Source organism: Cornus florida, unplaced genomic scaffold (assembly GCF_030987335.1).
Source record: "Cornus florida cultivar Cherokee Brave unplaced genomic scaffold, ASM3098733v1 CherokeeBrave_3.0.0_Hap2_Chr04, whole genome shotgun sequence".
In the NCBI taxonomy this organism is placed as follows: Eukaryota; Viridiplantae; Streptophyta; class Magnoliopsida; order Cornales; family Cornaceae; genus Cornus; species Cornus florida.
In genome coordinates, this window is record NW_026775574.1 from 98,100,623 (window position 1) to 98,172,711 (window position 72,089).

General features: G+C 34.1%; 2 protein-coding genes across 2 annotated transcripts; both read left to right on the plus strand.

The window, feature by feature from the left end:
* The first annotated feature begins 11,885 nt into the window (after window positions 1–11,885).
* On the plus strand, window positions 11,886–14,443 carry LOC132304134 (ankyrin repeat-containing protein BDA1-like). The gene is made up of 2 exons (XM_059801688.1): window positions 11,886–12,605; window positions 12,818–14,443. Exons 1-2 carry the CDS (start codon window positions 12,027–12,029, stop codon window positions 13,625–13,627), a joined length of 1,389 nt encoding a protein of 462 aa, XP_059657671.1. The 5' UTR covers window positions 11,886–12,026; the 3' UTR covers window positions 13,628–14,443.
* A 34,412-nt stretch (window positions 14,444–48,855) lies between these two features.
* LOC132304135 (ankyrin repeat-containing protein BDA1-like) lies at window positions 48,856–49,649 on the plus strand. Its single transcript, XM_059801689.1, has one exon. The coding sequence runs from the start codon at window positions 48,926–48,928 to the stop codon at window positions 49,508–49,510; it is 585 nt and encodes a 194-aa protein (XP_059657672.1). The 5' UTR covers window positions 48,856–48,925; the 3' UTR covers window positions 49,511–49,649.
* Window positions 49,650–72,089: the final 22,440 nt, after the last annotated feature.

Sequence of the window (72,089 nt, forward strand, 5' to 3'; positions counted from 1 at the left end):
AATCATTATTGGTTGGGTGAAATTTTGGATAAAATTGGACTAAAATGCCCTTAGTGACACATTTTATAGAATATATATATATATTAAAAAAAAAAAAAAAAAAAACAGTATGATTTGAAATGAAAAGGTACCCAAAACCCATCTTCTTTCCAACAGAGTGAGGAGAAAAAAAAAATCCCACAGACGGAATATCCACTGGCGCATCAAGACCCACTGGCGAAGCTACACCATCATCCACGTATAGAGCACTATAAGAATAAGAATCGCTTCCGGTGTCGGTGAATGGGTTGGAGAACCACGGGGACTTATTTTAAGAAAGGTCATCACAGGCGATTTACCGTCGGCATCCTTTTCGAAATCATTTGTTTTGGCGACTTGAACTCTTCCTCGTCTTCCTCATCTTTGATTTAAGCGCTGGATTAGTAAACTGGTGTTATATATATATATATATATATATATATATATATATATATATATATATATATATATATAACTTGATTAGAAATTAATTGTGGAAGAAATTCTTGCACTATAATTAAGAATTAATTTGGAAAAAAAATTAAAAGACTATACAAAAGTTTAAATTCCATCTCTCTATACAATATATATATATCAGTTGTTAAATTGAGGAGATGGGTCAGTTTACAGATCCATTTGCAAATTGATTTAATATATTTATATTTATATTTATATATATATAGCTGCTCTCTGCCGTCGCCACTGCCCTCTGCCGCGCCGTTGTTCTCTGCCGCCGCCACTGCCCTCTACCGCGCTGATGTTCTTTGTTTTCTCTACATCGTCAACACCACCAAGGCCCATAGATGCCACTGCCCTCTGTCGCTGCTCTCTGTCATTCGTCGTAGATCTCTAGAGCCATCGCCGGCACCAGAACCGTCACCGCTAGTACCTTCGGTGGCGCCAGAACTCGCCGCCGTCGTTCCACCATCTTCCTTATCGTTAATCTCCATCATGCTTGCTGTCGTTGCCCGTCGAAAATTGTTATGAACTCACTGAGAATAGGTTCCTAGCATGATTGGTTGGAGATTGTAATACCCCGATATTTTAAAAAGGATTTATTAATTAAATTAATTTATATTATATTATTATTATTATTTTTTTTTAAATGATTTGTTTTAGTTAATTAGGTGCTTGATAGTTGTGATTTGTTTTATTTAATTAAGTACATAGGTAAATTGTAGTGTTTTAATTAAATTATATTTTTTACTTTTATTTGTTAAATTTATATGGTGTTTGATTTGTGGAATGCTAGTTAGTGAATTGTTTATTTGATTTACGTGATTTTATGTTGGTGTAACTTTATTGTTAATTATTGGTAGTTATTAAATTTAATTTCATTATTTTAGGTATTTAAGTTATTTGGATTGGGATTAAAGAAAGTTGGACCAGCGGATGTGGTATTGGGCTTGAAGGAAGCCTTGTTGGGTTAATTGGTAAAGTCCCTTGGTTGTGAAGATATTTAATAATTATCTTTGCATAATTATACCTATATAATTACATGTGTATATTAATTCATTATTAAATCATATGGAGGGATATATATGTCAATATAATTATATATTGATATATATAGGTATATATAATTTATTTAACTAATGGTTATATATGGAAGGTAATATATATATATATATATATTTACATAAAAATATATGTATGTATATATATTATTTAAAAGATAAATATTATTTATTTTATATGATAATAATCCTAATGGGAAAAGGATTTAGGTTTTTGGATGTGTATAAATAGACACATAAGACTTTAGGGTTAGGAGTTTTTTCACGTTAGAAAAATAAGAGAATTAGAGAGAGAAGAAGAATGGCTAACGAAGAGGAGGCCGAATCAAAGAACGTAAGAGGAGACCGGATTTAGAAAAGAAAAGGCGAGTTCTTCTCTACTTCTCCTCTTAGAACTCATAAACTTATCACCTTGATTATCGAAATTATAATTTTATTTTATTAAATTAAATTATTATTCAGATTGGAGGAGCATATTTATTCTTTACAAAATTATAGAATTAAACATGTGAATATATGTATGCATTGATCTGATAATTTAGATCTTGTATGTGAGGTTAGGTTAATTAAATTTTATTTTTCTAAAATTTTTATATTTTGCGTTAACCTTGTGTAGCACGATTAATTAAATTAAATGAATTTTAATTTAATTGTATATGTTCATTTATGCCCAAAAATAATAAATAAAGCTTTTGGAATTTTCTAAGTTTTTTTTTTTAAATTTTCTGGAATTAATTTATATTTTTAATGTTATTATAGAAATTATTTATATATACTGTTATATATAGAAATATGTTAAATTGTTTAACATATGACATTACTGGAGGCAGCTGTAACTTGCGCCGCAAATAGGGTGTGCAATCCAGTGTGGTGCGGCTTAGAGTAAGTTGGTGTAGCATTGATCTGGGCCATGGGTTAAGTTTTTGAGTGATTAGAATAATCCTATGCTTCGCGGTGCATGGAGGGATGGTGCACTTGAGCATCTAGACCATTCATTAGGTCTGGTCAAAGGAGGGATTATCCAGTGTAGCGCGGCGTACCAAATCAACCAACAGCAACCAATTAGGAGCTGCCAACGCACGCCGAGAGTGGCTCAGGCGCGTGCAGGCGCATGGACGCGCCTGTCGGTAAGGGGAAGCGCGTGGAGGCGCGTGAAGGCGCGTGGGGATGCGTGTGACGTCCTGGAAAGTTGCTTGAGACTCCGGTGAAGTTCCAGTATTTATCTTAAGCTTGTTAGGGTTAAAATTAATCATTAGAGGGTGTGTTCTTGATGTTCTGAGAGCCTTAGAGTGTTACTAAGATACCTAGTAGCATTTAGTGGTATAAATACAATTAATTAAATATTTTTGCAATGAAAGGAGGTGTATATATGTATATATATATGTAGATATGATTTTAAATAGTCAACGATTGGTATGGAATGTATGATACACATATATATATATATATATATATATATTATAAAATATATGTGTATATATATATTATTTAAGATTATTAAATATTATAAATCTTGTTTGGTATGACTTGATTCGTGTATGGTATGGTTGATTTAAAATCGTAATAGATACATGGTTATTAAATTAAGGATATGCTTATTATATGCATGTGAAGTCTATGTATAATTATACTTAGAGTTAAGTTTAAAGTTAGTACATGGTTGAATTGTAGGCATGGATGAGTTGCCAAAGGCTTTGATATACTGCCTTATTAGTTATGAATAAATTTCATATATGGGAAGCATGGTTGAATTGCTAATTAATCGTAAAAGTAAATATATTGAAGGAAGCATGGTTGAATTGCTAGTATATAAATAAATATATTTATAAATGGCATGGTTGATTTGCCGGTGCATATTTAAATTGTTATATGTTTAGATGACTAAATAACTGTTTAGGATGGAGTTAAGGTGAGTGGGGTTTACTTTATGAGAAAATTATAAAAAGGGGGGCTTGGTCTAGGTATGACTGATAATTAATTATTGGTGGGTGGTTTTGACAATTTAATGCCCTATTAACAGATAGGATTCTTGTACTATATATATAAGTATTTATATATATTAGTAGCATCATATATTAAAGTTAAAGCTTAATTAGGGATGGTTTTGGTAAAGATGATCTGTTTATTGGTTTTCAGAGGCTTGGTAAAGGGAACTTGCTCGTAGGGTTTAACCCGCGATTTATTTTTCAAGTTGTTAGAAGGTCAAGTCTCAAGGTTGAGGATCCGCGGTTGGAGGACTTATCCATTCCTTCTATTTATTTAAAAGTAGGATATTAGTTTTGTTTCAGTTGATATTAGTATTTTTTTGGTTGAAATTCTAAATAGTAACTTTTGGTTAAGGGGTTCTTGAGTTACGGGATTTCCGAGTTGTAACCATTTAGAAGTAATTAATGGATTTACTATTAATTGGATTTTTTTCAGCGTTTTATTTTATTATTTATTTCATTTTGTAATCCGTGCTTGTTTAAATACTTTAATTGTTTTGATATCCCCTGGTTTTGTGCGCGGACTTGATCAACCCGTGTTCTGAAATCAGGGGGTATCACAGAGATACAGAGAGTCATCGCCACTGAATCAAGATCGGTTCTTGTAACAGTCAACATCCCCGTTGGTTTTGGTTTGTGCTGGCCGATTTCGTCTGCGCGTAAAGGCGTTTCCGTTTGTTTGTGTTGGCTGGAAACCTCTGTTAATTTTTTTTTGGTGTTCTACAACAGCCATTACAGTGGCCTAGTCACCGATGGAGGACCTTGAAGTGTTGCCTTGCCTCCTCCTTTCTTAATCTTTGTTAAAGATCAGCGAAAGCTTGGTAGGTTCTAGCCACGCCGTCTGGTCACCCTCAGTCCAGCTACAGTCGCCATCACATAAGCTCAGTTTATGAAGACAGGTGTGGGAGAAAAAGGGCATTTGGTTACAGGTATTTCCTTATCCTAAACCAGTTTTAGATTGGACCAGTTCCAAGTTTGGTATGGACATTTTTTAAAGAGTAAAAGGGTAAAATAGGTATTATAATATTAATTTATGTCATATTTTTTTATTGATGGTTACTTTCGCACAATGTAAACAAGATAGAGGTGTTTTTTACACAATTTTTTAAGTAAAGGATAAAAGTATTACAAAAAAAATATACTTTGAGGTATTTATTATTACACTTCCCCCTAACATATTTTGATAAATAAACTAAACTAATCAAAATTTTACTTTTTGTGTGGCTGTCCGTGATTGTAGTTAACTCAAGTACGTCATATTGTAAAATTATAAAATTGAGAATTTATCACATCTATTTTAGTTATTGTATAACAATTGACGTAAAGTTTCAAGACCCTCTTTCTGATTTAGGGCCTACGCCATAAAAGTTAAATTGACGTCCATTATTACTAGAAGTATTATTATTACTGGTAGTATTATAAAAGTTTGAATTTACGTAAAGTTTCATTATTGAATTGACGTCCTTTGTCACCGTAAAAGTTGAAAACTACTGGTCAAGGGTACGCACCTACTGTTCTGCGGTGGTGTCTGGAGTACCATTTTTTTTTTTTTTTGGGAAAGATCCTGGAGTACAATTATTGCTACAGTATCAATACAAGCGGTCCACAAATTATTAAAACAAAATTTATCACTTGCGTCAATTTGTTGAAGTTATGTCATAAAACATGCATAGAGAATTAATTATAGCTACAAGTACATATTCAGTTAGAAAATAATATAATTTAAAATTAAGTATGGACTATTTTTGATTGGCATAAACCATCTACCTATTTACTTTAAACTAAGTATGGACTATCTTTGATTGGCATAAACCATCTACCTATCTACTTTACTCTATGGTGTAACATGGTCTATCTTTTCTAGGCATAATCCATCAAATCTCTAACATCATATTAGAGAAATACTATTGTGTAATCATCTCATTCACAACTATAAGAAGTGAATGAGTTGTGTTCAATCACAAGATTAAAATATCTAAGACAAGATATTTTATTAAAAATTCAATTAAAAACCCTATAGATTACATAATCATGGATGATAAAAATTGTTCTCCAATAATTAAATACAATTAAACCAGTGTGCTAAGCTATGGCTACATCATAACCCTAGCAAAACATTTAACCAAGCATGACTGGGGTGAAATTTTTCATGGTTGAGGAAGACATCTTCACAGCCATGGATTGATCCATTCCTTGCTCTGAATGCGTTTCTCTGATCTCAGCCTCAAGCTCCTCTGTATGATTATTTAATGTTGAAGAGGACTCCCTTTAAATAATAAAAGATCAGCCCTAAAGTTACATTTTTCATATAGGAAATATACATAGAAATTTGTCAAGGACTCCAAAATTCGTACAGACTTCTAGGCCAATTTTGGCAAGGTAAACAGTTGTTTTAGGGAATCCTCATGAAACACAAAATTGTATCTCTTCGAATTTCCTTTCAACTTTCACAAGAATTTAGCCGTTTGGAGACTCAAGGAAAGAGATATAGCTAGATTACCAAAAAAGGTTTAAGTTACTAAATTTGGCGAAAGTTTTCTTTTTGGAGAAGGATTTTTCCCTTTCTTCTTCTTTCCATTCTTGTCAACTTGTGGCTTCTTTTGGACTATTTTATAAGTATAATTAGACTTGGATCTTTAACGTTGCTTGGTCCCACAGAATGTCATCTTTTAAAACTCAGAATCATTAGTATTGACTGATTTTACAATTAAAGCCCTAAAATAAATAAAAACAATAAAATAATATAAAATCACAAATAAACTATTATTAAGAGAATAAAACATGCATTTTAAGGGATTAAAATGTGTAACATTCAATGTCTAACATATTCCTAATGCATATTTTGCATTTCTAATTAAAATTATACTAGATGAGACTAATTACTCATTATGCAGGTTGGAGTCATGAGATGATGATCATACAAAAGAAAGCACAAGAACTTGGTCGAGTACTTACATTAAGAAAGGCGATAACTTGATCCATGAGGGAGATTGAAACACATTCAAACTCATCTTCCTGAAATATAAGGCAAAAGAATTTACTACACAAAACAAAACAAAATCAAAACTAGAATAAATAAAATAAGGAATAAAACAAGGTGGAGAACATATGCCAAGTGAAATGTACCGTTAAAGGGTGTGTGTGTCACTTGTCAAGATAAATAAAATAAAATAGAAATGCACAGTTTCAGTGTTTAAAATTATGAGATGTTATTTTGCAGTACGAACGTAAATAATTACTGAATACAGATGTAAACATAAATGATATGGCACCAAATCTTATCATAACAGTAAAATTAATACGGAATTTAAAAAAAATTAGTTGTACAAGGAACTATACAGAATTATTTTTAGCAAATATGGGTTTTCAAGTTAACCAAACGCAAACCATTTATTTTTACATCTCTATTCAATTATTAATTTTTGTGTGCTTTAAATTTTAATTTTATTTCATTAATACAATAAAAATAAAATTTATCTTATTTTAATTTTATTTTTTCAAACAAATATGCTAAAATCACATTTTTTGTTTCCTCGGCTTGAAAATCAAATTTTTCAAAAAAAAATTTAATTTTCAATTAATTGATACTGCCATTTTCTCTTTGAATTTTTTTAACATTACAAAGACATCTATATATCACCTGAACTTTTTATGTGGAACACAAAAGAAGTAAAATTTTATTTCAGAATTGTCAAGGAGTTAAAATGATTCTCCGATCAGCGAATATATATATATATATATATATATACTACTTACAACAGTGGAGCCGCATGAACTACTTAATTATTCCAATGTACATTGGAAAACGTCAACACATATACTATAATGAATGAACCTTCACGTACAACTCTAGCAATTTTATACTACACTATATATATATATATAGTATATATACTGTGTGTGTAAATGTACGTCTAGTACTTGAATGACATATTCTGGGTTGCTCAGTTTTCATTTTTTAACATCAAGATATTATTCCAAAAGCAACAAAAGAAGACCATTTTTATCCTCTTGGAAGCCTGGAAGGCATACATTTCCAGGACCTTTAGGTCCGGTAATAAATTTAATTTGGATTAAAAAAAAAAAAAAAAAAGATTTGAAATTTGAAAAATAAAAAATTAAATTAAATTTTGGGTTAAGTTCGGTTGAAAAAATTCAATTCGATTTGAGTTCAATTTGTTAATTTTAAATCTTAAATTTTAAAATTTTTGGATTGAATTCGGATTAAGCCGAGTTTGTCCGTCCATGTTCCACGCTTAGTGCCGATGCAAGGTTCTAGGAGGGGACATGATGCGACGTTATTGCACAAAAGTGCCCAAACCATGCTTATATCTATATTAAAAAGCAGAAATAAACTTACAGCTGTTCAACAAAAGACAACTTCAACAAAGAAGAATTTCTCAATATTGATTGACGTTTGACTAAAAGCTACATAACCGGCAACAGTAGATGACGCGCGTGTGTGTGTGGTGCATGATGTTTGGCGATGATACAATGCTCTTAGACACTTAGACGCATTTAAAGAGATGTTAAATCATCTCTGTTGGCACTAAAAATTTAATGGAGTTTGGTGCGGATAAATTGACCTATTTAATATGGGTTTAATTGACTTAAGTTTGATCCACTTAAATTATTTAATTACTATAATTCAGATGATTAAATGAAAAGATAATTATTTCTAATAAAATATATTTAGAATAATTATTTTTAAGGATAATTATCCTAATATAACTGGCCCGGCCCAGTTATAATTTTATCCTTATTAGGAGATGACACGTGTCATCATCCTATTAATTCAAGAAACCTATAAATAGAGGCCTGGAGGAAGAAGGAAGGGGTACACAAATTCAGAATTCAGAAATTCAGAGTTCCAGAGAGAAATACAAAAGCTCTCATCCCTAACAATCAAACCCAAAGGCGAAGAACACCAAGCACATCAAATCGTGCCGGTCTTCATCAAATTCCACAGTGATCAACAATAAGCACATCCAAAGTCGTGTCGTTCGTTATCCAAATTCCACGGTGATTTAAGATCAAGCTCGTACAACCCTTGGATCCAACCAACCAACAAAAAAATGAGACTTAATTAGAGTACCAGTTCAATTCTTTTTGTAAAGAATATTACAGAGGATTGTACCTTAATTTCTCAAATTAATAAAATTATATTATTTGCTCCATATTTTGTTTCTATTGCAGATTTACAAAATTTGTGTGTACAATCTCCAATGCTAAAAGTCATTTTTACATGTTAAATTTATATTTTGACAGATATTACAGTGTCAAAATGTTACATTTTAATAATTTTGCTTTAATAGTACATTTCATGCAAATTGCTATTTTTTAACACAACCACCATTATTTTTCAACTACTATTTCCATCATTCATATTTGCACTAGTAATATTGATATTAAGCACATTTCAAGTCAAGTTGTAGACATTAGAAGGAAACTAAAATTAAACCTAATTAAAAAAAAAACAAAAATCTAAAATATCTGGTAAAAAAATGAACAAAAAATAAAAATAAAAATAAAAAATAAAAAAATAAATTTTTATTATTTTTTAACCAATTAATTTTTTTTATATAATATATATTTTTTCTTTTTCTAAAATTTATATATTATATATATATGTATATTATATATATTTGATTATATTTTTAGGGCAAATCATTTCAGCCTCCAATCGCCTCCATCTCTATCTCGTTCTCAACTCTGAGAACTTGCCCTCTCTCTCTCTCTCTGCAACTGCAAACTACAAAATCTACAAGAATCAGAACTTCAAAACCCATATATTTCAGTTTATCTATTTGTTTGCAAGAATCCAAAGTTCAAAACCAATTACCTATATCAAAACCCATATTGGCGTATCATTTCAGATTGTTCAAAAAATCAAAACCCATATCTTTCAGTTTCCATCGCCCGCTATTCTAGTTCGGGTTCGCTGTTCACAAGCTTTAGCCGCTGTCTGCAACTGCTAACTTGTATGTATGGGTTTTGTTTTAATTTTTTTTTCTAAATCAACTAATCGAGGTCTGTAATTCTTGATTTTGTGTATGCATATATATATATATATGAAGGTCTGTAATTCTTGTTTTGTAATTAAAAGTTCAAAACTCATATATTTCTGTTAGATTTGACACAAAATATAGAAATAGCTATTGCTATTTGTTTTACTAGATTTGACACAAAAAATGGTAAAGGCAAATTTTGGCAGCCAATATAACAGTCCATTGGAGAGCCCAATTTTAACCCACCTGCTATATTTTGAATTGGCAACTCATATGGCAACTGCATTGGAGATGCCCTTAGCAATAAAACTAGAAATGTGGAGAAGTTAAAATCAAAAGGATTAAGAATTGGTCGAACTAAAACAGAGTACATGGAGTGCAAATTTAATAAAGACTTGATTTTGATAACATAATGATAACACTTCAAACCAGAAGACTATTCAAAATAATTATTTTCGCTCTCTAAGATCGATAATACAAAAGGATAGAAAGAGATAGTGATATAACTAGTAGAATTGGAGCAGGTTGGACCACGTGAAGACAAGCTAGTGCGATTTTATGTGATAAAAGAATAAAAAATAGGTTAAAAGAATATTTCTATCCGACCGCTATAGACAAACTATGTTATATAGAGTGGAGTGTTGGGCTTAGAAAAGAAACAAGAACAATGTCGTCGTGTAGCGGATATGAGAATGTTAAGATGGATTATTGGAGTGATTAGGAAAGATAGGATCACTAATGAAGGTATGAGAGAAAAATGGGGTGGCTCCCATTGGTAAGAAAATTAGAGAGTAGATTTAGATGATTTGGTCACAAACATTAGAGATTTAACGATATGTCAGTCAAATGAGGAAGACTAATTGTCATAGAAGGTAAAAGATGGAAAGGGTGACCAAAACTAACATGAGATGAGGTTATTAAAAATGATTTTGAAAAGTTGAATATAATAGGCGAAATGACACATAATAGAAAGGATTGGAGAAAGACAATTCATACAAATAATTTTATTTTTTGCTGTCAAAAGAGATAATTTATTCCATAGTGACTTCTTCTTCTTCTTCTTTTTCTTTCTTCTTTTTTTTTTTTTTTTTTTTTTTTTTTTTTTTTTTTTTTTGTACAATCAAAAGAGATATTTATTCAACAAAGTTAACTTTTTTTCAATCCTGTCAAAATATGTAACCTTTTTTTTTGGTAATTTTTATGGGTCCGGTAAAAAAGAAATAATTTATTGGATAAAAATGAGATGTTATTGTTGTTGTTGTAATTTTATTATTGTTATTATTATTTTGAGTCTTATTAAAAGAGATAATTTATTCAAGTTAACATAAATTTTTTTTTTTGGTCTTGTAATTTTTTTTTTTCTTGTCAAAAGAAACCTAAAATATTAAAGATTAGAGATAAGAAGGAGAAATCTCAAAGAGTAATTGTGTCATTTAAAAAGTAATAATTATTTACTTGTAAAGTTAGGTCTAGAATTGCCATTTCATTTAGGATTGTAGTGTAAATTTGGAAAGTGGAGTGAAGTTAATTTTGTTCAAAATTATGTTGATTGATAACTCAATTTAGTACTTAGTTCTAAAATAAGTTAAGTACTTATTAAATTAAGTGTGTGATAATGCAATTCAAAAATAATTGAAGATGGTAAACGTCATTTAATATGAGATAAAATTTTATATGTCATGAATATTACTTATCACTAAATAATTTAATTGAAAGTTTAAAAATTATCAAAACGATATTTACTCCATATATATATATATATATTTATTTTATTTTTTTATTTTATTTTTATTACCAATTCAAATTTCAACACTTAAAATTCAAAATTCAGTTCTTAAAAATTTCAGTATTTAATTTATAATTTTATCAAACAACAAATAGTGAATTGAAATATCAAACACCGCCTAAGTGCTTTGCATGCGGTCATTCTTTTTGAATTAAAAAATCCCAATTTATTTATTGAGAGATATATTAAAGAACGTCATAAGTTTTGTCAATTAGTCTTGATTTGGTTATTTGCTTTAATTTTTATATATTAGTGTTATTCTTACATGGGGTCACCACGTACCCAGCACATTTTAGTTGTTTTTATGAATATAAACACTGAATTTTGTTCCAGTCGTTTCATTTAAAGTGAGATCCTATATTATTAGCATCTAATTTTTCGTAATTCTTAATGACTTCATATATAAAAAGAAACTACTGTAATAAATTCAATAAACAGTGAAATTTGTTTGTGGATTCATCCATGACAGACCTTGACTGCGTCCACTTAGAGGTCAATGGGGCATCTAATAGGAATCTATAGGTGAAGTTTCGAGGTTTATCACCGGAATCTGCACTGATTTTTCCTTCCTTGTGTAAGATGGATCAACAAGACAAAGCCAATAAACTCCTATTAAAGTGAAGGGAGCTAGCTAGCTGACCATGCTCAATTATCACACATTCATCAGTTCTTGGTCAACTGCCTATTTACCTAAGAGTAGCCGTCGTAGAACATGGACGCGAGGTTGAGGGAGGCTGCTCATGAGGGAAGCATCGAACGTCTGTATGCATTGATTCGAGAGGATCCAAGTATTTTGGAGCACAATATCGATGATAATTTGTTTGCTGATACTCCTTTACATGTGGTTGCATCAACAGGTAACCAACACTTCGCTGCAGAACTCATGAGGTTGAAGCCGTCGTATGCCAGGAAGCTCAACCCAGATGGTCTTAGCCCCATTCAGCTTGCTCTGCTTGGTGGCCATGACCGCATGGTGGAGTGGTTTGTCTCGGTTGACAGCAACCTAGTCCGCGACCAGGGAAGAGAGGGCATGACTCCTTTGCATTATGCGGTTGCTATGGAAAATGGTCATCTCTTGAAAGTGTTTCTACTGGCTTCCCCCAATTCTATTGAGGGTTTAACAACCAGACAAGAAACTGTAATTCATATTGCTCTAAAATTCCACAAGCTCAGAATTTTTGAAGTGCTGCTTAGATGGCTAAAAGTTGTCAATAAGGAAGACATCTTAAACTGGCCAGACAAGGATGGCAACACCGTCTTGCATACGGCCACATCCAAAAATCAAACTCAGGTTAGTCTCTCATCCAATATAAATAAATTAATAAAACCCAAACCTTCCCGTTTTGTTTTCATATATATCGACAGTGTACGTGATTAAAGAACCAACATTATCATCTTAATTCTCATTAATAATGGTGGCACTTTAGAATTCGATCTTATATATGAATTGAAGGTTTACTTACTATTAACTATCTAATTAATGTCTTGATTACTCTTGTGCAGGCTGTGGAATTGTTGTTAAGCAAAAATTTGATTATGAAGATGAAGGTAAATGCCAAAAACAACATGGGCTTAACTGCTTTGGATATCTTTCAACTTCCAATGGAATTGGACAACAGAGAGATTGGGGATATGCTATGCCGAGCTAAAGTGTTGAGGGGTATATCTGTTGACCATGATCCCCTTGAAGAAATAGATGAGATCAGCAAAGAGATGTCAGTGCAGGAAATAAAAGAAAAGTACCTTGGACCATATGTCCAAAAGAAATTGCCAAATGACATGTCTCAGGCAATTTTGACAGTGGCTGTACTGATTGCAACAGCCACGTTTCAAGCTGCGCTTAGCCCTCCTGGTGGGTTATGGCAAGAAACAACTACCAACGCCGACACAAAGGAGGCAATGCATTTCGAAGTACTCGTGAAGCATTACGCGGGGACTTCAACAATGACACCACTCCATTTCTTTGAATTTTATTTGTTAAACAGTGCGACCTTTTATGCCTCTATGGGCTTAATCCGCCTCCACACACAAGGCCTCCCTCACAGACTACTACGTTTATCTTACTTATTTCTATGTGCCACCTATTATTGCTCTTTGTTCCTTATCCACCCCATCAACACAGACTCATCAGACTCAAAAATTCACATTTACTTGGCCATGCTTTTACATTCCCAAAATGTGGTTTGCATCTTGGCAATTATATTTGCTCCTCACTTGCTCAAGTTAATAATCCTTTTTAACAAACATCTTAATATAATAAACGTACTCATTATCGCCTTTTTCTTAGGGTATGCCATCTATCTTTCTACTTGACTCTAGCTAACCAATGCCCCGAACCTTTTTTAACTAAAATGTTGATAAATTTTCTAAGGCGATGGTAGTCCTATTGTTGTAGAGTCATGGTCTCTTTTGTATTACACATATGACAAATGCACTAGTAAAGTCTGTATGATTGTAAGGACCATTAAAGTCATGTTGTTGTCCACTCATGGTCGCTTTAGAAAGGTCAAAGCGCACTGTTTTATGATTGTAAGGACCAATTATTCCACACATTCTGTATGATCCCATCCTCCTCTTCATTTTTTTTAAACCCTTCTAATTCCTTTTTCACCGGTAAATTATGTACTCCTAGAACCAAATTTTCTACTCATTATGAGTGAGCTACATAATTCGGCAACCAACTATTTTCATGACATCGTTGAATGACAGATACTAGAAATAATTTTCAACTAGAAATATTTTAATTAGGAGAAGCTTTATTATTATTATAAAAGAAGGGACATTGTCCAAGTGGTCCTGTTTGGCTAATCATTTTTTTTTTTTCTGTACTATTTGGCTAATCATTTTATTTTTTATTTTATTTTTTTTATTTTTTTGAGATCTTTTCTAACGAGCAAGGATTTAATTGGTGGTGATGAGGATGGCATTGAAATACTGTATGGTTGGACAATAACCCAGGGTCATACAACAACAATGACCCTGCAGTTTTTTATAACTCAAGTATTTCTTGGTGGGCATGGATGAAGAAGTTCCATCTTCCTGAAGCTGAACTAAATGGTTTTCTATTTACCCAAAAAAATAAAAAATAAAACAATAAAATAAAAATGACTAAGATGGTTAGCCATGTGAGTTCGGTACGTTGTAGCAGATATTCTGTTTCAGCACTCGATGTTGAAACTTTAGGTTACTTTTTAGCCCTAAAAAGGTACAAAAAGTCTGGTTTGCCACGACTTCTTTTTGTTGAGAGGCAATAAGAGTGTTTTAACCTTCAACTAATGGATTCAACTAATAGATGTAGAGTTTTAGCCCTTACATGGATTTACTTGGACAGTACTAGACCATTTGTTTTAACCTTTACTTTTTTTTCTAAAAAAATGAAATATAAATTATGTTATCAAATACACTTTATTAGATAATACTTATTTTTGTTTAAAATTAAGTACTGAATTGGATATCAAACATACACCTAAAACTTTTGCACGCTTTTCTTCTTTAATTTTGGATTAATAAATCTCAATTTACATAATTAAATACAATGAATGCCATAAGTTTTGCTAATTACCTATTGTCGATCATTTTCTTTGAAGATGTTTTCTCTTTGTAATTAACTATTAATCATGGTTTGGTTATTTGTTTTAATTTTTTATTAATGTTGCTCTTACATTTTGTATATTTACAATACACCACTTTTTAATGCAAATTAATGGACTTTATGGTTTTTGTCATGCATGTTAAATAATCTTTTTCTTTCTTTTTATTATTTATTTAAAAAAATTCACACACTCATTTATCTCTAAGGAGATTCGAACTCTCGATCACCTCCCACGTTAGAATTGATATAGCACACTATAGCCCTTGGACAATCTTAAATAAATTGGTCATCAATTTTTATTTTTATTTTTTCTCATTTTCTCACCATTTTTCTCATTTAAAAAAAAAAAAAATTAGCATTTAAGTTTCGTATTTATTAAAATAAATTTGTGTATAAAGTAATATAATTTAATAAAAGTGGGGTAAGCGGCTCCATGGTAACTTCGATTTTGGGTGTGGATTCATCCCCGACGACCTTGACTACGTTTACTCAAAACGAAAAACAGGATTGCTGATGGGGATCCATGGCCTTTTTCACTACCGTTTACCCGGAAGTTTCCAAGTTTATTCAGAGGAAGCTGCACTGATTTTTCTTTTTGTGTCCATTATGCTAACTACTATTTTTCTCTCCCCCAAATTATGCAATTACTTAGAGTTACACCAATGCAGACCAATTTTGAATTCATCAATACGCTAGAATCAAATTAGTGGACTTCATAATTCATACCAATTAAAAGGAAAATGTTAATTATCTTCATGCTACATAATTCCATATGAATAGTCAAACTATTGGATTCCTTGAACTGGTAAAGCATGAAATATCACTTGTTCTTCCAAAACCAACATTCCACTTGAAGTCCCCTGTTGTGTCCAAGTTCGACATTCTCATGTACATTCTTTCTTTTTATATACAAGCTTACCATTCAATTGGAAAAATAAAAAAATAAAAAGAAAAGAAAATGAAAATGAAAATGAAATTGAAAATGAAGCAAGCACACGGTACATACGACTTGTGATAAAATTGAAAATATTTGAAAATTCTTTTGTATGGTTGATAGGAGATATATATACTTTCATTGATATACAACAGAAACTGCATAAAAGAAATACCCGTAGTTACTCATTTCCCTAAGCAATATTTATTTTTCTTGAGCTTTCCCAATGGATTTGAGGAATCAAGAAATTAATTTAAATATTACGGTCAAAACTGATACCAATAGCATACGAATATAAAAGTTTTTCTTTACAAATTGTCATGTTTGCATTCTGTTACATGATTATTTCAGTAGTGTCCATATGGAACAAAAACACTTCCCTTATAGACATTCGAAGCTCACTGCATCTGCATACGGAGTAAGGGTAGAGAAATTTGAAGAGCCTACAACTAAGGAATAAAAAAATAATTTTTTTTTTGAAGAGCCTACCACGTAAATTGCAAGGAATTTGGTTCACCGAACATATTTTTTTGTCCTGATAAACTAAGGGTAAGATACTTAAACACGGGCACCCGTTTGAAGAATTGGGTGTTCTACCAACTAAATCACTGAATGATGTCTCATTTAATTTATTTTAAGAGGTACCTTATTACTAAAAATAACATTCTAATTGTTACAATTTTTTTTTTTTTTTTTCAATTCATTTGAATTTTTAATGATATAAAGGTTTGTATTTCACAACTAGGAAGGGACTACGCGTGAAGACCGGCCGTTAGGTAATTTTTTGAAAAGATGTTGTGGATGTCTGTTAACTTAGACTTACTTTTTCTGCCCTTTCAAGTAGGTCTTAGTACGAATTTTCTTTGTGTTTGGCAGGGACTACGCGTGAAGACCGGCTAATGCTATTCGATGTGCTTGACCGCGTTTACCCAGGGAAGCTTCCTGGTTTTAGCAAGAGAATCGACACTGATTCTTCTTTCTTCGTGAGAAGGTTCAACAAGGACATGTCTTTTTTTGTGGAGCTAGGTGATCATGCATGCTCAGTTGGTGCAGGAAAGAAATGTGCAAACAAGGACATGTCTCAAGCGGTATTGACTGTGGCGGTACTAATTGCAACAGCCACATTCCAAGCTGCACTCAGCTCACCTGGTGGATTCTGGCAAGATGATTATTTCCCGGTCTGCAATGCAATTGCCAACTCCACCACAGAGGAGGGAATGTAACTTATTTGCATGAAATTAATACTTTAAGGGTGTTTTGTATAAGTGGAGACGCACTGTGAGCATAGTAGAAATGTTTTTTCAGCACTTGTCCTAATTATTAACCAATTAAGTTTATTTGATATTAAAATTTAAGGTAAATCACACCCCAAGTTTGGGTTAAAGATAAGTAGTTACAAAATAGACACTTTTTGGACAAGGAAACATTTCAAGTTTGGTAAATTGAACAATGACACTCCTAAATGAAATTAAAAGTACCTTATTGCCTTTGACTTATGAATTGACTTATTAGAATTATGAATTTTCCATTAATTTTTACTTTCTCAAATCATTGGTCAATTATTATGGATAGTTTGGATAAATGAATAGTATTTTTTCTTATTCACATCAGATTTTGATCAAAGTTCATAAATTTGAAAAGTGTTAAAACCTCCCGAAATTAATTATTATTATTATTATTATTTTTTATTATTATTATTTTTTTCAGTCTGTAAGTAGCTCCATGGGAACTTCCATTTTAGTAGGTGTGTTCATCCATGAAAATCTTGATGGCTACTTTTACTCAAAAGGGAATTGGGATTGCTGATACGGGCCTTTTTTACTACTGTTTATTCCGGAAGTTTCTGTGAGATATATATTTTGTAATTGGCTAATTTCATTGTCAAAACACGTCCGATCGAGTTATAAGTTTCCGGTTCAACAACTTCAAGATTGAAGATCGGATACGGATTTGAAGAAGTTCAAGTGTTCATGATATACTACACTCCGAGATAATGAGAATAATGCTCTAAGAAGTTTTGAGAGGTAGTGAGAACATTTAGGAAGGGTTTTGAAAGGTTCAGAACAAGTTTTTACATTCTGTCCATCTTGAATTGGTTTAAGATTTATTGAACAGGTTCAACATCATCAGAATTGCCAAAATTTCAAGACTGGCCATCTTGAACCGGTTCAAGAATTGTGGGATTCTGTACTAGCCATCTTGAACCGATTCAGCCCCTCTAAACAGGTTCAAGAAGTCCTGGATGCATCAGGTTTTTAAGTTTCCTTCTTCTGATGTTTACTTTTTGATCACAATTTCCTTCCAAGTCCTATGCACAAAATTTATCGTATTTTCTAAGGGATTAGGACTTTCAAAATTCTATATAAACCATGTCATATACATTGGTTTATTCACGGCTTTAGAGAAAATCAATTCTATATTTTGAGAAAGCCTTTAGAGAGGGAAGAATTCAACAAATCAAATCTGATGAATTTATTTTTAAGAGCACACATATATATTCATGAGTGATTTAGTTGTGTTGTTCTCTACCTTATCGGAATTGGAGTTGTATTAAAGATTCAGATATTCCGAATGATCAGCACGATTTAATTATTTTACAATCGAGTTCCAATCTTGAAGAACAGAATTAAACACAGTCACACTTTGAAAGGGTTGGAGCATTTGTGGAGTGCTGTTTGATCTACCTGCTACTCTGCTATAAATATCAAGTGTAAGCCTGAGGTTAAGTTACTGTTAGATGGGGAGTCACAGAGTCAGATGATTATCAGCGGTTGGTGTGGTGTAGAACGATGGGGTGTGAGTCAGAGTCAAAGTTCGGTATACTTTGTTTCAAGCATAGTAGATTGGTTTATTTTGACTGCACAGTCTACGAGGTTTTTCCCATAATAGTTGACGTATTTTATCAACTAGGGTTTCCTTGCTAAAATCCTGGTGCAATTTTTCTAACTCTAACTTGCTTTACTTTACATATATTTGTGATAGTGGATGTTTAAATAGATCATATAATTTAATCAATCATAAATTGAGCAAGTTGACCTAATAATCAGATCTAGGTCATTAAAGAAGTGAATCATAATTAAAATTAACTGACTGTTTTCGCACCCCGCATAACTCTTGTTTTCACAATTTGGTATCAGAGCGGGTTACTTAATATACAGAGTAGATCATAGTTGTTGATTAATTGTTGATATTTGCATCATGTCTAAAAATTCATCTGTTGATGTGTTGCCTTTAATTTCTGTTTTTTATTTTGTCATAAGCATGCAAATTGAGTGGTCTAAGTTCAAAAATATTTTTGAAAATTTGTTATAGAAATTGAATCTTACGAAACTTGGTAGAAATATTTATAAGTTAGAAGTTTCTGTCTCTAATAAAAATTTGAAAGAAATTGGCCATAAGAATTTGAATCTTTTTCATAAAATTGATTTTCTAGAAAAGGAGCTTAAGAAGGTAAATTTGTTTAATAAATCACTGGAACTTAAAATTGATAATTTGAGTAGTGAATTTGTTAAATCAAAAAAGTCTTTTCAGAAAATTGATATTAACACTTGCAAAATTGATAAGTTGAAAGGAGTGGTTGGGAATGTTATGTGTAACAAAGATTTGGCATCAACTTCAAATGATTTGTATTTTCAAAAATTGAAAGATGTTTTTGTGGAAGTTGAAACCAAACCTTGTGTTATTTATAATTCTCCTAAACTTATTTCAACATGTTATTTTTGTGGTGAAAAAGGGCATATCAAGTATAAGTGTCATAAAAGAAAAATTGAAATAGGAAAGAATTTGAAAAATCTAGAGAGTTCAAATTTGAGGAAAAAGAGGATTAGGACTGTTTAGCCTTGTGACACTTTGCCTAGAATAATAGGGAAATTATTGCATAATGAATCTAAAATTATTTGGGTAAAGAAAGTGAATTTTAAGTGTCTTGCCATGCACACTACACTTAGAGCACTTCGTCCATGTGGTTGGTATTTTGATAGTGGTTACTCTAGACATATGATAGTGTTTACCACTTTTAAGGAATGCTCAGTTGGTACTGTTACTTTTGGTGATGGTAAAGCTTCTACTGTAAGTGGTAAATGTAAGATCAAATTTTCAAAAATTGGGGAATTAAAAAATGTTCTATATGTTAAAGGTTTAGCTGCTAATCTGTTGAGTATTAGTCAAATCTGTGATGAGTAGTTTCAAGTCAATTTTACTCAACAAGGGTGTTTTGTAACTAATGAAAAAGGTGAATGTATCTTGAAAGGAACTAGAATTTCTAATAATTGCTATATTGTGTTTTCAGATCCTTCACTTATGTGTTTTTCTGCAGTTACTGATGAGGCTGTTTTATGGCATAAAAGACTTGGACATGTGAATTATAATGATTTAGTGAATTTGTTTAACAATGATCTTGTTCGAGGTTTGCCTAAATTGAAGATGTCTAAGAATGAAATATGTGGTCCATGTCAGTTAGGAAAATAAACTAGAGTGTCACATAAGAGACTTATTCATAAAGTCACTACTCGACCTATAGAATTGATCTATATGGATTTAATGGGTCGAATAACTCCTGATAGCATTGCAGGAAAAAGATATTTGCTTGTTATGGTTGATAATTTTTCTAGATTTACTTTTGTTGCATATTTGAGAGAAAAATATGATACTTTTGTGAATTTCAGGTCTATTTGCCAACTTTTTCAAAATGAGAAGGGATATCGAATTAATCGAATTAGGAGTGACAATGGAGGTGAATTCGAACCAAATTATTGAGTTTATTGAATATTGCGATAAGAATGGCATTAAGCATGAATTTTCATGTAATACCCCTAATTTTAAAAGGATAGTCTCGGTATTTTAATAATTATTGTATTGTATTTTTATTTGTTTATTTGTTTATTTGCCTGTTTATTTTAATTAATTGATTAATTTTTTTATTGAATTGTTTGTTTAATTGCTTATTTAATTGTATTTTTATTTTCTTTAAATGGATTAAATAAGTTTTAATTGTTTAAATGGTGTATTAGTTTATTTAAATGAGTTAATTGGATTAAATTAGTATTATTAATTTTAATGTGAAATTAGGGTTTTATTCTTTTATGACTCATGTTGTGGCCGACTAGAATTTAATTAGGGTTTTCCGTCTCTAATTATAAGTGGACTTAGGTTTTATATTTACCTATAAATATACTGTTATAAATCTGCAAAGGGGTTGTAGAACCCTATTCACGTACAGAGATATAGAGAGAAACAGAGATGGAATTGTGAGAAAAACAGAGAGATATCAGTTAGGGTTTCGGCTGTGGATTAAAGGATGGACTTAGGAGGAGGGAAGGTTGAGCAGTAGGAGGTTGACAGTGAACGGACGTCGTCTGAAAATTTAAGAAAATTGCGACGAGGTTTTGATTCAAAATCTCACAGGCAAGTTTTATTTTTTTTTTTCTCTCCCCTTGACCTATATTCTGTGCATGCCTAGATAATCTCTAGGATTTTAATCGGACGTTAATAAATCTTGTATACTTATTAAATCAAAATTTTAAACTGTATATGTTTGAATGTGTATTGTAAGTTCAATCTGTTCTTCGCATAAATTGTTTTCTCATATGTGTTCTAAGTTTCTGTTAATGATGCATATTGGAGTTTAGATGCTTTATGAGGAATTTTAGGACATGAATTTAACCCTAGGAACTGTATTAGACATCACAACAGGTTCGGTAAAGTCGTCAGAGGCGAAAAAGACGAACCAGAATGGGTAACGGCTCTCTGTGAGAGAGAGAGAGAGCCGGCTCCATGGATTGAGGGAGCCAGCTCCCTAAACCACAGAGCTGGCTCCTAAGGTATAGGAGCCGGCTCCCAATGGTTGAGGGCAGGCTCTTAACTTGTGAGAGCATGCTCTCATGCCAAACTTGATACTGGACGTGGTTTGAGGGTCTGTTTTGGGTTTTTGAAGTTCCTGGATTGTTTTGGGTGATTAGTAAGGACTTTAAACATCAGATTATGCTGTATTAGAACCCATATTGCATAATTAAGGTCTTTATACTAATGGATTTAACAGTAGGGAATTTTAAACAATCTTGCATGCTATTAACGAATAGAAAGGATTAAACTGTTTAATTTTTCCTAGACTGTTTTGGGTGATTAGTAAGGACTCTAAACATTATATTATGTTGTATTAGAGCCCACATTGCATAATTAATATTTTTATACTATTGGATTTAACAGTAAGGAAGTTTAAACAATATTGCATGCTGTTAATGGATAGAAATGATTAAATTGTTTAATTTTGTTTTACCAATTTAACAGACTGTAGCATGATTATAAACCTTGTTTTGGATGTACAATAGGGTCACTTATTTATCATACTTGACCTATGCTTACTTTGGATTCTAGTTGCTGAAATAATAAACTCTGTTCTGCAATTACATGGATTATTGTTTTAGTTACTAATTGCTAAGCTATTAAACTGTGTTCTGTCAATTACATGGATTTATGTGTTGGACTTTAATTGCTGAATTATTGTATTAAATTCTGTCAATTACATGGATGTTATGGATTGTATGCAACGGTATGGGACGGTGGCATACTAGGGATGGTTTAGCTTAAAACGCTAAGGCTTACCTTATTGGAATAAGGGAACAGATTGTAAAAATTGAATCTTACTTATATTTAAGTCAGATCAACTGAGTAAGTTAAGTGTCGACCTGGATTAATTGATATTTGTGGTTAAGTCAATTCAACTGAATAAGTTGAGTGACTAACAAGATTAGAATTCTTATGTCAGATCAATGAACAATTGAATAACATACTCTGGTTTTGGACTGACTTTAAATATATAACTATGGTACCATGATATAAGCTTGAGTCTCAGGATTGTTGGTTAGGGAACGTATATATATTAGGATGCATAGCTGGCTATGATGGTGGAGGGGTACCCTGTTAGGTCTAGGTACTCATGCCCACTTCTGGTGCGTTTTGCATGTTGCCTTCTATTCAGGTTAAGACCCCTTTGTAGTCTAGTGAAAGTCTCTTAGTGTGAATATATATTTATGTATGGACTAGATAGATATTATTGAGATATCTAGGATTTATCTGCGTATCGGGTCTCTGTTTAATTGTAGTTAAAATAGAACTTGTTCGTAGGCCTGACCCATTCTTATTTTTTAGGTATTGGGCTTGTTCGGGCTGAGCAGAAACGGTCATTCACACTATCGACAATGTAGGATTTCATTCCATGTTTTAGTTTTGGATTTTTTTTATCTTCAGTTGTTTATTTTCAGTTGGGATTTTATTTAGGGGTCCACTAGATGGATTCCCGAGTTGTACTCTTGGAGGTTTTGGAAGCTTGGATTATATTTATCTTTAACGTTTGAGGATTTTATATTTAGAATTCTTTCAGCTCAATTATTTATTTCTTAAGTCTTTTTGTATTCCTGTGATAAGCGCCGAATATTGAATATTCAAGCGCCCTTATTTGCATTACTTGAGTCCATTTATGGTTTATATGTATAGATTTTCTCCAAGTTCTGTGTTTCTATGAATTTTCAGGTTGTATTCCAAATTGGAAATAAAATGGAAGTTTTGAGGCATACTGTAAAGATTAGGTCATTCCGGGCTGTTGCACCCAATGATTGCCGAGGAGAATATGCTAAAAGAGATCCAGGAAGCCTTTATCAATGCAAAATAGAACAAAATGGGCCAATGCTAATTCCATATGGGAGAAGTCCAAAGAAGAAGAAGTCAAAAAATGCAAACTGATGCACCTTCGAGCGCTTGAAACACCACCTTAGAGCGCTCGTGCGACACATACGAGAAATCCATGTAAGCTGATCCATGTCATACGAGCGCTCGAAGAAGCTTCGAGTGCTCCAAATCAGGATAGAATGGTCCAAGGCACCTTCGAGCGCTCGAAGACCCTTCTTCGAGCGCTATTCCATGTTCTCGAGCCAGCAAGTTTTTGTTCCAAGGCACCTTTGAGCGCTCATGCTGCAACCTTCGAGCGCTCGAAAGAACATTGTAGACCCACTTGTGCCTTGATTCCCTCAATTTCTGATTTCCCTCTTTTATGAGTTGGTTGAAGTTGTTCTTTTGGAGCAGTAGCCTCGGTTTTTGAAGGGTTTGGTAGACATCTTGTCTACAAAAAGAGGAGGTAGAGCTTGTTTTAGGGGGATATATTTTTGGAGAAAGAGAGAAGAAGAGAGGAAGGGGAGAAGATAGAGTTTTAGGTGGCTACAAAGTGGAGCTCGAAAATGGGAGTTTCCTCCAAGCTTCTTCCTTCTTCTAGGGCATCCATGGGTAACTAACTTTTCCTCTAGGGAGGTGATGAAGCCCTCCCTTGTAAGTATGTTCTAGCTTAGTTCTATTTTGGGGATTACAATGTATAATCTATGGTCTCTTCATGATCTAGAGCACTTCATTTGTTGTAATGGATATTGATGTATATGAATGATTTTTTTAAGTTGATTATCTTGTTTTAGATGATGTCTTACATTAATCATATTGCTTATGTTTTCATGGTGACAATGGAAATAAGGTTATGAAATGGTTTAATGGCATGTTGATAGTGAACTTTGATAGTCCATTGCTTAGGTAATTCCTTTGATGGTTTATGCTTAATTCCTAGCTACATGTGCTTCATCATTTTATCAAGAACTTGATAATCTTTCACTTAAGTAAGTATGTTTAAGCTGCACTTTAGTTTAGGTAGTCTAAATATATTCACCTTTGATGGATTATTCTTGTTTGAGATTTAATGTACTTCTTGTTAGTTATATGGCAACCATGTGTTGCTATATAATTTTTGACCGTTATATACTGTTTATCCCCTAAATTAGTTCTAACCTAGCGTGTGTATAGGGGTGGAGGCAGATTCACTTCCCTAGTCTTTTTTACTCGTATTTTATCTCTTTTAATTCTCGTAAGCTTTTATTTTATGAACTTCACATTCTTAGTTTTAGTGACAATCCAACAAATCCTCTATAAACCCCCTTATCATTCTAAAAAAAGATTCTAAACACTTAGGTTGCCATAGACTAGCAGTCCCAGTGGTTCGACTTACCCGATCAATAGCCCTATTTTACAATGATTTGTGCTATTGCACAAGGTAATGTATGATTGACAACCGATCAATTTTTGGCGCCATTGCCGGGGACTGCAAACGGTTTAGCAACCGAGGTTCTAGGGTTAACTTTGGTTTGATTGTTAATATTGTGATTTGTGAATATTTCTTATGTGGTTTTGACTATCTTTGTGTTTTAAGTTGTTCGTGAGATTCTAGGTATTCAAGGCTTGCTGAGGAAAGCTAGCGAATTGTAAGTCTAGACGACTTCAGGTAAGTTTTCGAAGCCCTAGTTTCAAAGTTTTGAATATCTTACATGTGTTTAGTTTAGATATAGTTAATTGTGAAGCCTTTGTTGAGGCTATGTATTTTTGTTTTTAATTGCAAAGCATCGGTCCTTGTCGTGGCCATTTATATTTCTGTTTTGGTAATTGAGGAGAAAGGGATCATTGTATGTGGAGTTGATGGTGATGAATTATTGCATTGATTGTGGGGTGTGTTGTTGATGTTTGGCTGTAGATCACTCTCTCTACCAACTTTAGAATTGCCAGTTGACATAAATTCACTTGAAAGAACTCTTAGAAGAAACCTTAGGGAATCTACTAGCATAAGAGAACTTGAAACTGAATTTAACACAATGGCTGGAAATGTAGGAAATGTCAGAAATGAGGGAGTTAATAATGATAGGGCCAAAATTTCAAATGTGGTTCCCATGACTCTTAAGGACCATTTCATCCCTACCACTTATGCTTCTCCCTCTTGCATAGTAATGCCAAATATCGAGGTTGCTCAATATGAAATTAAATCTAGCACCATCCAAATGCTTCCATCTTTTCATGGCTTTGAGAATGAGGACCCCTATAAGCACCTTGATGAATTCCTTGAAATTTGCTCTACCATTAAGCTTAAGGGTTTCCCTGACAATGCTCTCCATTTGCATCTCTTCCCATTCTCTTTAAAAGAACAGGCAAAGTATTGGTTGAACTCCCTTGCTGCAAATTCCATTACCACATGGGCTCAACTGCAGTAAGAATTCTTAAAGAAATATTATCCAGTGAGTAAAACCAATTTAATGAGGCGTTCCATTCTTAGCTTTTCACAAAGCGAGGGGGAACAACTCCATGAGACTTGGGAGAGACTTCAAGACCTCTTAAGGAAATGTCCGCACCACTTAATTCCAAAATGGCAATTGGTGCTACTTTTTTATGCTGGGTTAAAAAAAAAAAACATAGATTCATGGTTGACTCATCTTGTGGGGGGATGTTCATGTCTAAAAGTGCGGATGAGGCATGGACCCTGCTTGAGAATTTGAATGAAAACTTGTTATAGTATAATTCTCGTAGTGGTCCAACCTCAACCAATACAAAGAACACCAATCCTTGTCAACCAAAAACAATGAGGGAGAAATCTTCCCAGGTGGATGCCATAGCTCATAAATTATATCAATTGATGGCACCACATCTCTCCCCCTCTTTGTCTCAAAATTCGGTAAGTGCGATTTGCGCATCATGTACTAGTCCATTCCATCTCTCGGAAGATTGCCCCACACCGGAGTAATTTTCCAATCCCAATCAGGAGTAAACAAATGCGATGTTCTCAAGGCCCAGGAATAATCCATATTCCAATACTTACAATCCGGGATGGAGAGATCATCCGAATTACTCGTGGAGGCAACAAGTCCCACAAAATTCTAGTTTTCAAAATCAAGGGCAGCAAAATCAGCCCTCTTCTCAATTTCAAAATCGGCCATTTCAGGTCTCTTCAAGTTACCGTCCTCTTTACAATCCAAATGTCTCTTCTCATCCTCCTGTGTTTCCAACCGATGAAATCTTGGCTGCAAACAAGCAAATGATGGAATCATTAAATAAGCAAATGATGGATTCCAATAAGCAAATCTTGACATCTTTGCAGCCCACCCTCCAAATGGTTTATTCTCATACTCAGTCCATAGCTAAACTTGAGAATCAAGTGGGTCAAATAGTTAACTCCATGAACCAGTTATTACAAAAGGACAAGGGTAAGTTTCCCGCTCAACCATTTGAAAATCCTAGAGGGATGCATGTAATTGACGAAGCCCCTCATCCAAATGGGCCAATCATGAACAAGTCCAAGCAATCACCACCCTTAGGAGTGGTCGAGTTGTTGACAACAAGGTTGATGGAAACAAGGATGAAGAAAATTCCCCTTCAGAAAATCCAAATCCCAGCTTCTCCAATCCAAAAGTCACTCATAAAAATCCAAATTCTAGCACTAATGAAAATTGCAAACTTGTCAACCCAAATGTGGTGACATTTTACGAGCCTAAAGCTCCGTTTCCTCAACGTCTCCAAGAGTCGACACAAATTGGGAATAAGAATTGTAAAATTCAAGACATGTAGGAAGTTTTTAAGCAAGTAAAGATCAACTTGCCTCTCTTGGATGCTATAAAGCAAATTCCTCCCTATGCAAAATTTCTCAAGGATTTGTGCACTCAAAAGTGCACTTTTAAAAATCATTTACCAAAGAAGGTAAGACTAACTGAAAATGTGAGTGCAATTATTCAACACAGTGCTCCTCCAAAGTATAAGGATCCGGGCGCCCCAACTATCTTGTGTGTCATTGGCGACAACAAGATAGAAAGGGCCCTCCTTGACTTAGGACCTAGTGTAAATTTAATTCCATACTTGGTTTACTTACAACTTGGTTTGGGAGATCTTAAGCCAACTTCTATGGTCTTGCAACTTGCCGATAGATCGGTTAAGCATCCACGATGCATTCTTGAGGATGTCATAATCAAAGTGGACAAATTCTACTTCCGGGTAGACTTTTTGGTTCTTGACACGGAACTGGTTCATGACCCAAAGAAGCATATTCCCATGATCCTCGGTAGGCCATTCTTAGCTACGGCTAATGCTTCCATTAATTACCGAACTGGGGTGATGGACATTGCCTTTGGAAACATGTAAGTCAAACTCTATATCTTCCATGCAACATAACATCCCTCCAACAAGGATGATTGTTTTCTTGTTGATGTCATTGATGAAGTGGTTGAAGAATATCTCCCCTTCATCCTAACCAAGGATCCCCTTGAAACTTGCATATCTCATTTTGACTTCTCAAACTTTGATATTGATCAATCCATCCAATAAGTCAATTCTTTACTTGATGTTGGTGCTATCATGGATACTTCTCCTTGGAAAATTCCAAAAGAATCACTTCCTCAACTTTCTTCTACTCCTCCGGTCCCTTCCTTGAAGTTTCCTCCATAATAGTATGTGTTTCTTGGTGCAAATCAAACTCTTCCAGTCATCATTGCTTCTGACCTTTCAAAGGATCAAGAAACTAGGCTCTTAGCGGTGCTACAAGAGCACAAAGAAACTATTGGCTGGGCAGTTGCTGATTTGAAAGGAATCGACCCTTCTATTTGTATGCATCGCATCCATATGGAGGAGGACACTAAACCTTCTAGAGAGGTGCAGCGTCGGTTGAATCCCAACATGAAGGAAGTGGTCATGAAATAAGTGATCAAGCTATTGGATGCAGGAATCATCTACCCCATCTCCGATAGCAAGTGGGTGAGTCCTACTCAAGTTGTTCCTAAGAAATCCGGCCTTACCGTCTTTGAAAATTCCGCGGGAGAGCTCGTACCACAACGCCCCACCACCGGGTGGCATGTGTGCATTGAATACTGGAAACTTAACTCTACCACTAGGAAGGATCATTTTTCACTCCCATTCATTAATTAAATCCTAGAGAGGTTAGCTGGCCAAAGCTTCTATTGTTTCCTTGATGGTTATTCCGGCTATAACCAAGTGGCAATTGATCCGCAAGATCAAAAGAAGACCACATTCACATGCCCATTCGGAACCTTTGCTTATAGACGCATGCCTTTTGGGCTATGCAATGCACCGGCCACGTTCCAAAGATGCATGATGTCCATATTTTTGGATATGGTTGAAAAATTCTCAGAGGTGTTCATGGATGATTTTTACGTCTTTGGATCCTCTTTTGACTCGTGTCTCCAAAATCTATCTCTTGTACTTCAAAGGTGCAAGGAAACAAATCTCATTCTAAGTTGGGAGAAAAGTCACTTTATGGTTTAAGAAGGCATTGTTTTAGGACATGTCATTTCAAAAAGGGGAATTGAGGTTGACAAAGCCAAAATGGAGTTAATCTCTAATCTTCCTCCTCTAAATTCGGTCCGTCAAATCCGTTCCTTCCTTGGACATGCCGGTTTCTATCGTCGCTTCATCAAAGATTTTAGCAAAATCTCTCAGTCCTTGTGTAACCTTCTTACTAAGGACGTTTCATTCAATTTTGATGAAGCTTGTATGGAAGCTTTCGTGAAACTTCGCACTTTTCTCTCATCCGCCCCAATCATGAAACCGCCTAATTAGTCTCTTCCATTTGAGATCATGTGTGATGCATCCGATTATGCATTAGGTGCGGTTTTGGGCCAACGTGTGGAAAAGCTTCCATACATCATCTATTATGCTAGTAAGACTCTCTCCGATGCTCAGTTAAATTACACCACCATTGAAAAAGAATTGCTAGCTGTGGTGTATGCCTTGGATAAATTCTATTCCTATCTTCTTAGCTCCAAGGTTATAGTCTTCTCGGATCATGCCGCTCTTAGGCATTTGCTGGCGAAAAAATAGACCAAACCCCGTCTAATTCGATGGATACTCTTACTTCAAGAGTTTGGCATTGAAATTCGGGACAAAAAAAGGACCGACAATGTTGTCGTAGACCATCTCTCTCGCTTACTCATTGCGAAATCCTCTGAATTTGCTGCAGTCCGAGATTCCTTTCCGGATGAGCAACTTTTTCAGATTTCCCATTCTAGTCTCCCTTGGTATGTGGATATTGTCAACTATCTAGCGGTAGGCAAAATTCCATCCAATTGGTCTAAACAAGAGAAAGACCGGTCTTCTCCCAAGTTAAGCATTTCTTTTGGGAAGATCCGGAGTTGTTCAAATATTGCCCGGATCAAATCATTCAAAGATGCATTCCTAACAAGGAAATTACAAGTGTCCTAAATTTCTGCCACACTCTTGCTTGTGGGCGACACTTTGGTGCCAGAAAGACCGCTGACAAAATCTTTCAAAGCGGATTTTATTGGCATCCTTGTTTCGGGATGCTTACAATTTCTGTAAATCTTGTGAGCGTTGCCAAAAACTCAGATCTATGTCTAGGAGAGACATGATGCCTGTGATACCCCTCGATTCTAGAGCCACGGGTGATCAAGTCCGAGCACAGAATACAAAGGATACCAAACAATTAATATTTAAACAAGCATTTGAATACAAAAAGAATAATAAATAATTAAATAAATAATCAGCTGAAGGAAACTAAATAATAAATCCTTATTTTAAAATCCTTAAATAAAAATAATTAAAAATCCCATACTAAAATCCTCCAATCCTCTGATACCAGTAATTAATTAAAACTACAACTCGGGAATCCATATTGTGGACCCCTAATAATCTCCTAACTGAAATAACTGAACTGAAATAAAACTAATAATTAAACCATGAAGAAGAGTCCTACGTAAAGTCGGAAGAGTGAATGACTGTCTCTATTCAGCACGAACAATCTCTAAGAATGGAACTGACGAACACCTGAAAAATAATGGTGGGTCAGGCCCACATACAAGTTCTAAATCTACTACATCCCAAACAGAGACCCAATACACGTACACATCCTAATTAATTCAACAATAACTAAATAGTCCATATATAGATATACACACACTAAAGGAATCTTACCAGACTATAGAGTTGTCTCAACCTGAATAGTAGGCAATATGCAAAACGCACATATAGTGGGCATGAGTACCTAGACCTACCAGGGTACACAACTATACTATATCTAGCTACACATCCCTGGCAATATATGCACCCTAACCACTGATCCTGAGACTCAAGCTCATATCATGACGTATAATTATATATGTAAAATCCGTCCTATCCAACCATCAAAATAAACTATCCAATTATTATTTTAATAATATGTCATCCAACTGTTCCGTTGACCTGACACGAATAAGTAGGACTTAACACTGTGGTTAATCCGTTCCCTTATTAAAAATAGGTAGGACTTAACTTTTAAGTTACTCCGTCTCTAATATGCCCCCATCCCATAATGGTGCATTAATCCATATCATAATCAAATAAAAGTTTCCAATCCAAGAATAATGTAAATAATATTTACATTTAATAATCCAAATAAACATGATATAAATCTCAAACACATCATTTGCATTTACTTGAGCGAAAATATCAATTCTAAGTAGCATGCGTTTAATTTACATCATAAGAAATTAACATGTATCTCAACTAAATTGTACATTTCCAAGTTCTAATTAAATTACTTTAAATCTAAATAATTGATTAAAATAATTTAATCCAACAATATTTAATTAATTTAACCTTTTTAAATTAATTAAATTCCATACTTAGCATGTAAACTTAAATCATGCATTCCAATTCTTAATAAATCTATTTACTTTAATTAAATATTTAATATAGATCCATCAATCCAAAAATAATAAAATAATAATACTAATTTTATATTTCAGCACTAAACAGATTTACATACAAATTTATTTAATGCCAAACCCATTATGTACCAAACTGATGCATTCCTAAAACAATTGTCCTTTCTTCTCGTATGGTGTGCACAATATATTGATTCTAATTACAATTGCATTTCAAATTGATTCATTCAAATCAGTATGTTTCTATTTCTCGTTCGGCGTACATTTATAAAGGAAACAATTGCAAAATTTGATTTCATATACATATGGAATACAAACTGATTCGGGCAAACATTAGCCTCGTTCGGCGTGCATTCATAAAGGACAAATTCAAATTTTGACTTCACATATTATACTATACAAACTGATTCATGTAAACCATCACTACCCTCGTTCGGCGCGCACCTAAACTGATTCATGCTATAACTAACTCATGTGTGGAAAAAAAATAGATAAATCAAAATAAAAACTAAGGCCATCAACAGTGTTAAGTTCGGCAGAAAAAGAAGAATTAAATCTCATTATTAGAACATGAATTTAAATTTTCAAATTAATCAATAAATTTTGATTCAATTAATTCATTTAAAGAACCTATAATTAATCTAGCATGCATAGAGTACGAATCAAAGGAGAAGAGAATAATTAAAACTTGCCTTTAGGGATTTGATAAAAACCCTAGCCTCCTTCTTCCTTTTTCTCTTCATTCCTCTTCTTTCTTTCTCTCTCTAAACTACAGTACGTGATATATTTTCTAACTAACTCTATAGTTATATATTTATAGGCAACTAAAATAACCCTAATCCTTTTTCCATTCCAAGACAAACTAAAATAAAATAAACATAAAGTAAAATAAAATTTAAATACTAAAAAGGTAACTTAAATATATGTTACGTATAATCTATGTGTACTCCTTTTTATATATAATATATAAATATATATCAGATTATTATTTAAGGACTTTCCTTATATATATATATATATTTATTTATTAAATATACATATACATGGGTAATTATCCGTACCCATTAAACCCCTTATCCAAGTAGTCCATGTCAGTCCAATTGATTGGTCAATTACTACTATCCCTATCCAATTCCTTAAAAATATAAAAATAAAATAAATAAAATAAAAATAAAAATAAACAATTAAATTCCTAAATAAATACACATCATCACATACAATTCAATTTAAACAAATAATTAAATTAACACATTTAAACAAATAATTAAATCAATTAAACCAATAAACAATTAGCCAAGAAATCAACTAAATAATTAAATACAATTAAAATAAGTTTTAAAAAAATACCGAGAATATCCTTTTAAAATTAGGGGTATTACAATACCCCTCACTCCCATCCTCACTATTAAAATTTTCGACGTGTGGGGGATCGACTTCATTGGACAATTTCCATCTTCTTATGGCTATAAGTATATCCTTGTAGCGGTGGATTATATTTCCAAATGGGTTGAAGCCGAGGCTACCAAAATTGATGATCATAAAGTTGTGATCTAGTTCATTCAATCTAACATTTTTAGTCGTTTTGGTATGCCCCAAGCAATCATCAGTGACGGTGGATCTCATTTCCGAAATCGTTACCTTAAATCCGTCCTCTCCAAGTACTCTGTCATTCATAAGGTTGCCACACCTTATCACCCTCAGACAAGTGGTCAAGTGGAGGTATCTAACTGGGAGATTAAGCATATCTTGGAAAAAATGGTTCGACCGGACCGCAAAGATTGGTCCTTGAGACTAAACGATGCGCTTTGGACCTACTGAACAGCTTACAAGACGCCCATTGGCATGTCGCCATATCGGCTTGTCTTTGGAAAAGCTTGTCATCTTCTAGTCGAATTAGAGCATTGTGCTTATTGGGCCATAAAATGGCTCAACTTTGATCTCAAATAAGCCGGTTCGACTCGCAAATTGAAACTCAATGAACTTGAGGAAATTTGAAATGATGCGTATGAAAGCGCAAAAATCTATAAGGTAAAGATTGAAGCATTTCATGACAAACATATTGTCAAAAAGTCTTTCGCCCCCGGACAGAAAGCTTGGCTTTTCAATTCTAGATTGAAACTCTTTCCCAGTAAACTCCATTCACGGTGGGATGGTCCATATGTCATCACCGCCGTCTTTCCTCATGGTGCAGTCGAACTCCAAGATCTACCAAAGGATCTCTTTTTAAGGTTAACGGCCAACGGCTTAAGCCTTACGTCGATGGCATAATCCCAATCCGCAAAGTTGAGAAAGTCCTCTTGACGGACCCAACTTATGAGGATTAATGCATGATCTTGCTTCGTCTAGCTATCGATTTTAAATTTAGCAACCAAGGGAAGAAATTCTTTCCATTTCCATGCTTCCCTAATTTTCAATTGCCTGGGCCTTGCAATTTTCTGGGAAATTGCTAAGGAAAACCAAAATTTAACCTTATCTGGAACTATCTTACATCGTGTTCCAAAAATTCAGACTGGTTTTCTTGGGCTTTTTGCAACCCTTGTTTTCATTCCTAGAAATTTTCAGCTCTATCTGGTAATTTCCTCGGACCTTCAAAATAGTACTCTTGTGTATGAGCTTTTATTTCCAGAATGCCATTTTTCAAGGTCTTCTAGGTTCATAGGAACACTTAGGTTCTGCATTGACACTCTCTGACCTCGTTGCCATTACCATGCAGCAAAGATTGCAATCCAAGTACTCATAGGACTTAGAAAAGTTTTGCACTGCAGTTCGAGTGCTCGGGAGTCTTCTTCGAGCGCTAGAAAGTTCCAAAATGCTCACTGCCAAGTATTCGAGCGCTCGAAACATTTTCTTTGAGCGCTCATTGATCCGCATTCTGCTACTGTCCATTCTTCGAGTGCTCGTATGGACAATTAAGCGCTCGTGTGTTGAACTCAAGGCTTTCTCGCCTTCCCAAAAGCCACACGAGCACTTGCGAAGTAGTCTTCGAGTGCTCGTGACTGCCGATTCCCTCACTGAGCCATCTTCGAGCGCTCGGAGAGTCTCCTTCGAGCGCTCGTGCCTTGTATCTCACGTCCCAAAGCCTTCTGCCCGATCTTCGAGCGCTCGAAGACCCTTCTTCGAGCACTCGTGTTGATTCATCCCCCTTTAAAACCAATTTTCCTTCTCCCGGTTTTTCAATTTCCCTCATTCACTCCCCTTACCCCCACGACCTCACTCTTTCATTTCCCCTCCATAACTCCCCTAACATTCCCTCTCCCCCATTCATGCACCCATCCCCTATAAATACTCACTACTTCCATTCTCCCTCTTCATTCCTCCCATCCTTCATTATCTCCATTCTCCTCTCAAGGTACATTTCTCCCTTCTTTTCTTTTCCTTTTTCCTTTTTATTATTTTCATATTGAGGAGTTTGGGCATTGAATTTTTGAGGTTTGGATGTTGATCGATGTTGTTGCTCTAGGCTAGAGAGCATTTTTGTCCAAATTTTTTTGAGTTTTGTCATCCATTACTCTCACTCTCACATTCCTTCTCTCTTGGTGCCTGCCAGGTGCTTGTTAAAATTCCCCATCCACGTCCACTTCTCCAAATGTCTCGTGCCGGACCTTCTCACCGTCCTAGGCCATCTGCAGATGCCCTCGTTGTTAATTGTGAGCAACCCCAAGAACCTTGGCTCACGAAAAAGATCAACTATGAGCTTCTCTTTCCGCTCGCGGATGTCTTTGACACTCTTCCCACCACTTCATGGGCTGTCGTGGAATTAGCTAACCGGTGCATTCAGCACATTTGCAAGCCCATTGCAAAGATTGCCTATCCCCGTGTGGTGCGACTCTTCTGCCAGAATCTCACTTGTCCTGAAGAGCCGCCCATTTCTCTCACCACATCCATTGATGGTGTCCCTTATTCTTTTACCTTGGCTGACATTATTGAGGTCTCCGGCTGTCCTCTGGAGTGCCCCAATGATCTTTTGAATCGTGAGGGTCTTCCTTTCTATGAGGAGGCTGATAATCTCACTGTGGAGCAAGTCGTGGCTGCCATTTGCAATGTCGATGATCCTCATTGACCTCGGAGCTATACACTGAAATCCACTTTTCCTGAGTGTGTATGGTTCCTTGACTCCGTTCTCAAGCACAATGTCTGTCCTTTGGTGCACAACACCGAGCGCCGAGGTCTGATGTTACAAGCTTTGTATACCATGGACCAAGGTCAATGGTTCTCTGTTCCCGAGCTCATTTGGAGCCAATTTATGCGGTTCTGGGATGACTGTATTAATGCACGCCATCAACGTGCTCAAGCTTGGGCTTTGCCGTTGCCTTTCTTCATCACCAAGTTTCTGAAGCACAAAGGCTTCATTGCTCCTCCCCATGAAGCAAAAGGCAAAAAGATTCAACCTTTTACCATCCGACGTTGGAACAATGTTCTTGGACATTCTCAGTCCCCTCAACTTGCTGCTCCTCAGTCCCCCCGCTTTCCATCTCCTCTTTTTTCCAAGGATGATCCCATGGCTGAGGCTGCTGAATGGGAGGAGCCCCCTGTTGACTCTCAGCAGGACCATGCTTTTCTGCGAGCTAGCATTGCAGGTATCCATGCTTGGATGGATCGTTTTGAGCATTCCTTGGCGGACTACAATAGGATAGTCCGAGAGGACTACTTGCTTGCGGAGGAGGACCGTCGTGTTGTAGCTGAGGACAGTCGTATGGCACAGGATGACAAGCGTGAAACTCAATCCCTCCTCAATGCCATCCTAGCCCGTTTCCTCCCTGGCCCGTAGCTAGTTGCCCGTTCGTGATTTGTCTTTTGTTTCACATGTTTATGTTTCTATTTTCTGTTTCTGTTCTAATTTTTAAATATGGGAATGTGTTATGCTTTAGTTGATCTGGTTAGACATGATAGAATTTTAGTTCCTTTTGTACTCATTTCCACCCGCTTTTGAATGAAGATTCCCCCTTTTCTTTTATTGTCTGTTCATTCTTTTCTTTTAATGTTTCATTATTATTTCTATCTTTTGTATTCCCATCTGTTTTTCTCAGTGTTCCCTTGCAGGTTGCACAATTCAAGTTTGGGGGCCTGTTTTTGTTGGACTTCACATGGGAGCTTTTTGTCACCTCGGCATGCACTGTCCTCATTTTCTTGGTATTTTGTTCTTGTTATCCTCTCTAATTTTCAGTAGATGTTTGTTGTTGTCCCACATTGAGGACAATGTGTTATTCAAGTTTGGGGGTTGCAATATTGTATTTTTGGTAGTACATTTTTGTAAAGCAATGATAGTGTAATTTGAAACTCGTCGGAGATGAGGCATATGTTTAACATCTTGTATATAGAAGCAATTGTTAAGTTTTGAAAATAAAGAAAAATTTGAATTTGAAATGATCATGTGAATGCAATTTAGTCTATATAAATGTTTTAATTAGATTCTCGTTGGATTTTATACTCTTTTAAGCTTCACAATGCACAGATGCATACCGGAAACTTAACTGTGAGGTACGCAGCTTGATTGACCTTGACCTTGACTTAGTTAATCTAATTTGATGAACCTAATAGATGGATACCTTTGGCATGATAAAAAAAAATAATAAATAAATAAATAAATAAATAAATAAATAATAATAATAATAATGACCAGTTTGAGTTTGTAACCTTTCCAATTCGAGCTATTAAGCCCTAGGAGTGTCTCTACACTTAACACCCTAAAGCCATCTAGTTTGGGAGTTGTTGGTCTAACGCTTGCTACATGGGTTGGTTAGAAAGCTTAAAAGACTTAGACATTGCACGGTTATTCAAAAAAAAAATATATATAATAACCATGGTCCATTGGAATTCGTAGCCTTACCAATTCGAGCTATTAAGCCCTAGGAGTGTCTTTACACTCAACACCCTAAAGCCATCTGGTTTGGGAGTTGTTGGTCTAACACTTGCTACATGGGTTGGTTAGAAAGCTTAAGGGACTTCAGCATTGCACAACCATGTTATGTAAAAAAAAAAAAAAAAAAAAAAAAATAGACAGTTGTTGTTTGAATGAATTCGTGCCTTAGTGACTTCATTTAAAAAGGGAAATTCAATGATTTGAAGACTTGTGTCTTGAAATTGGAAAAAGAAAATAAAAGCCACATGTTGGGAATCTGGTTTACTTCCACCGAAGTTTGAGTTGATTTCTAACCAAGAGATGACAATTGGATTATTTATATAGACTATGATGTTGATGCATGCATGTTAAAACGTGTTTAGCCAATTTTTGTATCAAGGGCTTCATATATGCAAAATAGTCTACCCAATGACCCCTTCTCCAGTTCTTTATCTGTTTCAAGTTGTATTTGAGCTATGCATGTATTTCATTTTGCTATGGTTGATATTTTTAGGGAGCAATCCAATGGTTGTCATTCGTTAAGTTTTTCATTTTGGTTTTTGCTATGGGACTAGCAAAATGTAAGTTTGGGGGTGTGATAAGCGCCGAATATTGCATATTCAAGCGCCCTTATTTGCATTAGTTGAGTCCATTTATGGTTTATATGTATAAATTTTCTCCAAGTTCTGTGTTTCTATGAATTTTCAGGTTGCATTCCAAATTGGAAATAAAATGGAAGTTTTGAGGCTTTCTGTAAAGATCAGGTCATTCCGGGCTGCTGCACCCGATGATTGCCGAGGAGAATATGCTAAAGGAGATCCAGGAAGCCTTCATCAATGCAAAATTGAATAAAAGGGGCCAATGCTAATTCCATATGGGAGAAGTCCAAAGAAGAAGAAGTCAAAAAATGCAAACTGATACACCTTCGAGCGCTCGTGCGACACATACAAGAAATCCACATGAGCTAATCCATGTCATACGAGGGCTCGGAGAAGCTTCGAGTGCTCCAAATCAGGACAGAATGGTCCAAAGCACCTTCAAGCGCTCGAAGACCCTTCTTCGAGTGCTCGTCCATGTTCTCGAGCCAGTAAGTTTTTGTTCCAAGGCACCTTCGAGCGCTCGTGCTGCAACCTTCGAGCGCTCGAAGGAACATTGCAGACCCACTTGTGCCTTGATTCCCTCAATTTCTGATTTCCCTCTTTTATGAGTTGGTTGGAGTTGTTCTTTTGGAGCAGTAGCCTCGGTTTTTGAAGGGTTTGGTAAACATCTTGTCTACAAAAAGAGGAGGTAGAACTTGTTTTAGGGAGGATATATTTTTGGAGAAAGAGAGAAGAAGAGAGGAAGGGGAGAAGATAGAGTTTTAGGTGGCTACAAAGTGGAGCTCGAAAATAGGAGTTTCCTCCAAGCTTCTTCCTTCTTCTAGGGCATCCATGGGTAACTAACTTTTCCTCTAGGGAGGTGATGAAGCCCTCCCTTGTAAGCATGTTCTAGCTTAGTTCTATTTTGGGGATTACAATGTATAATCTATGGTCTCTTCATAATCTAGAGCACTTCATTTGTTGTAATGGATGTTGATGTATATGAATGGTTTTTCTAAGTTGATTATCTTGTTTTAGATGATGTCTTACATTAATCATATTGCTTATGTTTTCATGGTGACAATGGAAATAAGGTTCTGAAATGGTTTAGTGGCATGTTGATAGTGAACTTTGATAATCCATTGCTTAGGTAATTCCTTTGATGGTTTATGCTTAATTCCTAGCTACATGTGCTTCATCATTTTATCAAGAACTTGATAATCTTTCACTTAAGTAAGTATGTTTAAGCTGCACTCTAGTTTAGGTAGTCTAAATATATTCACCTTTGATGGATTATTCTTGTTTGAGATTTAATGTACTTCTTGTTAGTTATATGACAACCATGTGTTGTTATATAATTTTTGACCGTTATATACTGTTTATCCCCTAATTTAGTTCTAGTCTAGCATCTGTATAGTGGTAAAGGCAGATTCACTTCCCTAGTCTTCTTTACTCGTATTTCATCTCTTTTAATTCTCGCTAGCTTTTATTTTATGAACTTCACATTCTTAGTTTTAGTGACAATCCAACAAATCCTCTATAAACCCCCTTATCATTCTAAAAAAAGATTGTAAACACTTAGGTTGCCATAGACTAGTAGTCCCAGTGGTTCGACTTACCCGACCAATAGCCCTATTTTACAATGATTTGTGCTATTTCAAAGGTTGATGTATGATTGACAACTGATCATCCTGCTTGTTTATATATTAATTGTTTGGTATTCCCTCGGGTTTGGGTTTGGGCCTGATCAACCCATGTCTCGGAGTCGAGGGGTATCACAATTTAGCACCTAAAATACCACAACAGAATGGTGTAGTGGAAAGGAAAAATAGGACAATTACAGGTATGGTTCGTACTATGCTTCAGGAGAATAAGATTGCAAGTCACTTTTGGGCTGAATCAGTACGTACTGCTTGTTATATCCTAAATAGAGTTTATCTTAAGCCTGGAACGAACAAGATTTCATATGAATTGTGGTATGATAGGAAGCCCACTGTTAAATACTTTAGAGTATTTGGAAGTAAATGTTATATCCTTAGAGATAGGGAATACTTACGAAAATTTGACTTTAAAAGTGATGAATGTGTTTTTTTGGGTTATTCACAAACCAGTCGGGCTTATAGGGTTTTTAATCTTAGAACCAAAGTGGTTTTGGAGTCTATAAATGTTGTTTTTGATGATACAAAATCTAAGATAACCTCTTCTCAACTTGATGAAGAAGAAACTAATTTTGAAATTGCAGGAGAAAGGAAAAAACCTATAATTCATGAGGAAAACAGAGTTGAGGATTTAGGTGGAGAATATGAAGAGGTTGAAGAAGATGAGGATAAAGAATTAGAGGTCACCACTGATGAACCTATAGGAATTCCTGCACCATCTCTAGATATTCCCACATCTAGCAGTTCTAGAGTTAGATTAATTCATCTAATTGACAATATGATAGGTCCTTGGGATAAGCATGGTACTAGGAGTACAGTCCGTGATGATGTAGGACACTCATGCATTGTAGATGATATAGGACACTCATGTCACATGGTTTAGTTTGAACCTAAGAATGTTGATGAAACGCTTCAAAGTTCTGATTGGCTTATGGCCATGCAAGAAGAATTGCTTTAATTTGTGACGATGTTTAGGAACTGGTGCCTCGACCTAGTGATGTTAATATCATAGGGACCAAATGGATCTTTAAAAATAAACTTGATGAACATGGTCTTATGATGAGAAATAAAGTTAGATTAGTTGCACAAGGATACACTCAAGTTGAAGGAATTGATTTTGATGAAACTTTTGCATCTATTGCTAGACTTGAGTCTATTTGACTTTTTTTTGCTCTTGCATGTCACTATAAATTCAAATTGTTTCAAATGGATGTTAAAAGTGCTTTTTTAAATGGTATTTTACAAGAAGAAGTTTATGTAGCACAACTAAAAGGTTTTATTGATCCACATAATCCTAATTTTGTTTTTCATCTTAAAAATGCTCTTTATGGTTTAAAGCAAGCACCTAGAGCATGGTATGAAAAGTTGACTTCCTATCTATTGCACAAGGGCTTCAGAAGAGGAAAAGCAGATAAAACATTGTTTATTTTTAGGAAAGGAAAAGAATTTCTTTTTACTCAAATATATGTGGATGATATTATTTTTGGTGCTACACGTGATAACCTTGTTCATACTTTTTCTAAAGATATGAGTAAAACTTTTCAAATGAGCATGGTTGGTGAACTGACTTTCTTTCTAGGTCTCCAAGTGAAACAACTTGATGATAGGATTTTCATATCTCAATCAAAGTATGCAAAAGAGTTAGTTAAGAAGTTTGCCATGAAATATTCAAAGCATATTCAAACTCCTATGAGTACTTTATCCAAATTGGATAGAGACTCTGATTCTAACAAGGTTGATCATTTCTTGTATAGGAGTATGATTGGTAGCTTGTTATATTTGGCAGCAACTAGGCCAGATATTTTATTTAGTGTAGGTGTTTGTGCTAGGTATCAATCTGATCCTAGAGAACAACATATTCTTGCAGTCAAGCGCATTATTCGTTATGTCAATAATACATTGAATAATGGATTGCGTTATTCTTCGGAGTCTAACTCTGAGATTGCAGGCTATACTGATGCTGATTGGGCTAGAAACAAGGATGAGAGAAAGAATACTTCAGGTGGTTGTTTCTATGTTGGTACTAATCTTGTTTCATGGTACAGCAAGAAGCAAAATTGCATATCATTATCGTCTTGTGAGGCTGAATACATTGTTATTGGAACTTGTTGCACATAATTACTTTGGATGAAACAGATGTTTCTGAATTATGGAGTTGATCAAGGTACTATTTCTACTTTTGTGATAATACTAGTACAATTAATATTCAAATAATCCAGTTTTGCATTCTAAGACTAAACACATTAACATTCGATATCACTTTCTTAGGGAATTTGTTGAACAAAATGTCGTGTCTTTGGAAAAAGTGCATAGTGATCAAAATTTGGCTGATATTCTCACTAAACCTTTAGATGCTCCTAATTTTTCTCAATTTAGGAAATCTATTGGTGTCTGTTGTCTTGATTAGATGCATTGCAAAGACATAGTCTAGAAAGGATCTTCATGCATATCTTGAGAGTCTAGATTATGTTTTTGGGAAATTAAGTAAACTATATTGATTGAGTATGTTGAACACAAGGAGATTAATGATACATGAATTATATGTGGAAAGCATACAATGGCTATGAATTGATGAAATTGATTTTGCTTACTTATTTCGTATAGTAAATGAATCATTAATAGTACATTTACTTGAGATGTCATTATTTTGGTCAAAGATAATGTTGATATGATTGATCATTGTCTTGGAATTTAAACTTGATTTATGTGTTTTAGACCAAAAGAGTGAAAAGAAAAGGAAATTGAAAAACAGCTTGGAATGAAAAAGTTTTTTGAAAAAGAAAGAAAAATATTTGCTGTTTGAAAAAAAAAGGGGTGACATGGAAAAGGTTACCTTTGGGATTTGTCTGAAAGCTACATTGACTCAAAACAAATGGAAATAAGGGAAAGAACTGGCTGTCAATAAGCGTGAAAGCCGCCAATGTGTAAAAAAAAAATGGAGCACAAAGAGAGATATAAAATATATATATATATATATATATATCTTTTGCACATGTTGATTGTTTGATTTCAAAGGATATGTGACATCATTGATTTATTATCTAAAATCTGAGTAATTGACAGATCATATATTTTTGGAACTTGGTGATGATTTTACTACACTTACTAAGTTTGTGGAACTTCAAAGAATGGATCTTGATTATTTCTGTTGATATATATAATCTTGTGGAGTCTAGATTTTCATTGGTTTCAATTTACAAAATTTATATGGTTGGTTGCTTCCTACTTCTAGGATATTTCTTCCTTGTGACCCTTGTTAATTTGTGACAAAAATGAGGAGATAAATTATAAGAGATTAGTCATCATTCAGGGGGAGAGTGTTTAAGGGGAAACCTTTTGGTATTGAGGGGGAGAACCATTGTTATCATTGCATGTGTTTACATAACATTGATATTCAGGCATCAAAATGTGTTATTTTATGCTTGTGTTTATTTTCTTGATTAAGCTTCACGGGTAATTGTGTTTGAGCTAATGTGTAGATTATAGGTTGCTACATGTGTTGAAGCTTTATAAGGTTCAAGAAAATTTCCGCGTATCATTTCCTTTAACATTCTATGTAATTTACTTTCCTGCTTGGGTAAATTGCTGAATTGTTTTAGGGTTTGTCACGAAATTGCCAAAGGGGGAGATTGTGAGATATATATTTTGTAATTGTCTAATTTCATTGTCAAAACAAGTCCGATCTAGTTGTAAGTTTTCGGTTTAACAATTTCAAGATTGAAGATCGGATGAGGATTTGAAGAAGTTCAAGTGTTCATGATATACTACACTCCGAAATAACGAGAACAATGCTCTAAGAAGTTTTGAGAGGTAGTGAGAACATTTAGGAAGGGTTTTGAAAGGTTCAGAACAAGTTTTTACAATCTATCTATCTTAAACTGGTTCAAGATTTATTGAACAGGTTCAACATCATCAGAATTGCCAAAATTTCAAGACTGGACATCTTGAACCGGTTTAAGAGGGCTGAACCGGTTCAAGAATTCATGGGATTCTTTACTGGCCATTTTGAACCGGTTCAGCCCCTCTGAACCGGTTCAAGAAGTCCTGAATGCATCAGGTTTTCAAGTTTATTTCTTCTGATATTTTCTTTTTGATCCCAACTTCCTTCCAAATCCTATGCACGGAATTTATCATATTTTCTAAGGGATTAGGACTTTCAAAATTCTATATAAACCATGTCATATATATTGATTTATTTACGGCTTTAGGAGAAATCAATTCTATATTTTGAGAAAGCCTTTAGAGAGAGAAGAATTCAGAAAATCAAATCTGATTATTCTGAATTTATTTTTGAGAGCACACGTATATATTCATGAGTGATTTAGCTGTGTTGTTCTCTATCTCATTGGAATTGGAGCTGTATTGAAGATTCAGATATTCCGAATGATCAGCAAGATTTAATTCTTCTACAATCGAGTTCAAATCTTGAAGAACAGAAGTAAACGCAGTCACACTTTGAAAGGGTTGAAGCATTCGTGGAGTGCCTGCTACTCCGCTACAAATATCAAGTGTAAGCCTAGGGTCAAGTTGCTGTTGGACGGGGAATCACAGAGCCAGAAGATCGTCAGCGGTTGGTGTCACGCCCCAAAAATTTTAACACAAGAACCCTTGTCTTAGACTAAAATATGGTACGTGACTCACATCATTCATCCACTATAATCCATGATAAAATCAGTAAGAATACATTTTATTTAAAAATTCATCAATCCAAAGGAAATCTATTATATCCCCAACTAATTACAATTCCACGAACTAAGTGAATCTTATTACAAAGTGTTTGCTAAGAAACAATAATAAAATCAATATGTGGAAATCCGGAAGATCTCCTTCTCCCATTGAGCCTCCTTTGCAAGCTAAATCCATGTGCACATGAAAGTAATAAAGGGGTGAGCTCACAAGCTCAGTAAGAAATTGCTAAACACTATCATCGTTCAACAAGTCAATCCTTACTTATAATCCGTATATATATACATATATAAGTGACCATGAAATATCTACTAATCATCGTCATTCTATAACATTAACTCAATTTGTGAACTTGTAACCCATCTAGAATTAAAATTACTAAAATTTCACTTACCTCACATGAGCCCCTGGCTCCCCTCAGCCAGTTGGCGTTCTAATGCCATTACTTCACATGAGCCCTTGGCTCCACTCCAAATAAATGGTGTGAACTGTATAGTCCCTGACTACCAAATACACACATGTGACTGGGTTATACGTCTACTAACCCAGATGGCTCCTGACCACGTCCACATACTAAGGGCACCTTTAGCCCAATGGCCATAACAAAAGAGTAATTCACTCCCGTAGACAGCCCTGACTGCGCTCAACAACCTCATCATTAGTTAAGTCCTAGACTACTGCTCCAACTAGTTTAATCACTTTAATTAAACACTAAAAACATTTAATTAATTCCTAGTCATAATATCATGAGTTATCAAACACCTTAATTAAATTCACTAAAAAATAATAATTAACATAATTAATAGGTACTAACAGCCAGAACCTAACAGTAACTCAATCATATTCTTTCGTTACCACCCAACAACAAAGGTTCAGCCATGTGCCCAACTAACTACTCATTAAAATAAAAACCCATTAGCAGGCCCTCAAACACTTCACTGTAGACACCCTTAAATTCAACTACTCATGTACATTATGTTATGTGTAAAGAAAAATGCATAAATCCATGAATTCCCAAAACCACGTCATGTAATCAAATGCACATAATAATACTATTCCACCTATACATATGTAGATATACACTATCTTCCATGTATAAAAAATATCTCTAAAAATCCATTATATTATCTATGTAATCATCAAATCATTTATTATACTTTGTTCAATCAATGCCTACACTTGATTGCTAAACAAATGCCTCCAAAATTAATAATTCAATATTCTAAAATCTAGTTCGAGAGGACTCCAAATAGTACCATAATTATAGGCTTCATACAAAATTCATCCATGTCCATTTAAAATATTTGCTAACTGAAGACCCACTTACTACCATATACACACTAACCAACATACTGATGCATTCCTCATTTTACACCAGTACTGTACATGCTCATTGAGATATCATATGAGTAACCAATAATTAATAATAGTAGTGCTCCACAAAGGCGTGATTGAGTTAACAGTAATTACAATACCCATGTTTTCTTTAGTATTCATTCACCCCAGTCCACCGATCCATCTTCATTATCTAAAATATCACCTACTTAAATCATGATTCATGGTGGATAACAATATATATAATATTTATGTACACAGATCTACAATCATTTTGCAACCTCTGATTAATCTAGAAAAGAGACCAACTACATAATGGCAACAACAAGATTATCTATAGTGCAATCCTAAATAAGATTAACTTATCATTCCTTGCCTAAAATAACATATACTGTATAATCAATATTAAATAACGGGTCATGCTACGACATATACATGAAAATAAAAGCAAGAATTAACTTGCCTGAAATGTAATCACAAGTTGAGTTTTTCTTCACCTCTCAGCAATGAACGAGTAAAATTTCTCAGAAGAGCAGCCTAGTTCCCAAAAAACTAAATACAACCAAGTCTAGATAGATATGTAGTGGTTGTGTTCAGTAAGAACTCTTTTTAAATTTCAAATAAACTAAATAATAACTCTTCTACCTCATTTTAAATACAATCGCTTACCAAAATAATAATTAAAGATAATGCCTAAATAATAATATACGTCTATATATATATATATATATATATAATACTTATTTATGGAGTTTTACAGTTGGTGTGGTGTAGAACGATAGGGTGTGAGTCAGAGTAAAAGTTCGGTATATTTTGTTTCAAACATAGTGGATTGGTTTATATTGGAATGCACAGTCTATGACGTTTTTCCCATAACAGTTGACGTATTTTATCAACTGCGATTTCCTCGCTAAAATCCTGGTGCAATTTCTCTAACTCTAACTTGCTTTACTTTACATATATTTATGATTGTGAATGTTTAAATTGATCATATAATTTAATCAATCACAAATTGAGCAAGTTGACCTAATAATCAGATTTAGGTCATTAAAGGAGTTAATTACAATTAAAATCAATTGATTGTTTCCGCACCCCGCATAACTCTTGTTTTCACAGTTTTCAGGTTTATGCGGGAAAACTACACTGAATTTTCTTTCATTGTGTACGAAGGTTTAACAAGACAAAGCAAATGGACTCGTTACATTCAAGAAGTCCATTTCATATGCTTATGCCGGCCAGTGTGAAAGTTTAAATTTTATTTATTTATTTATTTAAAAAAATAATAATAAGTGCTATAAAATCATGACTTAGTACAAATTTTAAAATATATTAATGATTGCATTTAAATATGTAATATTATAAAATAAAATAAAGAATCGACTAAAAAATATTATTTTGTTTGTATATATCGTATTCGTATCATATTATACTAATGTCCCGTGTTCATCGTATCGTGTTTCTTAGCCCACGGTCATTATTTTCCATGTTCAATTTTTTTTTTTCAATAATTAAGAGTAATATGGTAAAAATGTGGGAACATTTGAATGCATAACCGTCGGGCAAATAAAAAGAGGGCATTGCCAGAATCTCAGCTCCCATATTTTGTTTTTGGCAACGAGAAAAAAGGATGTAACTTAATAAAAGTGGGTAAGTGTCTCCATCGATTGCTTTTCCTTGTTCAATTTTTTACTCATTAATAGGGAAGTTACCCAATTTTTAACCCTTTATTAGAATAATTGCAAAGTTTTGGGTAACAAACTATTTTTGTGGAAAACTGTGAAATAGGTTGAAGAAAAAAGGATGTAATTTAATAAAAGTGGGTAAGTGTCTCCGTCGATTGCTAAGGCCTTTGTTGACTTTTTTTTGTCCTAGGAAGCTGCACTGAATTTTCTTTCATTGTGTAAGGTTTATAACAAGACTCCTTTAAAAGATCGAGAAGAGAGCTAGGTGGTGACAATGCTAACTTGGCATACATTTTCAGCACAGATAATATAAAACCGTAGCTGTCTTAGAATGGATGACAGGTTGAGGGAGGCTGCTCAAGAGGGAAACATCCAACGTTTGTATGCATTAATTCAAGAGGATCCTAAATAATTTTTTGAGGTCACGACTGCGGACATAGTTCGAGTTTTATTTGATCCGTGTGGGGGTTACCTTGTACGAGTTCTGTGAATTAGTCGAGGCAAAGCCCTGACACCCCGGTTATCGGGAAAAAAAAAAAAAAAATCTAAATAATAAAGTTTTATTTTTTATTTTGATTTAATTAAAAAAAATAATTAAAAATGCATAATAATTTTATTTTTTTCTCTTTTAAACAAAAAAATTAAATTAGCATTTAAGTTTCGTATTTATTAAAATAAGTTTGTGTAAAAAGTAATATAATTTAATAAAAGTGGGTAGGTGGCTCCATGGTAACTTTGATTTTGGGTGTGGATTCATTCCCGACGACCTTGACTACGTTTGCTCAAAAAGGGAATCCGGATTGCTGCTGGGGATCCATGGCATTTTTCACTACCGTTTACCCAGAAATTTCCAAGTTTATCCAGAGGAAGCTGCACTGATTTTTCTTTTTGTGTCCATTATGGTACTACTATTTTTTTCTCCCCCAAATTATCTAAAAATTCTTTTGTAGGGTTGATAGGAGATATATATACTTTCATTGGTATACAACAGAAACTGCATAAAAGAAATACTTGTATCGGAAAAAAAAAAAAAAAAAAGAAAAAAGAAATACCTGTAGTTACTCATTTCCCTAAGCAATATTTATTTTTCTTAAGCACTCAATTATCTTGGATATGGCATTTAAATAAAGAAACTACGTGTGAAGACCGACCATTGGATACTTTTTTGATTTTTTTGATTTATTTATTTTCACTAATTTTTTGAAAGTCGAGGTTGTGGATGTCTGTTAACTTGAACCATTTCAAGTAGGTTGTGGATGTCTGTTAACTTGAACCATTTCAAGTAGGTTCTAGTACGAATTTTCTCTGTGTTTCCCACAATGGGACCTTATAATATCATCTAATTTTTCATAATTAATTCTCAAGTTGTTGACTTATACAATAAACTAAACATATCTAATAGGAGTGAAGGGTCTGTAGAAACTTGGGTGTAAATTCATCTATCACAACCTTGTACAGTTGTACTGCAAGGAGATTCGGATAGCTAATGCGGCTCGATGTGCTTGACCGGCGTTTACTTTAAAGGGAATTGGGATTGCTGATGCGGGTCCATCGCCTTTTTTACTACCCTTTATTCCAGGAAGTTTCCAGGTTTATGGGGGGAAGCTGCACTGAATTTTCTTTCATTGTGTACGAAGATTTAACTAGACAAAGCAAATGGACTCCTTATAAATATTAGCGAGTTCGGCGGTATATGCATGCTCAATCGGCATACATATTCAACAACCATATATATATACACACACATATAAAGCAATCTTCTTCAACTACCTATAACTGTAGTTGTCTTAGAATGGATGACAGGTTGAGGGCGGCTGCTCAAGAGGGAAACATCCAACTTTTGTACACATTAATTCAAGAGGATCCAAATATTTTGGAGCGCAATATGGATGATAAATTTTTGTTAGCTGATACTCCTTTACATGTGGCTGCATCAACGGGTAACCTTCAATTTGCCGCAGAAGTCATGAAGTTGAAGCCGTCGTACGCCAGGAAGCTCAACCTAGATGGCCATAGCCCCATCCACCTTGCTCTGCGAAGTGGGCATCATCGCGTGGTCGAGTGGTTTGTCTCTGTTGATAGCAACTTGGTCCGTGACAAAGGAGGAGATGAGGGCATGACTTCTTTGCATTATGTGATTGCTCAAGGAAATGTTAATCTTTTGAGATCGTTTCTATTGGCTTGCCCAGACTCCATTGAAGATTTGACAACTAAACGAGAAACTGCACTGCATGTTGCCCTAAAATACTACGTTCCCAGGATTTTTGAGGCTTTGGTGGGATGGCCAAAGAAGACCGACAAGGAAGACATCTTAAACTGGCCAGATGATGATGGCACCACCATCTTGCATATGGCCATATCCAAGAATCAAACTTAGGCAAGAGTACTCTTAATTATATATTCAACCCGTCACGGTGACTTATCATATTCTCTGTGGTGTTCTTTTAGAATTCTTTTAGTTGTATATGCAGGCATATTAATTGGAGTATATATATATTAACTAATGCCTTGATAATGTTGGCTTTTTCTCTTATAGCACTTTCTAACTTTGCTATGATACCACTTTGTTGGAAATAGTGGGTTATACAAACAAATACAACTCTATATAATTTGAAAGAGAAATGAAAGAAAAAATATATTATTTCACTTATATCTTAATAAAATTACTAGAGTACATGATTATATAGGCCTTGAAAACACATATCTATGAATTACATAGAATTGCCCATAACTCTCATTTCTCCCACTAACATAATCTTCAAAAGGCATAACTCCCACTAATATAGTATTTGTTAGGCTTAACTATCATGACTCTTGATTTTACATAACCTTAACTCCCACTAAGACAATTTACTACCCACTAACATATATGATAAATTCACACATGCATCATGGATATAAAATACTTGAAAATACTAAATACTAAAATACTAAAATCAAGTTTATTATTCAACATCCCCCCCCCCCCCCCCCTCTCCCCCCCTTAAACTTGATTTTTGTAACTTGAGAATCTTATTAATCTTGGGGGCTTGATCAAAAGTTCAATGGTTGATCTTAAATTCCACCTCCTTCAATAGCTTCAATCTTCTTGGCCATTTCCATTGATGTGTAGGGCTTGTGAAACTTCTTCAAATGCTTGAATAATTCATTCTCAGTATCGATCTTTATCTTCTTCACACAAACACACCAATCTTCTTTCTTCTTGAAATTTCGATACTTCTTGAACTTCACATCTGCTACTACTTTGGAATTAAAAAATAACTCCATATTCACCCAACCTGTGTCAATTACAAAATTCTCCAAACCATTTTTCAAAAAATAATTTGAGAAATTATTATCAACTTGAGCTTCAATCTCATACTTCGTTAAAACAACTTTCTCCAATAAAAGTTCATCATTCTCCACAACATGAACACAATTATCATAATATTTGATTTCTTTTTTCAATTGGGATGAATATGAAGAAATCAAAATTTTATTAAATAAGTTATATCTAACTTTTTTCTTTCTTTTATACAATCCCAATTATGAAAAAATAAAAAAATAATAATAATAACTTCTTTGAAATTGGAATTTGGAACCATACCTGAAATTGTTAACTCACCAATTTCATCAATTTTTGTCTCTTCTTTAGCACCTTCTTCTTCTTTAATTTCTCTTTCTATTTCAATCTCCTCCACTTTTTCAATCTTTTCTTCAACACCTTTCTTTATCTCTTCCTTATTCACCATTTCACTCTAGCCTTCAACTTTTGAATTTTCAATTTCTTCAACTTCATTTGTGTTGTACACCTCTTCATTCTCCACAAATTTGTCCTCTAAACTTTCATAATCAGCCTTCGTAAACTCATCATTCTCAAAGCATTGTACCCGATACTCCATGGGTAGTGATTCACTTCTATGATTGGAAACGATGGTCTCGAGCATCTTCCAAACACAACTTGGAGTTTTGGACTCTCCAAAATACTCCCAAATTTCTTGATGTATTGCTTTCTGCAACCCTACCAATGCCTTTTCTTCTTTCTATTCTCGAAGCTTGTTGGACATGCCATTCTTTGGCTCTAATCCAACAACATCCCACAAATCACATGCTTTGAGGTATGAAGTCATGATGATTCTCATTCTCCTCTAATTAGATAACATCATCTTCTCACTAAGAAAATACATTTTTTCCCCTTCATCCTCATCAAGGAGAAACATATTTTTTCTCAAATGTTGAACCTTCTAGGATCAACTTCGTCAGGCCTTCAGGATCGTCTAGGCTCTGAACATGAAATATGGCTCTGAAATAGAACCTAATTGTTTGTCATTTCTTCTCTATCTCACAAATTAGCTTTGATACCACTTTGTTGGCTTTTTCTCTGATACTACTTTCTGACTTTGCTCTAGTACCACTTTGATGGAAATAGTGGTCTATACGAACAAATACAACTATATATAATTTGAAAGAGAAATGGAGGAAGAAATATACTATTTCACTTATATCTTAATAAAATTACTAGAGTACATGATTATATAGGCCTTGAAAACACATATCTATGAATTACATATATATGCCCATAACTCTCATTTCTCCCACTAACATAATCTTCAATAGGCATAACTCCCACTAACATAGTATTTGTTAGGCTTAACTCTCATGACTCTTGATTTTACATAACCTTAACTCCCACTAAGACAATTTAGTACCCACTAACATATATGATAAATTAACACATGCATCATGGATATAAAAATACTTGAAAATTCTAAATACTAAAATACTAAAATCAAGTTTATTATTCAACAGATAATATATATATCCACTGTGCAATCAGGCTGTGAGATTGTTGTTAGGCAGAGAAGTGATTAGAAAGATTAAGGTAAATGCAAAGAATGATATGGGCTTAACAGCTTTGGACATCTTTCAACTTCCAATGGAATTGGACATCAACATAGAGATTGGAGATATGCTATGCCGAGCTAAAGTATTGAGAGGAATATGTATTAAACATGATGATCCCCTTGAAGAATTAGGTAAACTAGACAAGTACTGTTTTGGACTTGGTGCAAACAAGGACATGTCTTAGGCAGTATTGACTGTGGCCGTACTAATTGCAACAGCCACATTCCAAGCTGCGCTCAGCCCACCTGGTGGAATCTGGCAAGATGACATGAGTCACATATCCACCTGGGGAATAGTTCATAGAGGACCACATTTTGCAGGGAGATCAACAATGACATAGGTGTAGTTCGATGTTTTCTATTTTTGAAACAGTGTCACCTTTTATGCGTCCATGAGCACAATCCGTTTCTACACGGAAGGATATTTTCTACTAAATATATCCCAACTATTTCTCAGTGCCACTTATTGTTGCTTTGTGCTTCTTATCGCGCTGTACACCGTACTCAGGATATTCTTAGCCCTGTTGTTGTTTCATTTCTTTGTATTTTCCTTGATGCGCTTTATCCTCCGTACGGAACAAATTGAAGTACCATCCATCTTCCCAAAAAAGAAATTTGAAATACGATACGTTCCTACCTTCCAATTTATAATGTTTGCTATTATATATGTTGTTGCCATGGCACCTATGTATACCCCGAATTTAGATTATATTAAGATGAGGATGGCATTGAAATATTATTTCTAGCAAAGCTAATTTTCTTTCTGATGCTGCATGACTTGCTTCCACATGTACTGTTTGGCTACTCATTTTTAGAGGTTAGAAGGAGGAAATAGTTGGACAATAACCCAGGGTCATACAACAACAACAACCCTGTAGTTTTTGATGACTCAAGTATTTCTTGGTGGGCATGGATGAAAAAGTTCCATCTTCTGGAAGCTGAACTAAATGGTTTTCTATTTACTAAAAAAAAAAAAAAAAAAAGGAAGACTAAAAATACACCCAACAAAAATAAAAAACAGAAAAGGAAAAAAAAATAGTTCCATTTTTGTTTTTAAAACAGACGGTTAGATTACTTGGTTTTTTCTCAACGGCTATATTTTATTTAATTTTTCTAAATAGCTATATTTTGTTTGTCTTTTTTTTAACGGCTATATTCCCAACCAGTGGCTATATTATGTTTGTCTTTTTCCTAACGACTATATTTCTTGTAAGATATTATTTTATTTTTGGCAATTATGGTAAACAAAACAAGTCCAAGTCGAGTTATAATTCAAGTTACTTGGTCTACAAGTTATCAAGTTCGACAGCGACTACAGAACTGGGAAGTTGTTCAAAGTTACCACAATTGAGATCATTTGAAGAAAAAGGTAAGAACAACACATTAGGAAGGATTCTAAAAAGGTTAGGACACATTCTACACTTGGTATTTATTTCAGACTTACCAAATACAGTGTTTGCAGCCAGATTGAACCAAAAATTCAAGTCTAGTATACTTGAACCGGCTCAGCCTCCTTGAACCGGTTTAAGGCTTCAAGATTGACTTCGAAATCCAATCGCCAAACTTGAACTGGTTCAGCACCTCTGAACCGGTTCAAGAAGTCTTGTTCATAGCATAACTTCAGTTTCCTTATCCTGATTTGTTTCCCAGTTGGTCTAGAATTATACCAAGTCTTGTGCACGAATTTTTTCATATTTTTAGAGGGACTAGGACATTCTAAACTCTATATAAACCTTGTCATACACATAGTTTTATTCACGGCTTTTGCATTATCAGTTTATTATTCTAAAAAGCTTTACAAAGATTTTTGTCTTAGAAATTCTTAGAGAATTTTCTGTTTGTCTTTCTAGAACATATACACATAAACACTTAGTGAGTTTAGAATTGTGTTATTCGAATCCTGATCGTGATCATACAGTTGCATCTACATTGATCAGATAAAAGTAAATCTACTTTTACATCGAATTCAGACGATTAAAGAATAGAAGTAAAGCGATCACACTTTGAAAGGGTTGGAGCATTCGAGAAGTGTTATCTGATCTACTTGCTACTCTTCTACAAAGATCAAGCATAAGCCTGAAGTCAAGTTGCTGTTGGACGGGGAGTTGCAAAGCCAGAGGATTGTCAGCAGTTGGTGTTTGGTAGAACGATAGGGTGCATGTGAGCCAGAGTTAAAGTTCAGTGTACTTTATTTCAAGCATAGTGGATCGATTTACTTTGGACTGCATAGTCCACGAGGTTTTTCCCATGCAAACAGTTGACGTATTTTATCAACTGGGGTTTCCTAGCTAAAATCCTGGTGTCATCTCTAACTTTACTTTGCTTTATTTTAGATTGCATAATATTAATCTATTAATTGCTAAAATAAAGTAAGTTAGAAAAACACAAGATTTGTTTTAAAATAATCAAAACTTTCTAAGTATTTTCCATTCCGTACAACTCACATTTCCAATGGCTATATTCTGTTTGTTTTTTCTTCAACAACTTTATTCTCAATGCCTATATAAACCACTCATTCTCTCATTTTTTTCAATTATCAAGTCCACTTCTTTATATCTTCAAATTCATTTTCTCTTCTTTGAATCTTTATCTTTATTAAAAAAAAAAAATGACTTCATCATAACAATCAATTCCAGTGTCCGGATCAATTTCTCCATTGATTTCCTTTTCATCTTTTGATGGGGAAGATTTTTTTGAAGAACGTCAAAAAATTATGGATGAATGCGATGATGCAACTGTTATCACCAGAGAAGGTAAAGGCATTCTTTCGACGTCGTAAGAGAAAATATATTAAACTTGATCGAGAGGAGGCAGCCCAGCGGGTATTCTAAGATTATTTTACTGCAAATCCCACTTTTTCACCTAAGATGTTTTGTAGACGATTTCGGATGTGACGAGATCAAGTTTGTTTATTCGCATTTTAAATGGTGTTACAACATATGATGAATGGTTTATCTAGAAGCCTAATGCCATCGATCGTATAGGTTTCAATATGTATACTCGCATATGGAATTTCAGCGGATCTTTGTGATGAGTACATAAAGATTTTTGAAACCACTGCGGTTGATAGATTGAAGCGCTTTGGTGATGCTGTAATTGCGGTGTATGCAAGGCAATACCAACGCACACCGAACGAAGATGACATTGCACACACTACAAGAAAAAGGGCTTCTACGAGGGGCTAAAAACGCCGTGGAAACCTATTCACGGTGCATTCTAGGCACTCGTGTATGAGGGTTCCGTAAATACTCAATTTTTTTTTTTACGGGAAAAAATCTACCTCGTAGAAAAACAATAGATTCGCCGTAGAAAATAATTTCGTTTATATATATTAAATTTTATTTAATTAACCTGCGAGGTGCCAAGGCGCCAAGGCATACCATAGAAAAGGTTTCTACGACAAATTGTAACTACCCGTAGAAAACTCACGAGACACCATCGCCTGCCGTAGAAAAGTTTTTTAGTATAACTACTCGTAAATAATCTCATGAGGTACCAATGGATGCCGTAGAAAAGTTTTCTACGTCAAGTTGTAACTACCCGTAAATAATCTAATGAGGTACAGAAGCATGTCATATAAAAGTTTTTTAAAGCGAATTTTAACTACCCATAAATAATCTCATGAGGCATTGAATCATGCCGTAGAAAACTTTTCTACGGCAAATTTTAGGTACCTGTAAATAATATAAATCATTTTCATGACTTGCCATATATGCCATAGAAAAATTATTTAAGGAGGATTTTCACTTATTTACGGTATTTCAAGCTCCCCGTAAAAAAAAAATATATATATATATATATATTTTTTATAAATAATGCACCCTTAATTAATTCCTATTAATCATCCACTACCTATAATTCACATCACTTTCAGTTATAATTCACATCACTTCAAAAAACATACATATCCCATTAAATATATCAAAAGAGTTAAAACATTTTTACAATTCATCATTTATCAATGTTCCAAAACATAAAGTACATCCATTTGTCAAGAAAATCATCAATTTCTTAACACTTCTATTGAAAAATTGATAAACCTTCTAAAACTTGAGTTTCAGTCTGCACTTGTCAAAAAACCACCTCACTGTACAAAATCCAAGGAAGTAGCTGCAAAATCCAAGCAAGTAGCTGCAAAATCCAAGAAAGTAGCTACATCACCCAAGTCTCAAATTCAGAATGCTAATAAAAAAAAGGGAAATAACAAGATTATCATTTATGAATCAAACACAAACATTTTGCTAAGAATTTTTTCCTTAGATCTGCTTTTGTATTTGAAGCAGATAATTTTCCATAATTGAATCCTAGATTTTTGCAAGGATGTATGAGAACAGACAATATCATAATCTCTTTATATTCATGAACACTATAATATCATAAAATGTAGTCTCTTTATCTCATGATTATGAGAAAATCTGAAACATTCTGAAACAAATTGGAAACATGGTAGGTTTTTGGTGCAATGATTATGAGCAAATCTGAAACTTTGAATACAAGTCAAGTGTTATATATATATATATATATATAATCTCAGTTTGTTGCTAGTTTAATTTATATATGTTTTCTTTTTATGTTCTATTTTAATAATTTTTCAGATTTTCCATTTTTGGGCTGCAATAGGATTTATGGGTCATATTTTGGTCCAAATTATTGTAATAAACCTTTGTTCATGGTTTTTAGTTGGTCTATATTAGTTTAATTAGTCAAATTTTATATGTTTTTATTTATTTCTTTTCCCTAAGCAAAGTTCTCAAGTTTCTAAATAAGACTCCAAATCTTATAACTATGAGTGCTTCAATTAAGCAGAGAACATCTTTTATAGGAATTTTCCAACAAACCTTAAGTGTGATGGTTATAGGAATCTAGGGTGATCGTTCTACTCTGTTGGTCCCTAATATGCTTATCTTGAGGTTTGCTCTTTTAATGACAAAATGCATGTTTAAAGGGCTAAATGCAATTTGATCATGGTTTATTGGCATGTTGGGGTTTGGTCAAGTGTTGTTTGCCATATCTTGGAGGTTTACTAATTGAATTACAAACTGATATAAGCTCATTTACTCACTGGAGTTTCAAGGAAGTCATTGCAGCCCTTATAAGTTAAAGAATTCTATGACAACACACTTAATTGGCCTACAGCCTTTAGAAGGGCATTTTTGTCATTATACACATCATTATATTCATATTATATATGCTTGTAGAGCTATAATGTTCAGCTGAGCTCGAATTATTCATATACCAGACAAATCAAATGTGACAGTAGTGCTTTTGCTGGTATGTAAAAAGGGGAATCTGCAGGGGCAATTTTGTAATTCTGTGCAGCTACAAATGCTGACACGTGCACAGTGGTCCTGCTAATATTAGCTGATGACAGAATGGCATTTATTGGCCTCAAGGTTGCACTACATTGTATATACACATTTACACACTTATGTGTATAAAATATCTGTCAAAGACTACTAAAAAGGTGTGTTCTTCAGCTGAAATATACAAGGATATGGTAGTTTTTTCTCACACTGAAATAGCAGGCCTACTACCTCACTGTGATAGGTGGAATGTAGCGTCTTATTCATACTAGGGTTGACAGTGTGAGGCCTATAAAAAGACTATTATAGCAATTGAAAAAGTATGCCTCAATGTGAAAAATCCTAGAGAAATACAGCATAAGAGTGTCTCGAGCGATATAATGAAATAAAGGTTTTCTGAGCTAGTAATTATGAATTTGAGCTGAATGTAACCTTAGAAATCAGTGAGTAAGAGTTGATTCATTAAAGATGAAGTGGAGGGCTGAATGGTGCAGATTTTCTGGTGTAAAGAGAGTTTGAGATGGTCAAATGGTGTTGTGAGCGTTTCTGGATCAAGCACAAGGATTGAGCAAGTTTGTCTAGCTGATGTACATCAGTTGAAAGTGTCAGAACCTCCATACTGAAGCTAGTATTAAATTTCATCCCTCAAACCTCCGGTTTTGGTTAATTTTCTGGTTTAGCTTTTTAATTTGAGTACAAAGTGATTATAGCTTGCTGTGAGTTACATGTTAATCATTTTCGCAAGTTTTTATTATGGATTAAAGGCTATTGAAACTCAGAATTAATCAGAAATATGGTCTTGTTGAAGAATGGTCATGTAAACCTAATCTATTAAGGTTTAAGGCCTGGAAACTGAGACTTGAACTGTGGAAATTGAATACCATGCTATTTTTGATGTTATTTCTATACAAGCATGTGTATTATCATGGAAAATGACTGAGGGTCTCGAGTACAAGTCACTAGAGCTGTGAATTTAAAATTCAGTCCCTTAGAGCTGTATTTCTGTAGAAACTAACTAGTAGCAGTTTTTGGGGCTGAGTTTCATACATTTATTGATGTTCTTAACCTCTGAGCTTTTGTGAAAAGATGAACCAAGTGTATGAGAACATTATCCAAGCCTGAGACCTTCCAAAATACCATTTATACCCTCAGTTCAGAGGCATCAAAGTGGCACTAAAACAAATCCTGTGTTGAGCCTATTTGTTACTGGTTTATACTGAAATGTCTTAATCTTACTGAGTTTATTGAAGACCATGTTTGTGCAAGTGTATTGTGATTAAATAAAGCTATGAGAATCCTTTGTTGAAGAGAATTTGAATTGTTTCAAGGTTGTGTCTGATAAAATTGAAATTCAGTGTTTTAACACTGAAGATGCTGTTGTAACCTTGCATTGGAATATACCTTGCTTGTTAATTGGTTATTAATACCTAAGCAAGTGTATCTAGCCTATTGAAGACTAGGGGAGTGGACTATGAGGTGTTCCTAAGCTTAAATCGCAAAGTTGCCCTTGGAAGCTTAAAAGTTAGGTTTTGGTGGGATTAAGCCTGCTTGTGTGTGCCTATTGCTGTAACTTGCTATCTAAAGTGTTCTAACAATCAAGCAAGTATAATTTGATGATACAAGGCTGTGGGAATTAATTGAAGACCTGAACAGAAGCTGCATTATGAAAAGACTTGTCTAACCTCAATTTTGGGGTTTAAGCCTTTGTGAAGAGAAACTGTGCTATTCTTTTGAGCAAGTGTTTTAGAAGATACCAAGGCTGGGAGAAACAAGTAAAGGTCTATTTTGGATGCAAATGATATTTTGAATAATGCTACTTAGCTTCTATGGATTTACTCAATTGTTTTACCTATTCTTCCCTTTTCATCGATTTGGTGAAGTTCAGATTTCTTATGATAATTCTCAACAAAAAGCTTTTCTCTTTTTTCTCCTGGGAGAGATTTTATTAAAAAGAATTCCGCTGTTTCGCGTACTGAAGATGCTGAAAAGAGTCAACTTCCCTACTGAAGACTTAGGCCCGTCTTTGTTTGACCGTTGTGGTAAAAGTGATTCCACAAACATCGACTGCAATATCGGATCACGAATCATGATGATCCATTCTTGAGACGGATTATCATAAATATTTATAGTTTTATTTTCCTTAAAAGTACAAAAAGTTTCAACATTTTAATAAATTAATATATAATATTAAAAATTTTGAAAATTACAGAAGAAAATTACTCACACTCATCCATTCGTGATTGATGACGGAACATGACGTATTGACTGCAATAGATGGTGAATATTTTCAAATGTTATCTATGAGCTTTGGGTATATTATGGTAATTTCAAGTTCATCGTTTGCTAAGTTGTGTTTTATGACATTAAGGGTAAATAAAGTTGTGGACACAAAAGAAATGGAGACAATTTTGTAAGTTATCAGTTAGCCTTGCCCACTGCACCTCCTTTCCTTCTTATAATTTTGCAGCTTAATTTAAATTTTATTTAGTTGATTGCGTGCTTTTGATATATGTATTATTTTCTATTAAAATCAAGGGATGGCATTTTAGGGTAAAAGGCAATTAGTGGTCTTCTCTAGCAGGTGTTGATTCTATATATTTGTTTTTAAGTACTTTACTGGTAACTATCAATTTTGGCAATTTCAATTATAGTAATCTTGCATTGAGTAGATAAAATATTTTTTTTACTTATGCAATATCTTGAGTATGAGGATTATGTACTTTATGGAGCTCTAAGCAAATTAGATTGATGTAGTGGGTGATTACTGTCCAAATTTATTAAATTGTAATTCTACCACCAGTCTGTTGTTTTTTGTCTAGTTTCTTGATATTTATAAGGCGTACATGTATATTTAAATTCTTAATACCTATAGTGATGTGTCGTAGGCTTCTCTTTCTCATAGAGTATTGATATTGCTGAGTGAATATGGAGACTGCTAAAATTTTCATTTAATTTACCTGTTTTTATATTGCGCATCATCTAAAATCAGTGAGAAAATTAACATTTGTTACAATTGTAAAGAATGCAATATAATGACATGTGATCTTGCCATTGTGAAGTCATCTAAGGCTGAAACCCAACTTCTTTTATGCCCTTTCCCCATCACAATGAGAGCTTCAATTTAAGGTTGTGCTTAGAACTGGGAAGAATATATATATATATATATATATATATATATATATATATATATATATATATTTTAGGTAGGTAACTTGCTCACACTCATCAATATGTGCAGGAAATCAGGAGCAGGCCATACTAGTGCAGTGGACTGGTAGGCCCTTTATATCTTGCTTTTGGTAAATTGACATTTCAAGTTCTTCTCCCCTTTGTCATTTAATTTTTATTTTGAAGTAATAAATTTTCTTGCATAAAGAGTTTTTTTTGATGTGGGAGAGCCTTTTCAATCATAAACCCTCTTTCTCTTTAGTAGAGCATACCACATTCCGGGTATGAGTTTTTTTATGACCATCTTCAGATCCCCAAAGTAAATCTCTAACCTTCTTCTCAATCAAGGCATCAATAAAAGGTAGAATGTTCATGATTTAAAAAGAAAATGTTTTCTGTTGTAGTTGAGAAGTTGCATACATGCAGTTTACTTTGTGGTTCTATGTGAATATATGAGTTGCATATTTGTTATTTTATAAGAGTTTACTTTTTTATGTGATAGGCAAAAATGTAATGGCTGGATTTAGTTTCTTTCTACGCCTTATACAATGAATGTAGACAGATGGGCAAGCTTGGTGGTGCTATTTCTTTTTAATCTTTTGTTAGCACTTGGTTTTCTTTTCTTTTTTTAACAATGATGGAGACTTTGTACTCCAAATTATTCAATGAATGTTTTGGATTAATTTTTGGCGATTGTTGTTCTTTATTTAACATTAATGGAAACTTTGTACTTGAAATTATATAATGAATGTTTGGGATTAATTTTGGTGATTGTTGTATATATATGGCTTTGGCTGGAATTTGGTTGTGTATGTGGAGTAGGATATGAGTGATATATGTTGTTGGATGAGAGGTTACCCATTTATAATATATATATATATATATATACACACACTTTATACCATAGGCTTACTGTGAGGTAGAAACTATCACATTAATTCTATCACGGGCTTGAACTATGGTATTATAAATATTTTATACTATATTCAACAACGGGCACACACCGTAGTAATAAAAGGTCCTTTCTACTACGGGAGGTTCCTGTGGTACAAAATTAACTTTCTACCACGGGCCATGTCAGTGGTATCAAATGGACTTTCTACTACAGGCAATATTCGGGTCATGCCTGTGGTATAAAATAAACTTTCTACTACGGACAATACCCGGGTCAAACCCGTAGTATAAAAGGTACTTTCTACTACGGGTCATGTCCAAAGTATAAAAGTAACTTTCTACTACGGGCATGGACCGTAGTAGAAATCCATCTAGAAAAGACTACAGGGGAAACTACTACGGGCGAAAACCGTGGTATAATGCTTTTTTGCCAGTGGTAGAAGGCCATTTTTCTTGTAGTGTTTCCATCCATTCCATCTATTAATCATGTTGCATTTCATGTAGTTTCATGATTTTGGGAAAATTTCCTATCATTAATGGCTTTTAGGGACAGATTGGACCGTCACTAAAAACCAGATTTCTTGTAGTATATGTCTGCTCATTAGTATATGGTCATAAATAATTAGAATATGGAGAAGTCATTCTCCAATTTACCTACAAATATTGTTCTCCAATTTAAGTAAAGGTATAAATAACATATCAACAACTTCTCCTCCACAATAATCAATCAAAAGCTCCACATACATTGATCCCATACTCCCATGCTTTCAACATTTTAAAACAAGAAATAAAATTTAATGGCCTTCACACGGGCCGATGTACCAATAAGGTAATAAAGTTCAAGATACACCGCAAAATTGGTCACTTAAAGGCACGTGACCCTCCTAAGTATGAGTATAAAAAGCATTAAAATTGTGCAATCATAAAAGAAGCTTAGTATTTGACCTTTGTTGTAGACTGGAATCATAGAAATTCTGATTCTTCTGCTCCTGATGAACTGGTGATAATCAATCCTGTCAGAAAAAAATATTTCAAAAATATAATGCCAACAAATACATAAAAAATCAGATCGTATGACTAATTTAATTAAACATAAAATTAGGGTAGACAATATTAACTTTTATAAGCACACTCCACTACATATAATAACCTGTAAGTCATGTGCATCCATTCTTTATCCATCACTATTTGCTTAATTATTTTGTCTACTAACCTATCACAAAAGATAAAAAAAAAATTTATCAAAATTCTAGCAAGAAGAATATCTAACTATATTCATGACAATGTGAATAAAGGCAGAAAATGGTCTTTTCAAAGAGTAAGTTGGTAATGAAATAACTCTCACTACAAGAAAAAGAGGTATTAGTGACAGTCTTTTAGAGACAGTACAAAAAACTGTCCCTAAAAATACTATTTTTTGGCACAAGCCATAAGTTACCGTCCCTAAAGCCCAAAAAAAATTCTCCCCCAAAATTTTGCTGGTGGGAAATATAGCGCCAAGTGATTTTATGGAAATATGAATTTTTTGTAATAAAAAAAAAATAAATAAATGCCTTTGGGGACGATAAATTTACCGTCCCTGATTCACTAATAGTAATGAAGTAATGCTACTTTCATAAACGACTTAGTTTTTGGCTATTAAGTACTATATACGTTTTTTACTATTAAGTATATACATCTCTGCTCTATCTCTCAAATCAAAGACTACCTTTTCTCTCTACTCTCACAATGCATATTCAAGATCATATTGAAGTCCAATTTTGCTTTTTTTTTTTTCGATTGAAGCCCCAATAGCTCACTCTCACTCGGTTAAATCTCTCTCTTAGAGGCAATCCTTTACCAGGTATTTCTTTATCTAAATATATATATGAGTGTGTGTGTGTGTGTGTGTGTGTGTGTGTGTCACACGCAAGCACACACTCTGAGCGTATTTTAGTTTATTGATTTTGGTCCTTAATTTTCTTGTTTTATTTTACTTTGGTATAATGTTGGTGGATGAGATCTTATGTTGTAGATGCTCTACACATAATAAGTAATAAAAACTGAATGTAAGTAGGTAAAAGAAATTAAATTAATTAATTCTCCAAAGGATTAATATTCAATAAATCAATATCTAAAGAAAAGAGGTTCATCATGATACCCCTCGGATCCGAGACATGGGTTGATCAGGCCCATACCCAAACCCGAGGGAAATCAAACAATTAAAGTATTTTAAAACGAACACAGATGAAAAAAATGAAATAAGAATAACTAGTAAAAGCTTAACATAATACTAATATAAAATCCTCAATAGCCTGATAAAACTTAATAACATCCAACTTCCAAAATTTCCATGAATTATAACTCGGGAATCCATCTAGTGGACCCCTAAATAAAAATCTCAACTGAAACGTAAACAACTGACATAAAACCAAATACTAAAATATGGAAGGACATCCTACGTCGTCGGTGGAATGAATGATAATCCCTGTACAGCACGATCAAGCCTAAGACTGGAACCGTCCGATACCTGAAAAAATAAGAGTGGGTCAGGCCTACGAACAAGTTCTAATCTAACTGCAATCCATATAGTGACCCGATACGCAGATACACCTAAATACCTCACAATATCTATCTAGTCCATACATAAATATATCCACACTAGAGGACCTTCACTGGACTATAATGGGGTCTCAACCTGAGTAGAAGGCAACATGCAAAAACGCACCCAAAGGTGGGCATGAATACCTAGACCTAACAGGGTACACCTCAACCATCATATCCAGCTATGCATCCCAATGCATATACGCTCCCTAACCAACGACTCTGAGACTCATGCCCATATCGTGGTGCCATAACATATATATAAAGTCCGTCTAACCCAAGGTATGCCATTTTATTATTTATTGAATTGACATAAGAATTTTAATCCAGTTTAGTCATTCAACTTAATCAATCGATCTGACTTAAACACAACCAACATTTAATCCAGGTAGTCATTCAACTTAGTCAGTCGATCCGACTACACACAAACACAATTAATCCAGATAGTCTTTCAACTTAATCAGTCGATCTGACTAAACAAGGTTTAGGATTCAATATTTTACAATCCATCCCTTTCATCCGATAGGTTAGGTATTAGCATTTTGAGCTAAACCGTCCCTAGTACGCCATCATCCCGTACCAGTGCATACAATCCTCCATAACCATATAATTGACAAAATATATTAATTCAGCAATTAAAATTCCACATATATATAATCCAAAACCAATATCCAAGTAATTGCAGGAAAACAGTTAAAGTTCCAGCAATTAAATCCAAGCATTAAACCATATAGTTGCAGATTGTGATTTCATAACTCAACAATTAACATCCAGATATGCATAGATCAAATCTAATATATCATTGACTCTATCACGGCTCTCTCCCTCTGTGAGAGCCCTTTCCCCCGTCTGAAGTTTCTGCAACCTTCTGCCTCGTCTCCGGCCAGTTGCAACCTGTCTAATTAGGTTTAAACTTTTCTTAGGAGTCCTAATTATGTTCAGTATAGTCCCCAAGATGTACTTATAGAAATTAAAAACAAATATAGAGTCTACAAGTTATACAAATTCCTCATGCTTTAAGAACATAACTAAAATAAATATGGACGAACCATCAATAACAGATTTCCAACACATCTAGGTTATCAACATAGCATCTAAGATACATGTAAAACTCAGTCCAGTATAGTCCCAAGATGTGTTTACAGAAGTTACAAGCAAATTACAAATCAACAAGTTCCACAGACCACGCATGCTTATAACACAAGTACTGTAATGAACTTTCAGAAACCCATCATCGAATTAATTCACGGCAAAGATTAGGTTAATTTGACATATAAAACATGCTTGATTCAATTATTATTCCATTAAAACCCTAGAGTATATCTAGGTGCACAGAACACAAGCCAAAGGGAAGGAGAAAGATAAGAACTTGCCTGTTCAGCCCTTGCTTGTTCCGGCAACACAACCCTCTATCCAACCTTCTTCTGGTTCTAGGTAGTCCACCACCACTACACCTCCTTGGTCCTCCCTATTCTTCCCTTGACAAACCTTACAATGCTCTGTCCTTACAAAATCCCTCTCTGTTTTCACTCTGTAACTTTGAGACATGACAAAGCTTTTAGTAATTTTAAAACCCTAGGCTAAGACACAACAGAGTATTTATAGGCTTACCATTAAAACCCTAATCCGTGTATAATTATAGACAGAGCCCTAATGTAGTCGGCCCATATAGCAGTCTATGTTAAGATACTCACGTAACTTCTTAGGGAACCCTAGTTAAGTAACGGATCATTTAATACTACAATTACTCAATTAATATAAAAACACAATTAATCAAATAATTTAAAACACTTAAAATAATTAATTCAAAAATCATCAGTTAATAAATAAATAAATAAAACAAATAATCAATTAAATAAACAAAATTAACAAATAAACAAGTAAAAATGCAATTTAAACAATACATTAAATACCAGGAATATCCTTTTAAATCTAGGGGTATTACACAAGGCGAAGGACTGGTTTAATTCATTGCCAGCCGACACCTTCACTACATGGGCTGAATTGCAACAAAAGTTTTTAAACAAGTACTTTCCCATTGTGAGAACTACTCAATATCGAGATGCTATTACTCGTTTTGCTCAAGGGCCTGACGAGCCTTTTCATGAGGCTTGGGAAAGATTCAAAGACCTCATCGGAAGTGTCCTCATCATGATATGCCAAAATGGCAGCTTGTCAACTTCTTTCGTAAGGGGCTCAATGAGGCACAAAGGCATATGGTGGATGCCTCTTGTGGTGGAAATTTTATGTTGAAAAGTGTAGAGGAAGCATGGCAGCTCTTCGAAAATATATCTGATAATTCTACACAACATGTCTTACCTCCAGTAGCAAGACCTTCTACCATATTGAGGAGAGCAGAAGGTGTGAATGAAGTAGGGATAAATCAAGGAAAAAAAAAAAAAAAAAAAATTTCTTTGGCATATTGAATTTAATTCAAGTATTTGAGAATTGTTGGGGGGATTAAGACACTTAAGTACTTTTTAAAATTCTTTTCTGAGATCGTCTTGAATTCCTAATTTTCATGCTTTATTTTATGTGGGTTCCATTATCTATTATGATAGGAATTTTAGTAATTGTCGGTCCCTAATGGATTTCACATGCACACTAGAATTTTATCTATGGGTATTTGTATTGTTAGTTGAATTTTGATGACTATGGATAGATATAAATTGGTGAATTTTGACGGTTATTACTATGGTAGAGATATTTCAGTAAAAGAAGAAGAAGAAGAAGAAGAATAAGAAGAAGAAGGAAAAAACTATATTTCGTAACCCTTTCATAGAGTAATCGGGGCTCATGTCTTATATACATAGAGTGTTCGCATGAAGAAATGGGGGTAAGGATAAAGGAAAAAAAAAAGAAAAAAAGAAAAAAATAATAATATTTTGCATAGAAAACAATTTGAGAAGGGATCTGAGGAATTGAAGTTATAGAAGTTGGGTTCAATTGAAAAGACATTACTACATAGGTGATTTGCTAGTTCACAAATTTCACAACATTGGGGATTGATTTTGCTATTTTTCTTGTTATATAAGTGTATGGGAAACATTGGGATGAAACATGAAAATAGGGATAAAAGAGTATACTCAGATGATAATTTTTAAAGTACTTTTGTGTAGTATTCCCCTTGATTATTATGATGATATGAGAAAGAGTTGATTGCTAGGGGATTGAATTGTGTTGTATATTTGTGGGTATCATCTCTGGAAACCCTCATGAAACTTCACTCGTCCATTAGGGGTAACCTAGGGGTTTAAAAGGCTTGTTGCATATGCTAAATGCAATCGTGATTCCCACGAAAGCGGCATTTATAATTTCTTTAGTTTTATTGCTATGGGACTAGCAATATGTAAGTTTGGGGGTGTATTAGGCGCTGAATATTATACATTTTAGCCCCTTTATTCGTATGCTTTATTCTCTTAATAATAGTTTATTTGTGATTTTACATTGTTTTATTGTTTTTATTTATTTCAGGGCTTTAATTATAAAATCAGTCAAGACCAGTAATTCTGAGCTTTAAAAGATGACATTCCGTGGGAACGAGCAATGTTGAAGATCCAAGTCTAATTATACTTAGAAAATAGTCCAAAGAAGCTACAAGTTGATGAGAATGGAAAAAAGAAGAGAAGGAAAAATCCTTCTCCAAAAAGGAAACTTTCGCCAAAGTTGGTAACTTAAATCCGTTTTGGTAATATGGCTGTATCTCTCTCCTCAAGCGTCAAAACAGCTAAATTCTTGCGAAGGTTGATAGGAAATTCGAAGAGCTACAATTTTGTGTTTCATGAGCTTTCCCTAAAATAACTGTTTACCTTGTCAAAATTGGCCTAGAAGTCTACACGAATTTTGGGAGTCCTTATTCGACAGAATTTCTATGTATGTCTCCTATATGAAAAAGGGAACTTTAGGGCTGATCTTTTATTATTTAAAGGGGGTCCTCTACAACATTGAAGCATCATGTAGGGGAGCTTGAGGCTGAGATCAGAGAGGAGCAGTCAGAAGAAAGAAGAGATCGATTCATGGCGGTGAATATGTCTTCCTCGACTATGAAAAATTCCACCCCAATCATGCTTGGCTAAACGCTTTGCTAGGGTTATGATGTAGCCCTAGCTTAGCACCCTGGTTTGATTGTATTTAATTATTGAAGAACAATTTTTATCATGTATGATTGTGTAATTTATAGGGTTTTTAATTGAATTTTCAATAAGAATCGGTTTTAGAGTTTTAATTCAATTACAAATATTTTTCTATCTTGTCTTAGATATTTTAATCTTGTAATTGAACACAACTCATTCGCTTCTTGTAGTTGTGAATGAGATGATTATACAATGGTATTTCTCTGAATATAATGTTAGAGATTTGATTGATTATGCCTAGAAAAGATAGACCATACTACACCCTAGAGTAAAGTAGATAGGTAGATGGTTTATACCAATTGAAGATAGTCCATACTTAGCTTTGAATTATATTATTTTCTAGTTGAATTAATATGTGCTTGTAGCCATGATTAATTCTCTGTGCATGTTATATGATAAATCTCCAATAAATTGATGCAACTGACTAGTGGTGCGACGTTAGTGGTGAAGTCATACCCCTAATTCTCTCTCTCTATTTTCTACATCATATTTGATCATTGTTCTTTAGTTTATTTTATTTTTCTACTTAGTTAATTTAGAATTAATCATCACAATTCGATTTTCCTACTTTCAAGTTAATTTTGGAATTTAAGAAATCTGTTGACAAACTTAATTTACACAAGTCCCTTAGGTACGACATCCTTACAAGTAAACCCTATCTGCAAAGATTCGTGCACTTACGAGTGGCACATATAAATCTGACAACAAATATGCTACAATCAAATTAGTGGACTTCAAAATTCATACCAATTAAAAGGAAAATGTTAATTATCTTCATGCTACATAATTCCATATGAATAGTCAAACCATTGGATTACTTGAACTGGTAAAGCATGAAATATCACTTGTGCTTCCTTAAGCAACATTCCACTTGAAGCCCTCTGTTATGTCCAAGTTCGACATTCTCAAGTACATTCTTTCTTTTTATATATACAAGCTTACCATTCAACTGAATGAAAAAAATAAATAAATAAATAAATAGGCAAGCAAGCACACGGTACATACAACTTATGATAAAATATAAAATATTTGAAAACATACTTTCATTCATAAAAGAAATACCTGTAGTTACTCATTTCCCTAAGCAATATTTATTTTTCTTAAGCACGCATTTCTCTTGGATATGGCATTTAAAAAACAGAAACTTAAGCACTCAATGTATGGTTTTTCTATCTGTTACACGATTTATTCGGAGTACATGGATGGATTATTTGATGCCACTCAGTGTAAACTCACTAGAAATTTCAGAAAGGCAATGGATGATGAAACATTTAAAAAAAAAAAAAAAATTGAATATAATTATATGGTCAATATAATTCAACACCTAGATTGTTTGCTGGTTACAGACTTACTATTTGGCGAGTAAAAATCGTAGATGAGGAAATTATATGTCTTACTCCCCGAGTCATTCTCCAATTTTTCTGCTTCACATTTCTCCCTCCTGAGATAATATTCTCACATTTGACCAAGGAAGAATGAATAATTTTAATATTTGTCACAAAGAACGTAAACGTGAACCAAAAGCTTTCCCAATAGATTTGAGGAAGCAAGAAAATAATTTAAATATTACGGTCAAAACCGATACCAATAGCATACGAATATAAAAGTTTTTCTTCACAAATTATCATGTTTGCATTCTGTTACATGATGATTTCAGTAGTGTCCATATGGAACAAAAACACTTCCCATATAGACATTCGAAGCTCACTGCATCTGCACACGGAGTCAGGGAAGAGAAATTTGAAGAGCCTGCAACTAAGGAAAAAAATTAAAAAAAATTTGAACAGCTTACCACGTAAACTGCAAGGGATTTGGTTCACCGAACAGATTTTTTTATCTTAATAAACTAGGGGTAGGATACTTAAACACGGACACCCGTTTGAAGAATTGGGTATTTTACCAACTAAGTCACTGAATGATGTCTCATTTAATTTATTTCAAGAGGTACTTTATCACTAAAATATAACATTATAATTGTTACATTTGTTTTTTTTTTTTTCAATTCATTTGAATTTTCAATGATATAAAGGTTTGTATTTCAACTAGGAAGGGACTACGCCGTGAAGACCGGCCATTAGGTACTTTTTTGAAAAGATGTTGTGGATGTCTGTTAACTTAGACCATTACTTTTTCTGCCCTTTCAAGTAGGTCTTAGTACGAATTTTCTTTGTGTTTGGCAAGGACTACGCGTGAAGACCGGCTAATGCGATTCGATGTGCTTGACCGCGTTTACCCAGGGAAGCTTCCTGGTTTTAGCAAGAGAATCTGCACTGATTCTTCTTTCTTTGTGAGAAGGGTCAACAAGGACATGTCTTTTTTTGTGGAGCTAGGTGATCATGCATGCTCAGTTGGTGCAGGAAAGGGCTAATTTGGTGTGGTAAAATGGAATAAAAGAAAGTGGAATGGAATGGTTTTTTTCCATTCTCGTGTTTGGTACCAATTTTAAAGTTGGAATCATCATTCTCTACTATTCTTGGAGAATGTACATTCCATCAAAATCATTCCACTTTTAAACAAAATGAATGACCATTCCATTCTCTTCTCATCCCATTCCCACTTCCATTCACATTCCATTCCAATTCATTCTATCACACCAAATTAGCCCGAAATGTGCAAACAAGGACATGTCTCAGGCGGTATTGACTGGGGCTGTATTAATTGCAACAGCCACATTCCAAGCTGCACTTAGCTCACCTGGTGGATTCTGGCAAGCTGATTATTTCCCGGTCTGCAACACAATTGCCAAATCACCACATAGGAGGGAATGTGACTTATTTGCACGAAATTAATACTTTAAAGGGTGTTTTGTATAAGTGGTGATGCCCTGTGAGCATAGTAGAAACGTGTTTTCAGCACTTGTCCTAATTATTAACGAATTAAGTTTATTTGATATTAAAATATAAGGTAAATCACACCCCAAGTTTGGGTTAAAGATAAGTAAATACAAAATAGACACTTTTTGGACAAGGACACATTTCAAGTTTGGTAAATTGAATAATGACACTCCCAAATCAAATTAAAAGTACCTTATTGCCCTTTGACTTATGAATTGACTTATTTGAATTATGAATTTTTCATTTTAACTTTCTCAAAGCATTGGTCAATTATTATAGATAGTTTAAATAAATTAATAGTGTTTTTTCTTATCCACATCAGATTTTGATCGAAGTTCATAAATTTAAAAAGTGTTAAAACCTCCCACAATTCACTCTTTTTTTTTATAATTTTCTCTTAATAAAATTGGTAAGTACTGCTCCATGATAACTAAATTTTTTTTTTTCCGTCTGTAAGAAGCTCCCTGGGAACTTCCATTTTAGCAGGTGTGTTCATCCATGAAAACCTTGATGGCCACTTTTACTCAAAAGGGAATTGGGATTGCTGATACGGGCCTTTTTTACTACCATTTATTCCGGAAGTTTCCAGGTTTATGAGGGGAAGCTGCACTGAATTTTCTTTCATTGTGTACGAAGGTTTAACAAGACAAAGCAAATGGACTCCTTACATTCAAGAAGTCCATTTCATATGCTTATGCCAGTGTAAAAGTTTAAATTTTATTTTTTTTAAAATAATAAGTGCTATAAAATCATGATTTAGTACAAATTTAAAAATATATTAATAATTGCATTTAAATATGTAATATTATAAAATAAAATAAAAAATGACTAAAACTTATTATTTTGTTTGTATATATCGTCATGCCATGTTCTTATCATATCCGTATCGTGTTCGTTGTATCGTGTTTCTTAGCCCACAATCATTATTTTCCATGTTCAATTTTTTACTCATTAATGGGGAAGTTACCCTTACTGGAATAATCGCAAAGTTTTGGGTAACAAACTATTTTAACGTTGGGCAAAACTGCGAAATAGGTTGAAGAAAAAATGATGTAATTTAATAAAAGTAGGTTACTGTCTCCATCGATTGCTAAGGCTTTTGTTGACCTTTTTTTTGTCCTAGGAAGCTGCACTGAATTTTCTTTCATCGTGTAAGAA

Coding starts and splice junctions, on each gene's coding strand:
- LOC132304134 (XM_059801688.1), top strand. CDS start 12,027: ATGGACGCGAGGTTGAGGGAGGCTGCTCATGAGGGAAGCATCGAACGT. Junction 12,606..12,817: donor CATCCAAAAATCAAACTCAG/GTTAGTCTCTCA, acceptor ACTCTTGTGCAG/GCTGTGGAATTGTTGTTAAG.
- LOC132304135 (XM_059801689.1), top strand. CDS start 48,926: ATGGATGACAGGTTGAGGGCGGCTGCTCAAGAGGGAAACATCCAACTT.